The following is a 72,089-nucleotide window of genomic DNA, read 5'->3' as shown; positions in this document are numbered from 1 at the left end:
ATAATTGTATTATCAAGACAGTGCATCAAATCAAAAAGAAAAAAGAGTGGAATACGTTTATCTTTTTTGTTTTAATCATTCAGTATTTTTGGTATGCTTTGGTCCAATTAATTCGAATTTACGTTGCATATAATTTATTAAATGAAAATCTGCTACTTTCAAGAATTATTTCCACAGGCGTCTTAACCCCAAGCCAATAAAGTGGCCTCTTTAGGCCTCCAAAATTGAGACCCCAAAAGCTACTCTTTTTATATGTAATTTAAATATTTATTGTATTTATTATGTGATCTTTTTTTGTAGTTGGTTGAGAAAATTGTAATAAAAGTGAAAGACAATGAAATTTGCATTTACTTTTTAGTTCATCTCACTCCAACTTGAACAAAATTTATTTACAACTCTAACTTTGTAAGATATTTTTTTTTCAAGGTCTGTAGGTACGTTTCAAGCTAATTATATCGTTAAAAATTATAGTTGATTTGTTTATTATCTTTATAAATACAAATTCTCACATGATTATTACTTTGGGAGGCAATGATATATAGTAAATTATGTTGACGGTCATGTAAAAAAAATTAAACTTAAACTTAATAAAATCTTATCAAAAGTTAGTAATGTTTCAACAAAGATTAAATGGGTTTACATCATCAAAATTAAATTGCATCCCAAAAAATAAAAAGAATAAACTTTAAGCAAAAGTTTAAAACCTCTTATTACAGTTTGTCTTTAGGCCTCCAACATCGTTGAGCTGCCTTTGATAAATTATTCCCGGCATAAAACTTATTTACTTATTTTTAACTTTTCAACACATCGCGTGCATTTAGAGCGGTAGATATACATCAAAATTTACGTTCACTATTAGGTTTGCCATATATTTTAAATGTGTGATTGATCTTTTGGACAATTTCATGATATATTTACTAGTTTCTCAATAATTTGGTGAACATTATGCATCCTATACAATTCTTGTACTGTTATTCAAACCACTTATTCAAATTCTATCTTTCATTTCAAAAAAGAGAAAAAAGAAAAGAACAAAGAAAATGAGAAGGTAGTAAAAATATATACTATTATATATATATATATATATATATATATATATATATATATATATATATATATATATATATATATATATATATTATGTTTGTGATAAAAGGCCTTTGATGCCATAAATTGATGACTGCTTTTTAGCTTCTTTGAGGTCAAGGGTTTCGAGTCGACAGCGGTAATTCCCAATTTCTCTATAATCCTTTTATCGAATTTCAGTGTCAATTTCAATTTCAACTTTTTATGATTTATTTTGAGAATAAAGATTCAATTTTAATTGCAGATCAGAAAAAGGCGATTTTTATATCAGCTGTTCAATCGATTTCAGGTTTAATTTCTCTTCCGATTTCTAATAAAAACAATTTTTTAATTTTCCCTTTACCTCCCGATTTGCATATAATCATTGAATTTGTCGATCTAGCATATATGTAATATAGAAAACTTGAAAGAAAATTATGTGTCTGTGCGCGCGGGGGGGTGGTGTGGGTGTGTTCGCGCACAATCTCTCTGTGTGTGTGTGTGTGTGTTAAGAGGTCTCTGTGTGTGTTTGTATGTTCCTGTGTCTCTGTGTTCGACTCTGTGTGTGTGTCTGTGTGTTAAGAGGTGTATCCACTGCCTTTAGATACTGAATTAACCCTTTGTTGTCATTCCAAAGTACCCTTTATTTCTAATAAATCTTTTCTTGAAAAATCTGTTGATTTGTTTTTGTTTCACTAAGTACTGGGGACCAAATTTCAGCTGTAAATTGCTCAAAGAGGACATCTTGATGTTGCTGAACAAACTTTTTATCTAACTTTGAAGCAATTGTTTACTACTATGCACATGCTTGGAATTTCATGTCTTAGTCCGGTTCCCAAAAGCTTCATTTCTTTTAATGACGGTAGTGTCTAGGCAGCTTGCGCACATCTTTACTATTCCTCTGGATACTTGCTGCCACCGATATAGGTACTGGGGTAACATTGTCCCTCAAGGCTTAAACAAATGAGAAGAAATCACCTGGCATTTTTTTTCTCTCCACTGTAATTTGGTTCCCGAAAGCTTATTTCCTGGTACCTGATTTAATTAAAGGAAATTCTAACAAGGCTTCAAAATGTGGTTCAACAATTTGAGTCATTCCGTTGCACTTTTTCCAATGTCTTGCTGTAGGATTATTGAAAAGTCGAATGTTCTTCAAAGTCTCAATTAGTGTAGTTTTCAACTTGCATTCAGGGAATATGGAGCAAATTTATACTTGCAATTATAACTCTAAGCTAGAACTCTCAACATGCTGCATTATTATGTTTTCTTCAGAGAAAACGAAAGGAAGAAACACAAGCATGGACATGTTTTATGTGTGAAATCACTCTGGATATATAACTATTTCTTTGCAAATATAGCACTGTGTTAGGTTTCTGCTGCTATCTCGGTGCAATGAGCTATAGTAACTTAAAAACTCATTGTTTGGTCAATCAAAGGGAATTAATTAAGATGGGATATTGAATAGCTGAGTGCTCACACTTCTTGTTAGTAATTTGTTTTTGACTTCTTGCAGCTGACTTGTGTTTTTGAATGCACTTTACAGTAACTTGAGCTATGGGAAAGAGGAAGTCAAAGTCAAAGCCACCTCCAAAGAAGAGGATGGACAAACTTGATACTGTTTTCAGCTGTCCTTTCTGTAGTCATGGCACCAGCGTGGAATGTCGCATGTAAGTTAATTTTAAAGCACTCTCATGTCCAAGTTTTTTCTTGTGTAGGCATGGGATAGATTGAGCTTTTCCCTCTGCACCTGCTCACCACTTTAGACATTGTTAGATGCAGATGGTAACTCCTAAAATAGTCCCTTTAGATTATGTCATTCCCTTCCCCCTTCTTCCAACAGCCAAAAAATCAATAAATAAATGTAAGGAGTGGAATACATTTTATCATCCAGCTTTATAAATGCCGTACCTGCTAGTTTTTACATGGAAGTGTTCAGTTGCATCTCTCGGTGTATTTAAAAAAATTCAACTGATCATGAAAAACATGCATTACTTCTCATTCTTGATCAGCAATTAATATATCTTTTGATTGCTTTTTGCTCATTCTTATGACAAGTTTGTCTTTCCTGATATTCAGTGATATGAAAAACTTGATTGGCGAGGCGAATTGCAGGATCTGCCAAGAGAGCTTCAGCACCACAGTCACTGGTATATCACATTTGGTTTCTCGTGTATCTCTTAATTTATTTATGCTTATGTTTTGTTATGTTACTTGATTAGATGATTAAAATCACTGGGCTGAAAAATATAACTAGTAACCTACTACTTCCATGAAAACTTAGTCAGAGAATCGGGACTAACTTATAAGACTTTATCGATGTGTTTAATGAATGAGTATCTTCAAGTTTACTTACAGACTGTGAACTGAAGGATCTGCTTTCTGTGAGATAAACTGCAAATTGTATGTGCTTATGTTATACTGAGTTTATGTTGGCAAAAGATGTTGCTCTTTGCCTTCATTTGTCTTAATCTTTATCCTTTTAATGTCTCATTTAAGACCTGCACACATAAGTATAGCTTCCTAACAAATTGAACATTCAATTTATGTCGGAAATTTTTGTTTGGATGTACTGGGTTGGCTAACAATTTGTGTTTTTCTCCTTGCAGCACTAACAGAGCCTATTGATATGTAAGTGCACCTAACCTGGCCTTTGATTTCTTTCAGTGGTGGATGTAGTATGTTAGCCGTGGGTGTGGCAACCCGCTCTACCTTCAGCTTGAAATTATATAGAGTTGAACCATTTTAAGTAGTACATATTATTATACTAAATTCGCACGAGACTTACTGTAAATTCTAAATCGGCTTCTGTTATTCTTTCCTCTTCTCAGATACAGTGAATGGATTGACGAGTGTGAACGAGTCAACAACTACGAAGAAGATGATGTTTCCTACAAGTTAGATCCTAATGAATGATCTGCTTCAAGAATGTGCAGACTGTTGAGTAGCCAGAAATGACTCAAAGCTGCCTTAAGCTATGACTTCAGTTCTAGCAATTATTCCGTCGCACTGCCTAAGAAGAACCTAAACTTATCCAGGCCTCTGGAGTTCAATAAGTAGCTTCATTTAAGAGGCTTTCTATGTCCAAATAGTTTGAAACAGAGTCAGTTGCTATCTTGTTTATGTTTTGCTCCTGCAATTATGGGAACCTAATGTCAAGTAGGTGGTTTATTCCTCCTATTACATGATGCCTAGGTACATGTTAAGCCCTTCATTACCCTTAGTAAGGGATGTAAATGGATACCGCTTCTGAAATGTTCCTTATATATGTGAATAAATAATCTTTTTAAAGAAACAATCAACAACCTAGTAAAATTCTACAAGTGGGGATAGAAACAACGTAACATGACCGTTTGAAACGAGAATTAATTATTTGTAGCTTATAGTCAGATTCCCCTATATCTTTGAACAACAGGCTTAACAAATAATGAAGGGAGTGTATTGAAGGAAATTTGCAAGAAACAGGCTTAGCATATTAATAGCCCGACTGAAAAAGTTTGAACCCTAAAATCTAACTTTTGCAATCATTTAGCAGTAGTATTAGAAGCTTGAGTCGTTTGGTAGCTGGTTACAGGGTTAATTATTCATGTATTAGGAGTAACATAACCAGTACCATGTTTAGTACTCCTACTAGCTTTTAGTAACTTTGGACAAAAGTCAGCATAACAAACTAGTGTTATGTTTGGTTGCTTTTTTCATCGGGGGTGTAAGTAATACATGGATAAGTTGTACATTAAGAGAGTCGTTTGGTATGAGGTATAAGAGTGGATAAAAATTTAATACCACCTTAATATTCTGTTTGGTTAGCAAATTAGATATAAGTTATTTCGGTGTTAATTTTAACACTGGGATAACTTATACCTTATAGAAGGTGGGGTAATTAGCACCGGTATAACTTATACCTTCTGCTTAGAAATTATGCAATTGTCATTCTTAATACAACATACCAAACAATGAATAAACAATAATCTCAGCATAACTAATCTCAGCATAACTTATCCCAATATAACTTAAACCGGCATAATTTATATCGGTATAAATTGTATTCCAACCAAACGAGCCCTAAATCTATGTATTATTTATGCAAGGTAGAATGTGGAATAACTAATATATGTATTAGTAATGTATGGATTAAGCAATCAATTGACCAAAGCCCTCATATTTATTTTAAATTATACATTTTACAATTAAAATAAAGTAAATATTTAACAAAAAATAATATGTACATTAAAATCTATAAATTTTTAATCCATGCATTACTAATCCTTACACAACTAATCCCTTCCTAATTAAATCATGCATAACAAAATCCTGTATAACTAATCCCTACATAGCTAGTTCATGTATAATTAATTCTTACATACATTACTAATACCTGCATAACTCTAACCAGCAACCAAACGAGCTTATGCACTGCCAAAGTCCTATACAAGGACAAAAAAAAGTCCAGTACAAGGACTAAGATTAGACCAAACTCTTATGCTGAACATGGTTATAAAGCTAACCAAATAACCATTCAAGATAGGCGTAAAATCAAATATATATGGATTAATATTAGAATTTAAAATCTAGACATCGGTGTTGTTTTCAGAAGAAAAAGAAAACGAATTGTCTTCTACTTCAAACATCATCTTCAAATGTAGCCATCATCATCTATAGAACGGTAAACCATTCCTCCACCATTTCTAAAACCTCAGTTAGTTGTAAGTACACTATCATCTATTTCCTTTCTTTTATGAGTAAAGAAGAGTTCTCTTTCTTTTTCAGAAATCTATTTATCTAACTACCTACATTTTAATAACATCAAATATACACTGCATACACATAATGTTTGGGTGCCGAGAGTCTATCGCAAACCGCCAGCCTCTCTACCTTCACAACACAAGTATCTGATAACTCCGTCCACTAAGACTCAAACTACTGGAAAGAAATCACATAATTTATTTCGAACTAAATAAAGTTCTGTCTAGGTTAAAAGGAGAATCTCTTTCCATTTGAGTGTGTGCCTACCTGCATAGTTGCCAAAAAAATTGAACAAGAGCCTCTCTTTTATGTAGAGGTGCTTAGATGGTTTTCAGAGAGTCTGATTGCCATCCTATTAAATCATAACTACAATGTAACAGCAGATCTTGAAGAAGATGACCAATACAAATTACCATTACATATGGTCACCAAATATGACACTATAACATCAATACATTTAGTGTCAACTTGGCTCCAAAATATGTAAATGAGAAGACCAAGTAAATTGGGTTTTCATTTTCAAGCAGTAAAATGTGCTCCATAATTAGATGAGACCGCGTCTCAGATGACAATGAAATATTGACCATAAGCCCATGGAAATGGGAGGCATGCGGTTGACCCCGACTAAATAAGTAAGCAGAAGCCGAGCAACTTGGCCACCACCATGATTTTTGAGTCTAAGATGAAACTGGAGTATAATACATAGGCGAAATGCCTCTTGTTTGAAAAGCATCGATGCGTGTATCTAATTAGGTTATGAAGTAGCCATCCAGATCATCTACAAGATAGTCATAAGGTTCGCCAGTCCCATAATCAAACCCTTCACAAGATGGAACCATTGGAATTGGAGCAGCTTGAATGTTTCCCACATTCTTCAAATTGGCAGCCTTTGCTCTGCCTTTCACAGTTCGCTTGTTGTCCAAAGGAAATTCAGCAGTAAGTCTTCCCATTTGCTTTTGCAAATCAGAAACTGATACATTGGTTACCTTCCCTTTGGGGATCTTTTTCCCATCAACAAGCTTCAGTTCCAATCTGTACAAGGCACATGCATCGTACTTGTTGATCTCATACTCGTAAAGATGCCATTCCAGATTTTTCATCGGTTGTGGATCCATGTAGTAGGATCTTTTCAGCCCTCCAAATTCATTCATCATTTGCTTCCTTGACTCGTGCCAACCCCGTCCATTATAATCCGGCAATGACCTCTGCTTTCTGTTTCCACTTTCAAACGCTCTTCGAGGCTTATCAAAGAAAAGCCACTCCCTAATTGTTTCACCTTCAACAACTTTAAGATCAAAGAGCTCTGCAGAAGCATAAGCAAACCAACCGATATCAGATTTTACAAGTAAAGAAAATCCGGCAATGAGAATACAGAAATGCCACAGCACTCTTACCGGGTGCATTCCAGGGGGATTTTGCCGTGGCAGCACCCTCACACTCAGGAACACCAACATCTTTTCCATGTGCTTTTGCACCAAGAGCTTGAAAAAGCAAGTTATCCTTTAAGCCGATACCCATTGGCCGAACAACTGGAGGCCTCCCAGGATAACCTTCATTAGGTGCAAGAGAAGCATGATAGTCACTGCAGTAGTCTTGAGACTTCTGACACCAGTCTGACCCCATCGCAGGTCGGGGGCAATCCCAGAGTGCACATTTCGGCCCCAGGAAAGCAGAGGCTGGAGGACTAATATGAATAGGAGGCAAAGCATCCTCTAGGCAAAGATTTAGAGCATCAAATCCAGGTAAGTACTGCTGATCGTATTCTTGATGCAAATCAAAAGAATGGTAATCCAAATGGGTTGCAATGCCAAGATTGTTAATTCCCGCATTGTTAACCACTAAAGGCAAGCCTTTGCATTGATCAACCAAGTGGAAACCTTGCTCCTGCAGCACCTGAGTTGCATTGAAACCCTACGGCAAACAAATCGCTTAACAGGTAAGAACTAATTGATCACTTAACAGGCTAGCTACACTAGCAGAAAAAACAAAAAATTGCAAAAAGCCTAATCTTCACTTCTTAGAAATCAACCAAAAAAGGAGAGAAACAAGAAAAACTATCTGAAAAGAGGGTCAGGAGACTATTTACATAAATGAAAAACATGAAGTAGAGGATAATGGTTACGGGGAAAGATCAGAAAAGATTGGACCAACAACGGCATTAAGAGAGCTTCAAGCAAGATAACAGTCATGACAGACATCTATATAAGGGCTACAAGACCAGCAATATTACTTACGAGGGAATGTCGGGGCTTAGAGGGCCCACATATCTCCAAGATGAGCATTTTAAAAATATAAATGTTAAGATGGAAGTCCAGACATAAGAAAAAGGACAAGATTACAAAAGATCATATCCATTATCCGCTGGTCTGTAAGTGTGACGCTATGATGATTAAACATGCTACGGATGACGAGATAGACCAAAAATCATATGAAGGAATATTGCGTTAAAAGACCCACAATCGCTCGGAAGCAATGCAAAGTCACCTAAAAACCACAACGCAACACAAATATAGAAGGATTCATATAGGCAATACCAAGAAGTTGATATTAAGGATTAGTTATTAGTAGCAATGTAATTAAAAGCCATCGCCTTGTCGCTTAAAGCGATGAAGCGAAGCGAAGCAAGCTCAATATCAATATTATAATACACTGAACGCTGAAATTAGTTATGTAAATTGCAATTTGATTATTATGGTACTAAATACATATGAGTTTAGATGTTTTTAAAATTCATTAGTTGTGCGCTTTACTTCAAAAATGCATGCGCTTTACTTTTCACTTTTCACGTCAAACCCCAAGAAACATGTATCTTTGTGGGTTTTTCGCTTATAAAAACACTGATTGTAACACTTAAACTGCACCCGGTTTTGCCAACTCAGTGTAAGATAAGTTTGACATTTAGAATATCCCTAGCTTCTCAGTCTCCAAGTTGCCTTAAAAGACAAGTAAGTATTATAATGGAAAGAGCCAGAATAGCACGTAATGGATATAGAGGAATCATACAAGAGACCAACTAGTTTGGGTTGAAAAATAGTTGATTGATTGATATATATGAAGGAAAGGATTTCCAAATCCCAGATTAGCTGGATATATCATCGCGAAGCACAATGTGGCTGTAAGTGATATCCAGTGAGGTGGTGAAACTTCTTAGAGCAAAAGGGCATGGAAGAAAGATCCAGCTACTGCTGGGGAATTTTTTAACATATATATTAAGAGCAATCTGGAGAAGCATCCAAGAACCAAGTATTATCTCTCCCAGTCAATATATAAAGAATTTATCAATAGTGAAAGGTTACCCAAGGAGAAGCAGCAACCTCATAATTACCAAGTTCTGTACATCAAACATCAATCCACTCATCCTCAAACTAATCTACAAAAGATCACTCTTACACAAGATGATACCAATCAGAAGAGTCCAGCATATGCACAAGATGAAATTACTAAGTAATATGCATACCTCTTGAAAACCAGTAACACTAACTTTTTGAGCATCAGGCTCAGGCTTAGGCGCAGCTAATGGACTGGTCGCATCATCTTCTTCCTCACCAAGTAACAGTCTATAGATGTCTGATGATGAAACAAGGCTTCCTCCCTGCAAAGTCACCCATGAATGTAAAACCCGTAATTGTATCTCTATACCACCAATACTTGAAGACAGAATCCTACTTAACAATATCACGTTTACTTTAACGAATCAACCACAAACGAAGACAGGAAACATAAGTTCACACATAGCCTACTATACTCATAAACACTGTCTTTTGATTAACACAGTGAGACTGATCTGCACTCCCTATAAACCTAAATTTTCTATAACCATGTGCTCAAGCATGTGTCAAGACACAACATCATTAAAAACACAGCTTACATATAAGAAGACATGTCAACTTGCAAAAAGAATTTCTTGGCGATGCGCACACCTGTATAAGAGTAAAATCCAGTGAACTTCAAGTACTTTCTATTTTTGTTTTTATTTTGTATAACGTTGCCCTAAGATGAATTTAAATGAAGAAATACGGTCAGTGAGGATTCATATAGCCGACCCAACTCGTTTAGGACTGAGGCGTCGTTATTGTGGTTGTAATGTGCACATGATGGACAGGTACAAAGGTGTAAAAGCTCTTGGTGTGCTCGGAGCTAAAATGGACAAAAGTGTTTGTTCTTGCCTGCAAAGAAGAAGCCGGGGATGGCTCATTGAGCTCAGCTTTCCATTCGCGCAGCATCTGGTGGACTTGCTCTTCAAGCAACCCAACATCATAACTTCGGCTTTCTTTCCTTGCAGATTGTAGATTAGTTAAAACACCCTGCAGATCATCGACACGGTTCTTTGCCCTGTCCTTGAAGAGCTGGTGCGATGCAGACTTGCACGCACCCCTCTTCGAAACCTTCCTCATCCAATCAAACAGAACAATACCCTCAACTCCTCACCTGCAAAAAACAACAAGTAAATACTTAGCTCTAAACATCCTATTATGTTTCGCATTTTCTCTTAAAATACATATCCAGCACAAAACCTAAGCCAAAGCTAACAAACAAGATATTGCTACGAATTTCCTGTTAGAAAACCAACACCTCAAGCGGAAAAAAAAAAACCAAAATTCACAATCAACTGTAGGGGCGGATGTAGGCTTTAAGATATGGGTTCGGCAGAACCTAGTAGCTTCGGCCCAAATCCTGTATACTATGTGTTAAGAAATTTACTAAATATGCACATAAATCAAATTAAGAACCCAGTAACTAGCATTTGAGGTTGCTGTCCTAGAATCCAGAACCATGAAGTTCAAATCCTGGATCTGTCTCCGATCAAATGCAGTACTAAAATTCAAACATTAATTTCTTATAAGAACCCAATATTTCCCACAAGCACAAAGAGGAGCCCAATTATGACTATACCCCATCACAAACAAAAATTCCAAAAAAAGCCCAAAATCAGTAATGAACGAGTACCCAAGTAATAAAACCTTCAAAATGAGCAAGAAAACTCGATCCTACTAAACATCCCAGAAAGCTACACGATCTCGATGTGGAAAAAACAACTTACAAACCCCTAATTTTTGGAATTAAAAAGCAATTGCAGCATCAGATTCTACTCAAATTATGAATATATAAAGCACAAAAAGCAGAATAAAAATGGAAATGGGTGTTACCCGGGAGGGGGGGGGGGTTAATACCTGCTAGCGGTTCGTGGGTAGAGAAGAAACGAACGAATGTAAGTGAAGATAGAAAAGGGTAAAGAGAGTGAGACTGCTCTCCTCTTTCTATAATTTGTTGGAATTTTGATATGAGATTTGTGTGCGTTACAACTTACAACTAGAAGCAGAAGACTGGTTAGTGGTTTGTATCAAATACCTAAAGAATAAAAAACAACAATCTGATGACAATTCATGTGTACGCGGCAAAAGCATGAGAGGAGAGGATATATGCTTTGCTTTTTTGAATTTCCTTTTATATCCACCCTCCTCCTTTTTTAAAAAAAAAAGTTTAAACAAAAACATTTAAAGGAATATTTTCATTGAAGGATTTTAATATATATATATATTTGATCTTGTTATACCGTATAATTTTCCTTTTCAAAAGATCCCTTGCGCCTTCTAACTCAACAACAACGACCCAATAAAATTCTATAAGTAAAGTTTGAAAAGAATAGAGTGTACGCATACCTTACCCTTACCCGGAGAGTTGAGAAGCAATTGCGCCTCCTAGCTCCCCTCATCTATTTAAATCAAATATTTGACGGCTACACACTATTAATTTAGATTCATGCCACTTAGACCTACTAAAAAAATAAGACACTTTCTAAAAATTATATATGTATGTATTTTATTTTTAAGTTTCGAGCCCGAAACCTTTGATAACGTAAAAAAGATTCCAAGAATTTTACTGCACCCCTCAATTGTTTCCTCATCCTTATCACATGAATAGGTAACTATTTAATAACTCATGTCTTATACTAAAATTTGTATTGATACTATATATTTTGATGATAATTAGTTCTAAAAATAGTCTGATCTTTTCCTGTATAAAGGGAAACATAAGAATAGATTAGTTAAGGTATGGCAGGCAAAAGGACATTGCCCCCCCCCCCCCCGGGGGACGCTGAAATAGAGTTACATTGACTAGGGGTAAGGACTGAGGACAAAAATCACAAAATTTGAATCTTGTTCCCAATATGAAGTTTGAGGTCTACAATATCATGGTAGATTCTTACTCCTGTTATTGGAATGTCAATTCCTTTCTTAACACAGATGACAACCTATTTGCCTAAAAAAAAAACGTACATACATTTACACCAAACTAATGAATGAATGATACATTTTTTCACATAGGTGTTTGTCACACCTTCTTTTTCGGCTACACCCCGCAAAAGAGCGTAAAAGGGAGTTTTTCCAATTAAAGGATAATCGAAACGGAATTTTGTTTAAAGATTCAGAGTCGCCACTTGGGAGATTCATGGTGTCCCAAGCCACCGGTTGAATCCCGAGTCGAGGAAAATATTCACTCTGTTTAACAGTCCGCGAACCAAAAACCCGGATAAGGAATTCTGTTAACCCGGGAGAAGGTGTTAGGCACTCCCGAGTTCCGTGGTTTTAGCACGGTCGCTCAACTATCGTATTCGACTTAATTATCTGATTTTTTATACAATTATGAACCTATGTGCAAATTTTAAATTTTAACCGCTTTTGTTATTATTTATTCAAAGAATTACAACGTCGTGAGAATGCATCTCGAATTGCGCCACATAAATGTACCCGCAATTTTCGATACGTTCCAACTTTGTTGAGATTTGGATCTAGGTCACATAAATGTGCACCCGAGTTTAGGAAGATAACATTATTAAATACATGCCTAAAGATACTAACGCGTTGTTATTTTGAGAAAAGTCGTAAAGTTCGCTATGCGGCCTGTCTCGAAATCTAAGCATTTGAAATAACCGTCCGTTGAGGGCCCCACGGTTTGTGTATTCTTGTTTGTCGAGGCTCGTCTCATTCATTATTTTTAAAAGGAATTTGCAACGTCATGGAAATGCATCTTGAACCACGTCACAATCAATGTACCCTGTGATTAGCGACACAATTTCGACTTCGTTGAGATTTGGATTTGGGTCACATAAATGTGCACCCGAGTTTAAGAAAGTAAATTATTAAAAGTACGCGCCTAACAGTGACTAACGCGTTATTACTTTGGGGGAAAAGGCCGTGAAATTCGCTAAGCAGCTGATCCCGAGTTCTAAGTAATTAATATATATACAATCGTGAGGGCCCCGCAATCGGTGAGTTTTACTAGGCGAGGCTCATCTCGCTTATTTTGAAAGGACAATCCTAAAGTGACTACATTTTTTCTATTCTTATGTATCTTTAAAAGAAAAAGAAATCCTACTCAATCAACTTAATTCACAAAGTCCGGTACAATAAGATTTGTTATAACTGGGGTTCAGGGGCGCATGAATTCAAATCATTCAACAGTTTTAGGCCTTTCTACAATCCATGTAAGGAATCAGTGCAAACGCCAGCTTGGGCCCAAATGTGAGCCCAATTAAACAACGGCCGAGGGCAGGGCCCCAAGTCAAAACATCAGTTACATGAATAAAATGCGAATATTATTCCTACTCATTCTATTGTTCGTTATTTACATACAGGAAGTGGCTTATATCATGCATCAAGTCCAATTGGGTTTAACACTACCTTTATTAAAGGTCAATCCGGGCAACCAGCACCCTTAATTTGAATTACATGTTCCTGCTTCAAAACTAGTGAGTCATTACCAATTGTTTTGAGAAATCTGTGATTACTTAACAGCAGAACAACACAATCAGAAATGCTAAAATCATAATTGATGCCTACGACTGGTGCTATCTAACAATGCTAGTCACATTTACAATCTTCTCTTCTTTTCAATTGTTGCAGTGATAGCTGAATTATCAAACGGTGTGTAAGCTAAATACTCAGAACTAATAGAACCTAATCTAACAACTATAGCTTCCGATTGGTTTTAACAGTCCATTAAGCTCGTTCCTAACTTCACAGATGCCCACATGTAGTAGTATGAACTATGTTTTTAAACAACAGGAGAAACTCATACAACTTAATTTCAGTCCAACTATTATAGACTAACATGGATCTATATCATCAGTGAGTGTAGAATTTAAACACACAACTCAAAGAGAGGTTAAATCAGAAACAAGCTTCACTTCTTCATATAGCATTATTTCCGCACATTTTCAGCCTACAGTCATTCGAAGGATGCAATAGTGTACCTGGTATTGACAATACAAGAAGAGGAAGAAGAGGGTCAGCAACAACAGTAGTAACCAACAGAAGTTGCAACAGCAGTGCAACAACAAAATCGGCAGCTATAAACCTCCCCAAGTATAGAGCCGAAGTAAAAGGAAGAAAGTTCTAGCTATTTCAGATCCTAAACGAGGCAATGAAAACAGTAGCTATTCTTTTTCAGGTCCCCAAGCTCTCCAAAAATTCTCTACCCCCTTTTCCAGTCCTAATATCCTTTCCTTATATCCAGACCTGCCCCATCTTTTTTAACTTAACTACCCGACCCCCTTCCCCACTAAAAATCTGCCTTTTTTCCACTTAAAACCCACTAAGGAAAGCTTTTCCTTATTTTCAGCCTCCATTCCCTCTTGTTCCCTATTACCTTATTAATTTAAGGACATTTAATACCCCACTAACAAGTCACTAACACTAAAATATTACCCTACTGTTCCATTCCCAAATCACCCCTGAAACCCCTTAATATTACTGCCCCTAATACAATTATTCATCTGTATTAAAACCTTTTAACTCTAAAATTTGTTCAAACTAACAATGATTTAAAACTAAATCTGGCTAACAGCTATAACCAATCCTTCTGACAACTAAATGATTAAGGTTGAGTTATAATTGAAACTAATGAACTGAATTTAAATCACAACACAGAACTCGACAGAATCATTAAAATTGAAACTGAAAATTGAATCAAAATGAACATGAATGCAGGTTCATTGTTAGCCTATTGACAATGCCCTGAAGCTAAGTGTCCACCGATCAAGCACACACAACAACCATTTGATGAACTTATTGGTCTATAAACAAGAACGAATTAATCGACGAAAACTAATTAACCGATTGCCTACAACAATTGATAACAATCAATCTGAAAATAGATAATCAGGCAATTTCAAGCGGCATTGACAAGAACAGGGGTTTATAATAAAACAACTAATCGACGAACTTATTCGAATCGATTACACAACCTATAATTATACACAACAAAGAACAGAAACAAATTCGACCAAATAAAAGGGTCTGAGGGAGAAGAACAGAACAATCGACAAAACTGAAAAATTAATATAACAATACTAAACACATAAACAGACATTTAAAACATCAGAAATAGAAAAAAAGAAAAAAAAGAAAAATACCTTAAATGGAACAAAGAACAGACGGACTTGAATCAACTCGTACTTGAACTTTTTTGAGGTCAAATGGACCTTAATCGAGTATTCTCAACTGAGAACACTTCGACTAAGGTCAGTTAAACACCCAAAACCTTTTAAACTTCGGACAGAAACCAGTTTTGGTTTTTCTAGGGTTTTTACGTTTCGATTTGGGGTTCGAGTGTTTCTAGCCAGATTCGAACCAAACCAACGGTGGTTTGGTGACGAGGGAGGTCATGGACATGTTCGGTATGAGTTTGGGACTGGTTGGGGTAGATCTAGGTCCTGCTCGAATCTTCGATTGAAGATTCGAGAAGTTGGAGGTTGATTCGAGGCAAGCAGTCAACAGATCCGTAACGAGGGTGGTCAGGGGGTGCCTTGGTGTGAGTTTGGTACTGGTTGGGGTGGGTTTCAAGTTTTGCTCGAATCTTCAATTGAAGATTCGAGAAGCTGTAGGTTGATTCGAGCAAAACGGGTGAGGGATTTGGATTGGGGGTGGTTAGGAGGTTCAGGGGTGTTATTTTGGTGGTCGGCGGCATCGTTGCCGCCGGGTTTCAGGCGAAGGAATGCCATGGCGGCTAGGGTTTAGGGGAAGGGCTTCATCTCTGAGAGACGATGATGAATAGGGGTTTGGACTGGGGGGCTGGGTATGAGGTTTCATTTATATAGTGGGGGGTGGTTTGATCTTGGCCGTTCGATCAAGAGAGATCGAGGGACCAGATCAATTCACTTAACTCAAACGGTGTCGTTTGGAGTAGTACTGGGGCGGTCGGGGTATTGGAGTGATGGGTCGGGGGTCGGGTTTGGTCAAGGCTTTGGGACCGTTTGATCAGTTGAGATCAACAGTCCAGATTGAGATGCTTGAAACGACGTCGTTTGGTTGAGGTTGGAGACGGACTGAATTGGACCGGTAATGGGCTGGATCGGGTGTGGGTTTGGATGAGTTTGTGTTTGGGTTGGGGATTTTTGGCCCAGATTTTGTGTCTCTCTTTTATTAATTCTCCCTTTATTTTCTTCCTATTTCTTTTATTTATTTATTTTCATTCATTTTGATTTCTAAATTATTTTCTAAAATCATAAACCAAGTTAACTTACTAAAAATACTAATTATCTTTTAATAACATTTATCACATACAATTAAATGCCAATTAACAATAAAATTACACAATTCAACATTAAATGCTAAAAATGCAAAGTACATTATTTTTTATGATTTTCATTTTCCTAAAACAAATCATTGGTTAATTAATCCTAAATTGTAAATGCAAATGCAACACATATATTTTTGTATTTTTTTCAGTAGAAAAAATAGAATAAAACATACACAGACAAATACAAATAAATTACAAGCAACACACAACTATTTTATTTTGAATTTTTGTGGGAGTAGTTCTTGTAGGGCAAAAATCACGTGCTCACAGCGTTCATTGCTTAACAATGATTAACTAATACGTATTTTTCTATCAATTTATCACTTAACTATCGTGAATTGATATAATTTAATGTAAACACCGATTCTGATTAAGTTTCTTTCATCTTTCTCCCGGATAAACAAAAGAAGGCCTCTATCAATCAAATTAGTAAAATGTCTGATACCAAGTTGGACAGATTCCTTGACACAGCCTTATTATATGTAAGGGAATAAGTTTTGCAAGTTGTTTTAAATGCAATCTAGAAGGGTTGTACGGTGCACAAAGTATTTTGTATTCACACAGGGTCTGGGAAGGGCCGCACCCACTAGGGGTGGGTGTGATGTGGACAACCTACCATAATACAAATATTAGTTGTTATTTTCACGGTTTGAATCCGTGACCTATAAGTCACAGAGACAACTTTACCATTGCTCCAAGGCTCTCTTTTCGCAATCTTGAAGGGCTGCAATATCACTAAATCAAAGAAAATTGATTCTCATGACACTTCTCATCAAGAACCAAAGTGCAGAATAGGGCTCTTTTTTGATGATGTGGAACTGAGGGATTGGTCACTTTTGTCACCCAAATTAGAATATGAAGCCTTTATGAGCAGCATCCAGATCCATCAGCAGAAAGGCATTTTTGTGGGTGAATAAATTAAAAGAGAAAGAACAAGGCAAGGAAGGCATAAAGGGTACACTCCATTATCATCTTCAAGATTCCCTATAGTCAATTCTTGATGCTCCCCTTTGGTATTGAACTGTACAAAAGGATCAATACTGATATTTGCAATCTATAATAATTTTTGCAGATAAGGAGCATCTGAACATACTTTTCACTAGTATCAACATCAGATGCTGGTTGAAGCGATCACTCCGAATCAATAGTGAAACCAGAAATTTTCTCAAGGACGTTCAAACTTGAAAGAAGTAAAAGAAAATCCCGACACGGGGTGTTCAATATATGTTACGTATCTCTAAAACCTGATATTTTACCTATATACGCAGTGTAATTTTCCAACAAAGGGTGGTCAATTGACCACCTTACCAAAGTGTAGCTTCGCCCCTGCTCCAAATTCCCCATATTTCATAAGTTTTCATTCTATAAACAAATGATAAGTTTCTTAAGTGTGTGTCATCAAGCAGCAACTTTTCTATTTGGTCAGGTGGATGAATGTAAATTAAGTAGAACATGGCACAAAACGAAGGTTGCACAGCAAAATTTAGGCTACTTTCACCAAATTTAACATGGAGTGGAACAAATGAAGCTCTAAAATGGTCGCCCTTCAACATCTAATATTCTTAACAACAATGGCTAGTTCAAAATTCAACTTTATTTACAGTGAGCAGGCAAGAAGCTTAGGCCGCGCTTTACTTGAAATAGTCAAATAGGACTTTGATCTAAAGAATGAAAGGGAACAATATGATTCCTATTGTTAGCCAAAACTGAGCAAACAGATCATGCTGGTGTTGCTGTCTTGCCTTCTTTAACATGAGGATGTCTGAGATTGAACATACCAGCAAGTCCCTTTTCCCTTGCTAGCTGTTCTAGTTCTTGAATTTTGCTTTTGAGGCCCTCCATCTCCTTTTCCAATGCTTCATCTCGTTGCCTCAATTTCTGAAATACACCCGTTTGAACTGAGATATAACTTGAACACATATATCTAGGATAAATGGTTTGCATGTTCTTACGCGAAATAAGAAACTTTTCGAATTTCTGCTTAGGTAGAACATAAAATGAACATAGTTCTATTGAATACCACCCCTCTTAAATTTGTAGAGATAAATCATCAGACTAATGCACGTTGTCGTCATCCAAGGCAATCAGATTTAGATAGAATTTAAAACACAAAAAAGGAGAGATGACAAAGTACATATTTTGGATAATAGATAAAGCATACTATAAAGTTTGCCAAGACGAGAATAAGAAGAATATGAGAGGACTACCTCCATTTCTTGCCTACGAAGTTCCTCCTTCTTAGCCTCTGACCGAGCACTTCTCTGCACCTCAAATGCAAGAGCAGCAACTGCGACCTGTTCACCAAATTGCAAAAGTTGCACAAAGATTAGAAGATGCGCTAGAAGTAGATGGAAGGCAGGTCACATTTCAAGGGTTAAAGTTGGCTACAAGTCTCAAGAGATTGAAGACATAGAAATGATGCCCTTAGAGATTGGTCATGTGTGTGGTTGGATGCCCTGAACAGAAATAGACAAAAAAAATTGCAACCTCCTAGTCATAAGGTGGCAACTATTACCCTTGTGCCAAATCTTACTGTGCCAGCAAGTACAAGACATCACAATTGTCAGGACTTGCGGCTTATTCTTTTCAAGAACTTAATGCGGTCATTGAACAAATATTTTTTGAGTAAGCAAGTAGATAAATCCGATCATTCATTAAAATGTTAATACTTCAAAAAACACCCAAAACCAATCCTAAAAACTTCCCAAGCCTTCTCGTATCTTCCTCCACTGACATATATTTGGCTACTGCACTATCCGATTGTCAAATGTCTATTGCATATGTTATTTTGGAATTAAAGGAGTTCTCTGTCAAAGGGCCTTTCAATAGCTTTATCCATAAGAAAATAAATGTTGCAAGAACGCAATGTAGAGAATCTAAATATTGTCAAATGCATGAAATAGCAGAGGCAACTCTGACCTTCAAACCCGTATTGCCATCACAGGTTGCTGAGACTTTAATTTCTTCGAAGCAAATTAGCCAAAGCAATAATTCTATAATTATCAAGACTCAGATATTGTGCACATGCACGAAGCTTGCTATGTATATTGAGATATGAGAATTTCCTAAACAAGGTGGTACTTGTCTCATGGCTCTTTCTGCCTTCTTTACTAGCAGTGGCTTTCTGGTAGAATCAACATTAGGGAAGTTGTACAGAAAAAGATTTAGAAGTCATGTTGGTCTAGGCAAGTCGCACACCTCAATGGAAGACAAGTGCTATAAGCTTGTGTATTATGTGTCAGCGGACTTCTACAAAGAAGGATTTAGTGGTTGTATTGGACTAGGCTATTCTCGCACTTATGGCAGATAAATGTTAATGATCATGGACTTTGAGACTTAAGTGGATTATTTTTTTAAAAAAAATTCAAATGAACGCTAGTCTGGAAATCATGGATTTTTCTTTAATTGACAAAGATAACATAACATGTTCCTTTTTTTCTTTTTGGGGTAACTAGGGAGAACATATCAAGTTTTACATGCTTAAAATTTGTATCATTCGATGCTTAGCAAAGCTTGTCTGCGCTCTCACAACAATTAACATGTAATAGATAAGAATCAGGATAGCTAACTTTGCAAATATTATTGCAAAAAACGAGTGGGAAAATAAACAATACCGAGAAAACAAAAAATTCCCCCAGAAGATCAACAGCTGCTTGAACCGCTTTCTCTTCGTTCAAAGGTCGTATTCCAACATCAGTTGCATGGCCATAAAGCCGTCTTTGCATGGTTGTTGTCATTCGGTGATTCGCCTGGTTTCAGCAATGGATATAATGAAAAAAATTATCTATATTAGGAGAAACTCTTAACAAGTCAAAGTAAAAGCAGAAGTGGAGAATAACTTTCTGAAAGAGTGAAGGCTACTAGAGTATTCACATCTGAAACAAGATATGGGCATATGTATTGAAACATATCTAGAAAATATTCAGAGAGTGATGCAAGAGTGCATGTAAACAATTGCAGACAAACTCATGAACAATAATACAAGCCAGAATTAACCACAAATATGAGACTTATTCAGTAAAATCATCTAAGACATAAGAGTCCCTTAATGGAGATACCGCTAGCACCTTTGGACACACAATAGTCTTCAAAAATGACCATCACACTTGTGATGTCAAACCAAGTATCTGCTAGTCACAGTTTGTTATCAATATGTTAATACATTCTTGTCAATGTCTAGATCACATTTTGTTTTTACATTTTATTCCATATAAAATTTGTAGCAGTCAATTGTAAGTATGTTATAAGAAGCGGGTAGTCTTTCTAACAGAGCAATCATGCCCTTGTACAACAACAAGATTTGCACTCTTGCAGCAACTTATTGCAATCTTATGTCTCTATACTACTAACACTTGAGCAGAGACTTGCCAACATTTGAAAATCAGCACATCTCTGTTCTTGTCAATTTGAGACCATTTCTCAATGTACGGCTCCAGCAAAGAGCAGCCACTCAGCTTTAGGAAATGGACACACTCTTCTAAACTAGCACTTGTATCCAGTAATCGTATTATCAAATTAAAAAATGAGGAACTTATACCCTCTCCAAAAATCCCTTTCATTATGCAACTCGACTCATAGCTACACGGAGAGGTTATGATGACAGGGAACAAAAATATCCTCTTGGTTGACCTGTGCAAGAAAATCTTCCAAGTATTGATACATTGAGCCCTCTAAAACAATCCAATCTTTTTTTCTTTGCTTTTGCACAACTCGAGTTTTCCACTCAGTTACCTGCTATCTCCTACCAATACAGGAAATAAAATGATCCAACCTTTTGGCAAAGCCAAATGTGGATCACAACCAACAAAAGGTGGTAAAGTCCCCCAACAATTCTTCTACAAATAAATGAATGTCACATTGGAACAAAACTAGAATCGACAAGTTCTCACCAATTTAACAGCAAATTCCATAATTCTTCGACATTTTTATTTTATTTTATTTATTTCCTACCTGGTGTCCGGTACCTGCTTTGGGGCCAGACTACTCCAGATTCACGGTAGGAAGTACCAATTTGGCGATAAAGCACTTCCAACCAAAAGTGACTCCTTTCTCATGGCTCGCACCCGAGACATGTGGCCTACATTTTGAGCTCTTTTAAAATATACAATTCCTTGATTGGTGAGCAACTCAAGACCAACCAAGACAAAGACCACAAGAATGTAATTGGACAAACTAGAATTGGAATTACGATAAGACAAAATAAAATTCACACACAATCATTGACTCAACTCCTCCTATTTGAGTGTCGCAAACCACAATTGACCCAAGACTGGCCAAAGAACATTATGGGTTCGACTTCGTGATTCTACCATTTGCCCATTTAATTTAATTAGGTTTGAAATTTTATTATTTGCTTATTTAGTGCATTTTTAATATTTAAAGATATTGGGTTCAGATGAACCTGATACAAATTAGAGAGAACCACGCCCAAAAGCTAGCTATTGAGGTGAGAGAACTATATAAACCCCACATCGGGCATATTGTAATACCGATATGGTACTCGAGTCTCATACCTTGCAATGGACCATAACAAAACCCACCCCGAGAACAAGGATTGTGATAGGTTACTTTTAAAATGGTTAATGATGATTGAATCCAAATAATTCATATAATCGACATCAACTAGTTTGAAATTTACATGATTCATCCAGTCATCAACCCAACAAAAATACAGTAACACAAATAACAAAGATAAACAAAACTCGAATCATAACAGGAAAGAAAAATAAAACATTTATAGTAACACAATGATACAATTGAAGGGTTTATAAGATATTGGGATTATTAATACCTGGGCAATGCTGATGATCAAATGACGGAACTTGGGGTGCAAGCCAGCCTCTTTCTTGAGCCTAGCTGCAATGGGTTTGCTTAAAGTTTTTAAAGCAAGTGTCCCTAACTTCAATAATGGGAGAACCATCACTTTCGGTTTTTGAGTTCTCTGCTTTGTTACTGTCCCGCTAATTGCTTGATCTGGGTATTTTAATGACATCAATTAAAAAGTAAAGACTATCATTTCGAAGAAATTTTTTGTATTTATATCTGATTATTTGTTTGTTGAGAACTAAGATATTGACCAAGAAGCGGAAGGTTCATTTTCTTGATGAAGAAGCTAAATGCTTGTGAGGAAGGGTTCCTTTTCCATCAACTTGTGCGGCAGGTTAGTTGTGGAAATTCGTAAGTGGTTTTTTGGATGATGATGTCTGTGTGTAAATTGTAAAAGGCAGTTAGGAGGAAATGCATTAATATTAGGGTCAAATTATTTAATTAGTTTGTTTGGCCATGTTACCAAAAGCAGATTTATTTTTTTTCAAAAGTGCTTTGGTGAGCATCCGTTTATGTTTGGTTAATTTATTTGAAAAATATTTCTGAGCAGCAATTAGTGTTTGGCCAAACTTTTAAAAATTGCTTCTAAGTATATTTTTCTTAGAAGTGTTTTTCAAAAAATTACTTTTAGAGATAAACTATTTTTTTCTGCTCCTCCAAAACTGCTTCTGTTTCTACTCAAAAATACTTTTTTCCTCTAAAAACTTGTACAAACACTTCAGCTTTGAAAAAAAAAACTTTTGTTTTGAAGAAAAAAAGTTCTTTTGGCTTGAAGAAGCTTGGCCAAACAGGCTATAATACTCCTTTCGACTCAATTTTTGTGAATGTATTTGACTATTGAAGTTTAAGAAATAAAAGAAGATTTTTGAAATTTATGGTCTAAAATAAATCACCAAAATTTGTATGACTAGAAATAATCTCATTAAAAGGTAAAAGGGGAAATTTAAAGTTGAATTGCTACTAAATATAAAAATGTGTAATTTTTTTTTTTTTTGAACTTACTAAAAAAGAAAAAAGTGTCAAATAAATTGGTCTAAATAGAGTAATATTTTTTAGTTTCTCGGTTATTTCTCGATTTTGATTTTAGTCCTTGTGGTATCTGATTAAGCATATTTAACCTTTAATTAATTGAAATGTGTACTTTTGGTCCCTTTGCTTGTTAATATTCATTTATTTATCATAATTATTAACGGTTCTGCCATTTAATTACTCATGTGTTATGTTACACTCATATTTTTACTCCATATTTGACAATAATATAATTTTAAAAATAATTTAGGTAAAAACTTATTCATACATAAAGGGACCAAAAGTAAATAGTGTAATTAATTGAAGGTTAAATATGCCAAGTCATATCACACAAATTAAAACTAGAATTTACGAGAATAACTAAGGGACCAAAAAATTTTATTATCCCACTATATTATTTGTAGGTAATATATAATTATTCCGATTGGTTGACTCCTTCGAATTAGCGAACGACTGTTTTGAAGTCTACGTATTATAATTCAACAAACCCTCCCTCTCCCCCCCCCCCCCCAAATGAAATCATTTATGTGTAACGTGATAACTTTGAGGTCAGTTGCCACGTGACTAAATTGTGAATGAGCATAATTATTGTGTTAAATCAACTCAAAAACATTTTAACATAAATTATCATTTGTTTTGTTCTTAAGTCAATGGTCTATTGAAAACAATCTTTATATCTGCATAAAGATAGGAACAAGACTCATATACATTATGCTTTCAGACCATACTTATAGAATTTCACTTAGCATATTATTATTAGAAAGAATTACAAAAAAATATATATATGACTTCACACCATAACAAAAAATGACTCATGTTTTTAAGTTTTACCTCATCTAACCCACATTGTACATATTTTGAAAGCACTTGCAAATTAAAAATTTGTGTTCTTACAACTATTGCTTCTAAAAGCTATGGAGTTAATTCTTTGTTCTCACAACCATTGCTTTCACTCTCTCTTCTTCTCACATCTTCTACATATGCTTCAAGGGGTCGTGTATTTTCTGTTTCTCCTCTTGTGTCACCTGCTTGCAATGTAAGAAAATTGAAGAGTAGAAGTCCACCATTGAATATCATTCAAAGCTTTTGTTTTGAAAGTGGGTTTTTTTTTAATTTGTTAGTTATTTGGATTTGATGTTGTTCCACTTGATTGAATATAATGACCAAAAAGGTCATCAATTGTTTATAAATTGAAGGAATTTTTACATGCCTATGCCACATAGGAAACCTTATTGCCCTCAATGTTTAAGGTTTGACTTAATTACACTTAGTATACCAAATTACCAATTCTATACCATAATTAATTAAGGGTATAATTAATTATATATTTTTTACTCCTTAATTAAAGGAATCTGCATGTTTCTCTCTCCTAACCCCTCAGTCTCACTCACGTTTTACCTATACCTACGTTCTTTTTACCAGTTTCCATCTTCTGAAACCAAATTCTCCCTCTAAATTCACAGAAAATTGAAGAAACTCTTCAACAAAGTTGGTTCCCCATTATACTCCAATTGAAGTTCATCAATGAAGAACAACAAAGTTCATCAAATTGAAGTCAAATCTTCAAAGTTCATACACACATTTACCTTCAACTTCAAATTTTCTCAATGAAGAAGAACAAACCTTCAAAGAGACAAGAGAGCAACAATTCCACCATTGACAGCCATTAAAAAGCTTTGAAGCTTTGAATTCAAATTTGGGTTTTCAAAAATTATTATTTGTTTTGATTGGGTGTTGTTGTAAATAATTGGGAATATGTTTTGGAGTTTATATCTCAATTTTGAGAGGGTTTGGTGAAGATTTAGACTTGGTTTTGGCTAAATTTCAGATTGAAACTCGTCGAAGAAGAAGAAGAAGAAGAAGAAGAAGAAGAAGAAGAAGAAGAAGAAGAAGAAGAAGAAGAAGAAGAAGAAATATTGCAGAAATTGTAGATAAGTTGTAGAAAATTGTAGATAAATTGTAGACTATTTTTTGCAGAAGATTTGTAGAAGTTTTAGTCGTTTTTTATTTGTGAAAACAGAAAACAAAGCATCTACAATCAGAATACAAATAATCTACAATTTATCTACAAAATATCTACAAACTGGGTACATTGAATTTTAATATCCCAATTCCCATTAAATTGTAGCTAATTGGTATTTTCGACATAATTGCATTTTTTGCAGAAGATTTTGTAGGAGTTTTAGTCGTTTTGGATTTGTGAAAACAGAAAACAATGCATATACAATCAGAATACAAATAATCTATAATTTATCTACAAAATATCTACAAACTGGGTATATTGAATTTTAATATCCCAATTTCCATTCGATTGTAGCATAATTGGCATTTTCGACGTAATTGCATTTTTTGCAGAAGATTTGTAGAAGTTTTAGTCGTTTTTGATTTGTGAAAACAGAAAATAAAGCATCTACAATCAGAATACAAATAATCTACAATTTATCTACAAAAATATCTATAAACTGCGTACATTGAATTTTTATATCCCAATTCCCATCCAATTGTAGCATAATTGTGATTTTTGACATAATTGCATTTTTTCAGAAGATTTGTAGGAGTTTTAGCCGTTTTTTATTTGTGAAAACAGAAAATAAAGCATCTACAATCAGAATACAAATAATCTATAATTTATCTACAATTTCTGCAATATGTCTTCTTCTTCTTCTTCTTCTTCTTCTTCTTCTTCTTCTTCTTCTTCTTCTTCTTCTTCTTCTTCTTCTTCTTCTTCTTCTTCTTCTTCTTCTTCTTCTTCTTCGAGTTTCAATCTGAAATTCAGTCAAAACCAAGTCTAATCTTCACCAAAACCCCTCAAAATTGAGATATAAACTCCAAATCATATTCCCGATTATTTTCAACAACACCCAATCCAAACAAATAATGATTTTTGAAAACCCAAATTTGAATTCAAAGCTTTCAAGCTTTTTAAAGGCTATCAATGGTGGAAAATATCTGAAAGAATATTTACTTCTATAATTGTAGCGCGCCTAAATAGGAATATCTGGAAGAATATGATTTGATCTGATTTACGCCAAATCTTTTTAGAATATTCAGTTCTTCAACTTTAGCTCGACAAATTAAGAATATTCAGCTACTATTAATTAGTATTTAATGATTGGTATAATAACTGTAGAAAAAATATGGACAGGGGGGGTAAATTAGAAACTATGCACATTTTTGGTAATAAGGTTTCATATATGGTATATAGGAAAGAAAAAATCTCTAAATTGAATTCTGCATTCCGAGGCCTTGAAAACCACATTTAACATCACCTCAATTTGCGTGCGCAATCCGGACACATAACCGGAAAGCCTAAATATGAAAATCTGTGAAAAAATGATAAATTTTGATTATAAAATGAGTTAATTTGACTTCGGTCAACGTTTTGGGTAAACGGACCCTGACCCGTGATTTGACGGTCCCGAAGGGTCCGTAGGAAAATATGGGACTTGGGCGTATGCCCGGAATTGAATTCAGAGGTTCAAGCCCGAGAAATAAATTTTTAAAGAAAATTATTTTCTGAAATTGTTTAAAGGAAATTGAAATGAATTTTGATTAGAACATATTGGTATTGGACCCGTATTTTGATTTCGGCGCCTGGTACAGGTCTTATATGTGATTTAAGATAACTTTATGAAGTTTGGTGAGAAACGAAATCCGTTTGACGTGATTCGGACTTTAAATGCCAAATTTTATGTTTAAAGAAGTTTTGAGAAATTTCATCGATCTTGAAGTTTAATTCGATGTTCTTGATGTTATTTTGGTGATTTTATTATACGAATAAGTTCGTGGGATTTTTTGAGGTTGTGTGTATATTTGGTTTGGAGCCCCGAAGGCTCGGGTGAGTTTTGGATAGGCCACGGGGTGCATTTGGAACTTAGAAAAAAATTGCAGAAATTTTGCTGGTATGATCAGGCATACAGGCTTTGCATTTGCAAAGCCTGGCTCGCTAATGCGAGCTCGCTAATGCGAAGGCTGGATCGCAAAAGCGAAACCAGCCCAGGCCAGCTCCATCTCGCAAATGCGAGATTTTCTTTGCAAATGCGAAGATTCTCATCTGGCCAGTGATCGCAAATGCGACCTTGTTTTCGCAAATGCGAAAGTCAAGCAATTCTGAAGGGTTCGCAAATGCGAGCCCTGTTTCGCAATTCCCAAGTTAGCAAAGGTCGGGGTTCGCAATTGCGAACCCTTGTTGAAGGATTATGATATCACCATCTTATATCATTTGCGAAAGGCCAATGTGGTGGCCGATGCTTTGAGTAAGAAGTTAGCCAGTATGGGCAGTCTTGCTTATATTTTGGTCAGTGAGAGACCGCTTGCTTTGGATGTTCAGGCTTTGACTAATCAGTTTGTGAGGTTGGATGTTTTTGAGCCTAGCCGTGTGTGAGCTTGCACAATCGCTCATTCTTCATTATTGGAGCGTATCCGAGATCGACAGTATGATGATCCCCATTTGTGTGTCCTTAGAGACACGGCGCAGCGCGGAGGTGCCAAGCAGGTTACCTTAGATGATGATGGAGTTTTGAGATTGCAGGGTCGATGTTTGTGTGCCTAATGTGGACGGGCTTCGGGAGTTGATCTAAGAGGAGGCTCATACCTCCCGATAGGCAAAAGAGTTATGCCGACCGCAAGGTTCGAGATTTGGCTTTCATGGTCGGTGAGCGGGTATTGCTTCGAGTGTCGCCTATGAAGGGCGTGATGAGATTTGGGAAGAAGGTCAAGCTTAGCCCTAAGTTTATTGGCCCGTTTGAGATTCTTGATCGAGTGGGAGAGGTGGCTTATAGACTTGCGTTGCCGCCGAGCTTATCAGCCGTGAATCCAGTATTTCATGTGTCCATGCTTCAGAAGTATCACGGCGATCCATCCCATGTGCTAGATTTCAGCACTGTCCAGTTGGACAAGGACTTGTCGTATGAGGAGGAGCCGATAACTATTCTAGACCGGCAGGTTCGTCAGTTGAGATCGAAGAGTTTTCCTTCTGTTCGTGTTCAGTGGAGAGCTCAGCCTCCTGAGGCATCGACCTGGGAGTTCGAGTCCGATATGCGGATCCGTTATCCCCATCTTTTCTCCGACTTAGGTACTTCCTTCTTCTATCCGTTCGAGAACGAACTGTTGTTTTAGAGGTGGAGAATGTGATGACCCAAAAGGTTATTTTGGGTTATTTTTGAAGTTTTGTGAGTGATTTCAGTGAAAATTTTAAAAAAGAGTTTTTTGGAGTTTTTCAAATTTTCGAAAATTTCCAAAATACATCTTTAAGTGAAAATTGGAAATTTTATGAACAAACGCCGATTTCGAAAAAAGGTGGAATTTTTTTGGAAAAAAAAAAAATTATGTCCAAACGGGCTCTTAAAGTTTTAAAGTTTTCTGAATTTCTCATTTTATTTCTTCAACTAAGATTTTTAGTTCTAAACTTTAAAAGAATTAATTGTTAAGATTTTTAGTTTTTCTAGTTGTTTCTTTTGTTGCACCGATTCTTAGTGTTTATAACATTAGGATTTTATTATTTTCATGTGAATTATGCCCACCCGCAGTGAGATAGTTAGTAAGATTAGATTATTAAATGTCTTATTCCGTACTCCTACTAACTTATAACTTTGAAAGTTAGATCATTCATTAGGATTTTCAAACGCAAAGAAAGTTTTCTTTTTCTAAAGTTGAAATTTAATTTCTCTTTTCTTAAGAACAAAAATCCAGTTCCTTTCTCTTAATAGTATGGTCACGATTTCTATAATAAAATAAAAAAAATTAGATTTTTTATTTCTTATCGGGTAAACCGATAACCGAACCGATAAGGATCGATAACCGATATCTTATCGATTCGATTATCAGTTTAGCATATTTAAAAACCAATAACCGATATTCCGAATCGATAACATTCACAACCGAACCGGACCGACCGATGCCCACTCCTAATTTTAATTGTGTCAAATCAAGTAAAAACTTATTCTATTTGGTGTTTAACCAAACTAATAAATATATGATCGTGTGTTTACATATTTTCTATCATTTAGCCATGATTAATTAATATGTATTTCCATCTAGTTTATTCAATTTGTCGTGATAAATGATAGGTATGATGTAAATATCATATGTAGGTAAGTAATACTACCAATGAAATTGGGATTGACATTTTATTAATTAATTACAAAATCAAAGTTTGGAATGTAAACACGTTCGTTACGAATTCTGTTGAAATGCCCTTAAATAACATCAAATGTGAATTTCTAATTAGTTGATTAATTCATTACTCGTAAAAGTCAATTTTCACCAATCAAAACCTATTGGAAGTACTAAGTACTTAATAAAAAGGTAACATTAGCTAAAATTAATGGTTTTTACTCCTCTATTTACTGCCCTTTGCTTTGTGTAAATAGTAGATCTGATGATCCTGCCACGTCATCGATCCAGAAATCTCTTCATAGATCAATCTGAACCGTCCGATTCAAAGAGAAGCACAATACGTTCCACGTCATCGATCCGCAACTCGCACTTCTTTCAAATCAATCAAAACAGCTAATTAAACACCGTCCTCATTCAAATCCAACGCCCACGATCACCTCCCTATATTCCACGTCATCGATCCGCGACACTTAAAGTTCCAACAGATCAACGGCCACGATTTACTCCTCCCTCCCGCTCAAAATTTTCAATCCCCCTCTTATAAATTCTCTCCCTCTACCCCTCCTTTTCCACACTCAAATCTGTAATTCAAAATCTCAAAGCAGAAAACCCTAAATTCCCAAAAATTCTCTGAATTCTCCAAATTTTCAATGGCTCGTACCAAGCAAACTGCCCGAAAATCCACCGGAGGCAAAGCTCCAAGGAAGCAATTAGCTACAAAAGCTGCTCGGAAATCAGCTCCGGCGACCGGAGGAGTGAAGAAGCCACACAGATTCAGGCCCGGAACTGTTGCGCTTCGAGAAATCAGAAAGTACCAGAAATCTACTGAACTCCTAATCCGCAAACTTCCTTTCCAGCGTTTGGTTCGTGAGATAGCTCAGGATTTTAAGACCGATCTGAGGTTCCAGAGCTCTGCTGTTGCAGCTCTTCAAGAGGCGGCTGAAGCATACCTTGTTGGTTTGTTTGAGGATACTAACCTTTGTGCTATCCATGCTAAGAGAGTGACCATTATGCCGAAAGACATTCAGCTCGCTAGAAGAATTAGGGGTGAGAGAGCTTAAATTGGGATTATGCTGTGGTGGTTATTGCTAGTTTTTGAGTATATAGTGGGTTGTTTTTATAGTTTGGAGCCTTGTGTGTTTTGGTGTAGAACTTTCTCAGTTCTGGCTATGTAGTTGAATCAAGTGCATTTTAATGAAATATCAGTACTTTTTTGTTCATTTGACTTCCTCTCTTCGTGTTTTATCATTAATTTTGGTTTTATGCCTGCCCTTGTGCGTGTATCCATATATTCATTTAGGAATTTGAATTAATTATTTTGTTGCTTGAACTTGGTTAGTGCAATTAGTATCTTTCCACTGCTTTTGCTTTGTCAAAAAGATGATGAATTGGTTAATCTAAGCCTTCTTAGATTGGGATTCATATATGTTCGGTCTAATGGTTCTTGAGAATTAAACCTGCAATTTGAGCCTTTTGAGTTGCTTTGCAATAGGGTGATTCATTCTTCATTTACCGGGATTCTTCCATTTGACAAATTCTCTTTCCAGAAAGAGAATATCTTTATGTTTTTCCTTTCTCCAAATTATATATGTACACGATTGTTTTTGTTATGGGAAGGTGTCCAAGAATGTCACTCGTATGGAAAGTTTTAGGTAAATTTTTGTTGTGGATTTTATTAGTCTTTATGTATGGAGGCTACAAAATTTCTTTCAGATATTAAACTGTAGTCACAGGTAGCATTGGTGTCTGCTAGTAGTAATAGTCAAATATTAAGAAGGGTGCTGCAATGGAGGTAAACACTTAATATTTTTCTTTAGAGGTTAGTGCAATTTGTCTTTCTCGCTTTGTGTCCTTGCTGGGGTGGATCTACGACATCATGGTGGAATTGATTGTAAGTTCAAAAATTGCGTGTTTCAAATTTAATATTGTTGAAATTTTAGTGACTTGTTACCCATATAACGTTATGTGTCAAAAAATAGCGGCTTTAGATGAACCCATTGCCCAGAAGCTACATCCGCCTATTTGTCATTTGTGTTTAGTAGAAGTTTAACATGAATGGTTGGTGTATGTTGTTAATTAGAAGATACTAACTGTGGTAAATGACCAATTTTTAGACCAGATGGAACAGATGTATCAGAATATTCTCCAATTTCAGATCACTGCTGTGGTGAAATTTCATTTTTTTTGTGGATGTAAAATGTCCAAAACTGACAAACACAAACCTCTCAAATAGCCATATTACTTTAGGCAGAACCATCCAAGTTGCAGGTTTAATTCTCAAGAACCATTAGCTCCCCTCATTTTTCTCCCTTTTATTTTGTGGTTTTGGTTACCCTTGACTGACAATTTGTTGTACCAACTTCCTAATTTTCATCACTCATTTGCCCTGCACAATATTAGGGCAACATCATTTCGTTTCAAGAATTTTCTTTTTTCCTGCATCCTTCGGGAAAGATTCATCCCTATTCTTGTTTCCATCAGCTAATGCCAACATAAGTTTAGTGTCATTCTCATTTGTCGAACCAAGATATGGCAGGAATCGTTTACTTGAAAACCAATAGATTTGAGGTTAAACTAGAAGGTATAACCTTTAAGGCGAAAGAGTTTGAATCTTTATTTACAGCTGATATTTTTTTCCCAGAAGGCAAGATTTGGGCACAACCACCTGTTGTTGGCCTTGATGTCATGCGCCACCCTCGCGATCCCAAGATAATCTTGGTTCTCTTGTGCTTTGGAGTTGGTTGTCTGATCCTCAGGTTTCATTCTGGTGAACAGCTGCCTGATCCTGTTCTCAAATTTCTTACGGACAAGAGAATCCGTTTCGTTGGTTTTGCAATTCCAGAAAAGAAAGATTTGTTCCCATTTGAAGAATTAGGCTTGACTAAAGATAAAGTTGATATAGGCTACTTGGCTACCAAGTTTTTCAATGACCCAAAGTACAAGAGATATGAACTAGGAGATCTGGCACGTAAAGTTCTTGGGATCAAGAGAATGATTGGCCTTACACAGGCTTCATCTTTCGAGAGACACGAGCAAATTAAATGTGCCATCTGTCAACTTTTCATATCCAGTGTGATCGCCATGTCATTGTTCACCACAAAGGACAAGAAAAAATTGGCAGAAGCTCCAAAGAAATCCTCATTTCTGAAAAATCTGTCTCTGCCTTTGTTGACAGAAGGATGGTTCAAATTGCCTAAAGGCAAAAAGGGAGACAAGTTTCACCCTGTGCAAACAGGAATGGATAACTTTGTTCAGACAGCAGATGATGAAAATCTTTTTGTCGATATAGTTCATGCTGCACCTGAACACGAAGAAGTTTCCATTGGCTATGACTTAATTCATGCCAAACTTACAGAAGATACCTTCTGTGATGATCTTGGCGGTGTTTTGGGTGGTAACGAACGTGCCACTGCTGATGATCATGTCCAAGTAAAATGTAGTGAGGTTTACTTAGACGATCTTTCTCCTCGTGTACGAGGTGGTGAAGTGGACTATGGTGATGACTTTGTCCGAGCCAAAGTTAGTGAGGATAAATTAGGTGATGGTTCTGTTTACGACAAAGCTAAAGAGGTTACTATAAATAATGATGAGAAGAAGGAAACTGCCAAAGGTGAAGAGGTTAATGCATATGATGATTCGAAGAAGGAAGCCGGATGTCTAAAGAAAAAACCTTTGAAAGGGATTCTGAAATGTCCCTCTTCTAACCTGGATTCTTGGAATGCATCCTCTTCTAAACCTGATTCCCCTGTATCAATGGATAAGGATGAACAAAGTGTTAGAGGCTCGCTAAGAAGAGCCAATTCAAAGGGGTTTAATGTTAAATTCAAATAACAGTGTCTACTACTAATATATATTCTACATAGTTGAGAATTCATGCATCACTATTTCGATGTTATGAATTTTCTCTAAATGTAACTACCAGAAATCTGTACATTTTCATTAGGTAGACATCTGGAAGTTGTAATGTTTTGGTAATTGTTAGTAATCAGATTTATTGGTTCAAACTTTTCTCCACTATGTTCCTTTCTTCTTTTTGCTTTACGTTTCTCTGGAGTGTGTCAGGCACTAATGCTTACTCTAGGGTAGGCTGTACATAGGGTGTGACCCTTCCCCGGACCCTGCATGAACGCGGGGTGTCTTGTACATCGGACTGCCCTTTCTCTGGAGTGTGTGACTGGAATACACCTAACCAGGTAGCAAGTGATACTAGTATTTTTTTCTGAAATTTTCTTACTCTTTTAACTATTTGGTCAGTCGACTTACTTAGGATTGAGGGCGTAGTAGTGTTAGTTTTTTCAATACTGAAGTGTTACTACTTACTACTATACGTAAACAGATAATACACAAAGCTAGCTGCTATAGTTTTCTGAAAATAGGTTCTCAAAACCTATGATTTTGCTTCATTTTTCCCTTCTTTTGAAGCATCTATTCTTGGAGTTGATCATTGTGGCGACCAGGGGCGGGTGCCACGTAGCTTTGAACGTCCATGTGTCACTATTTATACATTGAGATACAGTAAATATTTTTTCGGTTCGAGTTACTTATATATATTTTTTTTTTTTTTTGCAAAAGAAAATATTATTTTTTTGTGAAAAAACCAAATACTAACAAATAAGAGACACAAAAAGAAAGTCAAAAGTTAACTTTATGATGTAGTAAACCAAAAGGTTCGGGTTCTATCCTTCGCAACCAAGATGAAATCTCCTATCCTTTGCCACTGGCACCTTTGTATCATTTGTTACCATGGGTAGCACTTTAAATATATATATGATTTCTTACTTATATAAATATATATACATAGAGTTTCGATCGAAGCTTGCGAGTGACGTAATGCCCCTCAGGTCTTACTAGATCCGCCCCTAGTGGCAACATCAACCATTTGTTTTCTTTCTAAATTTGAGGCCAACATTGAAGGAAAATGAGAGTGTTTCTGTATTTTCTAAGTTTTGCTATTTCATAGGTACTCATTGTATTGCCCATTTTCTTTTAAGCTTCATAAAAGCAGGTATTATGAATACTCTATTAGCAATACTACCACAAATTAAGAAATAATTAATCAAGTCTAGGTTTGTGGAAAGTATCATTAGTTTAGCTCTAATGTCTATTTCTAAGCTTGTATTATTAGTTAATCTACCAGAGCTAGCTCTTGCCTTAACTCTTCTGCCTTTTCATTACTTGTTCGAATATATTTCAATAATATTTCTGAATTGCTACCTCTAAGTCTGTAATTATATATAATGCATTCTTAATGTTGTTTTTATTAGGATTAATGGTAATCATTGTTCAAGTTATGGTTTCCTCGAAACATGAATCCAACAAACAATCTCTATTTATCAAAAAAAATAAAGAGTTAATACCTAAAAAAAACCCCTAAACTGTCCATGTTTTACAACTTTAATATTTTCTATCTAAGGGCCTGTTTGGCCATTAATAAAGATTCCTTTTTATGATTTTTTTTAATACTTTTTTTTTTCGAAATCAATGTTTAGCCATGAAATTTTCGATTTTCACTTGAAGATGAATTTCAGATTTTTTTGAAAATGTTAAAAACTCCAAAACGCAATTTTCAATTTTTTTTCACTTCAGATCGCTCACAAAAAATTCAAAAACAACCCAAAATTATATTCATGTCCAAACACAACTTTAATTTTCAAATACCATTTTTTAATTGAATTTTTTCTCATTTTTTTTCGAATTTTTATAATTCTTATGTCCAAACACTCACTAAAAGATCTGTTCTTTATACATAAGAGATCTAAAAATGACATTTTCTTAAATTATAAATTGTAAAGGGGTATAATGTACAAATAACACGTATCAAGTGGCATGGCGAGTAGCTTTACTGTCTTGTGGGAGCTAGAGATTATTATTACGCTTTAAAAACACATCCATGTGACATTTTTACACTCATTTTTAAATAATTTATTCTTAATTCGCATTTGGTGTTTTTTCTTTTTCTTTCTTATTCAATTTCTAGAAAGGCAAATAAAAAAGAAATTCAAATATGAGTGAAGTTAGACGGTATTTAACAAAGTTACAAAAGAATAATCAAGTACGACGTCAAAAAGATCTATATATGGAATCTTCTACTAACTTATTTCAAGGAAACTAATCATATTCCTCTCTTCTGACTTCTGTGAAGAGTTTAATGGTTTTGATTTTTGAAGACTAATATGAAAAAAAAACCCCAAGATCCACACATTGAGAATATGGTCGGACATTTATAATAACTAATAAAATTTTAGACCGTGGTCTAACGTTCTCATAAAATTTTCAATTTGCTCAAGTAAGATCTTATGACTATGTTCTAAAACTCAAAATTTTTAATTAAATAATAAAGGTCAAATCCCACCAAATCCCCAAGTGGTGCTTTAAATACTGAACCTTATTAAAATTGGAAGTTAGCCTCCTTTTTTGGTCCATATTGTCATAATGTGACTTTAATGATGGAACCGACCTTCAATATGGGAAAAATAGGATTAAATGTGGAACCTTTTGACAAACCAAAATATTCAGAATTTAATTTTTCCACGAGAAGTGGTCCAAATTTTCTCCTATTTTGTCTGTAATGTCAAAATTTATATTTTACTACATTAGTTTCTTGAGTGGCTGTTGTTTCCCCTTTTTTCTTCTCTTTCCTTTTGTGATTTAAATTTTTTTAAGAATAAAAAACTTGTCTGCAAAACCAACTCTGAATTCAATGCTCAAGATTCATCAAGTCAATGGAATATTTCTGTACAAGTCTATTACGTGTATATTTTTGGCTCATAGATTTTGGCTATTTTTTGTTTGGAATAAAATTTGAAAACATTATTTGTTAATGAAATATGACTAATTTTTGATTTTTTTAAAGTTCCCAAAAGCTGATTTTGTAAAGAATATAGGTTAACCTTAGTTAATTTAACTTAACTATATTATTAGTTATTGATGTGCAACTGTACTAAGGTGGTTAGTTAGTTAAATATTGTAGTTTGGTTAGTTAGTTAAATACTGTAGCTTCTTCTTCTTTCTAGTTCAGTCGGTTGTATCAATATACAAAGCATAGCTTTTCTCTGATTTTCTCTCAAAATTCTTAATCTCAATTTCTCTCTTCAGTTGCACATTGTTAAATTCTTCATGGTATCAGAGCATTGATCGAGTGATTCTAGGGAATTTCTTCGCGGAATTGAAGATAGTTCGAGAGAATCTACTCAAGTTTAGAAGCTTTAAATCCTAATTTTGTGGTCTATCAATGACGCCTTTTGAGAACTCGACTGATAATGCGAACAATGGAGATAATACGAGCATCAGAACGATACCTAGCTCGATTGTGTTAGATCATAATCATCCTCTTTACTTGCATGCATCTGATGGTCCGGGATCGATGTCTGTGGGACTCATTTTGACAGGTATGGAAAATTACTCTCTTTGGAGCCGTGCAATGAAAGTAGCATTGTTAGGAAAGAACAAATTGTGTTTAGTTGATGGATCAACATCGAAGGAGGACTTTGGTCCAAATCTGGGAAGTCAGTAGGATCGGTGCAATGCCATCGTGACTTCATGGCTCATGAGCAATGTGAGCAGAGATTTGGTAACAAAGTGCTATTTTCTTCGAATGCACAGAAGGTATGGGCTGCTTTCAAGGAGCGTTTTGACAAAGTGAATGCATCGAGATTGTATTACTTGCATAGGGAAATATTTATCGTAACACAGGGGATTTCGTTAGTATCGATTTATTTCACCAAGCTAAAAGACCTTTGGGCAGAATATGACTCAATACTGCCACCTCCTACATCAGCCACTGAGTATATTGAACAATTGGAGTATCAATGACTGCTACAATTTTTGATGGGATTGAATGATAACTTTGAGCAATCAAGGAGTCAGATTCTATTAATGCCAAGCTTGCCATCTATAGATAAGGCTTATGCTATGGTAGTTTAGGAAGAAAGCGGAAAATCATTTACTGGTGGTACCTATGGGCAAACTGGGCATAATGATCCTACTGTGTTGTTTACTTAATCCACATCTAAACCAAGGAGAAACTATAGCTTAGAATGTGATTTTTGTCATTTGAAAGGCCATACTATAAATGAATGTTATAAATTGATGAGGTGTGAATTTTGTAATAAGACAGGGCACTTGAAGGAGAAATGTTACAAGATTATTGGATATCCATATGATTTCAAACAAAAGAAGAAAGCAAATGCAGTCATGATAGATGGAGCTGGACAACAAGGAATGATAGTTTCACCAACTACAAGCATATATCAGCCAAGCAGTAATGTTGAACCAGCTCAATTTTTTATTAAAGAACAATATAACCAGTTGTTGCAGTTGATGAACAAAAGTTCTACTGCAGGAACTAGTGCAAACATGGCAGGTAAGTGCTTTTGTGGTAATGTAGTCTTATATGAGAACTTAGAACTTTGCAAATGGATAGTAGATACTGGTGCTACTAACCACATGACTAGTGATAAGAGTTCACTGAAAAATGAAACTTAAGTAGGAAATTCAGGGCAAGTGCAGTTACCTACTGGAGATTAAGCATCAATCTCACATATGGGGGAGTGTCAACTCACATGAGGTGATGCACTGAAAGATGTGTTATGTGTACCAGCTTTTAAGTTTAACCTCATGTCAGTCTCTAAAGTGACAGAAGATCTCAAATGCAGTGTTACTTTTTTCCCTAAATGTTGTGTGTTCCAGGACCTCTTATCTGGGAGGGTGAAGGAGATTGGTAGAAAAGAAGAAGGTCTACAACATTAGGGAAGACAATAAATAGAGCTTTTGCAACTACTAGTAAAGAAGGAGGCATGGAAATAGGGCACAGAAGAACAAGACATGTTCCAATTCAAGTTCTTAGAAGGATGTATACAACATTATGGTGGTAGAATAAATAATGACTCACTGTCTAAATGTAAAATTTGTCCTCTAGCTAGACAAACTAGAGCACCTTTTCCAACTAGTACTAGTAGAAGTTTACATGCTTTTGATTTGATCCATATAGATGTGTGGGGACCTTATAAGATTGCTACTCACAATGGCATGAAATACTTTCTTACATTGGTTGATGATTTTACCAGATGGACTTGGGTGTTTCTTATGAGACTTAAATCTGATGTTATTTTCTTATTCAAGAACTTTATTAGTATGATCAAAATACAGTTTGGGAAGCAAATTAAGATGTTTAGATCAGACAATGGGAGTGAGTTTTTTAACAGTGCATGTAGTGACTTGTTTCAAATGCATGGGATTGTTCATCAAAGCTCATGTCCATATACTCCCCAACAAAATGGAGTTGTGGAAAGAAGATATAGACATATACTGGAGACTGCTCGAGCAATCATATTTCAAGGTCACCTACCTATTAGATATTGGGGACATTGTATTGATGCTGCTTTATATATAATCAACAGAATTCCCTCCTCTGTCTTGGGACATAAATCACCATATGAGTTACTTCTGGGTAAGCCACCTTCATTGACACATTTAAAGGTAGTTGGATGTTTATGCTTTACTATTAATCTGACAAGCCATGATAAATTTGCTCCTCGAGTTGTGAGGTCAGTCTTCCTAGGATATGCTGCACATCAGAAAGGTTACAGACTTTTGAATTTGGAGAATAAAGTATTTTTTATAAGCAGAGATGTAGTGTTCTATGAGGATATATTTACTTTTCACACAACAGAAGAGTCATCAGAATCATTATTCATGGATAAAATTCTAGTGCCAAGACAAGATTTTGATGAAGAACTAAATGCGGTTAGTTCTGCTACTGATATTCATATTGAGGGAACCAATATGCCATGTTCTCCTACTCTAACTTCGGTTATCTCAGATGAGCAGGTTTTTTCACACCCTGTTGAATATAATAGTGTGGATAGTCCTGGTGATTCTCTTATTTTACCTGATGGTGAGGAAGCTAGAAAATCCACACGAGTATCTAAGCCTGCCATATGGCTTAAGGATTATATCAGAGATGACAATAAAAGCTCTGCAAGTTGTTGCAAGTACCCTATTTCAGAGGTGATTGGATATGAAGCTATTTCTTCAAAATATCAAAGCTACTTGGCAAACTTTTCAGTGGAGATGGAACCTACATCATATTCAGAGGCAGTAAAGGATAAGAGATGGGTAGAGGCAATGCAGGCAGAAATCAAAGCATTGGAGGATAATATGTCTTGAGAACTGGTATCCTTGCCACAAGGACAAAAGGTAATATGATGCAAGTGGATTTATAAGATTAAATATAAGGCATCACGAGAAGTTGAAAGGTTCAAAGCTCGATTGGTGGCTAAAGGGTATAATTAGAGAGAAGGTTTAGACTACCAAGAAACCTTTTCACTTGTGGTGAAAATGGTTACTGTCAGAAGTGTGTTGTCTGTTGCTGCTTCAAGACACTGGTCTATTCATCAAATGGATGTTTACAATGCTTTCTTGCAAGGAGATCTATTTGAGGAGGTGTATATGGAGGTACCTCAAGGTTTTAATGGACCAAACGCTGAACTCAAAGTTTGCAAACTACTTAAGTCCCTCTATGGACTTAAGCAGACATCTAGACAATGGAATCTCAAGCTCACATCAGCCTTGGTGGATGCTAGATTTCAATAGAGTCATTTGGATTATTCTCTATTAATCAAAAGGTCAGGAGATCATATGGTGGTTGTTCTGGTCTATGTTGATGACCTTCTTATCACTGGAGATAATCCCATCATGATCTAACAGACTAAGGATGATTTACAAACTTCTTTTGAAGATCAAAGACCTAGGAGAGCTTAAGTACTTCCTAGGCATAGAATTTGTACGAAATAGTGATGGTATATTAATGCATCAATGCAAGTATGCCCTAGAACTCATAGCTGAGTTGGTGCTCTTAGGCTCTAAACCTGCATCCTGTCCTATGGAGCCAAACGTGAAGCTTACTACTGCTGAATTTGACACCCATATAGATACTTCTGAGGACACATTATTGACTGATCCATGGCCATATCAAAGGCTTTTGGGTAAGCTTCTTTATTTGACTGTTACAAGACCAGATATTTCTTTTGTTGTCCAAAGTATGAGCCAATTCATGCATAGTCCTAAGGTCTCTCATATGGCAGCTGCACTCAAGGTGGTTAGATGTATCAAAAGTAGTTCTGGGCTGGGAGTTCTCTTGGCTGCTAAATGTTCTGAATCACTTTCAGCATTTTGTGATGCAGATTGGGCTACATGCCCCAACACACGAAAGTCAGTCACAGGCTATTTCATCAAGCTTGACTCTTCCTTAGTTTCTTGGAAATCTAAGAAGCAGTCCACTATCTCTAGAAGCTCAGCTGAAGCTGAATATCGCAACCTAGCATCCATTGTTGCAGAGATTACATGGATTATTGGTTTACTCAAGGAGCTAGGAGTGGATCATAATTCTCATGTGTATATCTACAATGATAGCAAATCAGCTTTTGCTATTGCTGCCAATCATGTATTTCATGAACATACGAAGCACATAATATTGATTGTCATTTCATTCGTGAAAAGATTCAACATGGTCTTGTTTCTACTCTCTATTGTCCTACAGTTGAGCAGGAAGCTGATATACTCACAAAGGGTCTTGGTCGCATTCAACATTCATATTTGCTGTCCAAGCTAGGTATACTCAACGTCTTTCTTAGTCCTAGCTTGGGGGGGGGGGGGTGGGGGTATAAAGAATATAGGTTGACCTTAGTAGTTAATCTTAGTTAGTTTAACTTAACTATAGTATTAGTTAGTGATATACAACTGTCTTGAGGTGGTTATTAGTTAAATATTGTAGCTTGGTTAGTTAGTTAAATACTGTAGCTTATTCTTCTTTCTAGTTCAGTCGGTTGTATCAATATACAAAGCATAGTTCTTTTCTGATTTTCTCTCAAAATTCTCAATCTCAATTTCTCTTTTCAGCTGCACATTATTAAATTCTTCAGGTTTAGGACATTTTTTTTCAAATAAAATTGTATACGGGTTAAACTCGGGCTAATGAGTGTCTCGATTTCCTGGAAGGTCAAACAAAGCAAGAACATGACTACATGAGATCGAATTCGAAGTTGGAGAGCTCTCGTACTAAGGCCCGAATGGATTGCTCGTCACCGAGCCTGATAAGACAACACTTTCCCGAACCCGGAACAAGCTCCAAAACCTCGGAAAACATGACAAAGGTTGCATATGACTAACAGAGGGCCGTGATATCCGCACCCCACCGGATATCACTGAGCATTTCTCACTCGACATTGACAGTGGATCAGTAATTGACGAGAAAGATGATTTTTACCATTTTTAAAATTGTACTAGAGGTGAAACTCTCCTACTATATAAATGAGTATTTTTTTCTTTGATAGAACATATTGTAACACGCATACCAAGGCAATATAAAATTATTTGTGTGCTTTCTAGCTATTGAAAAGTCTTTATTTTACTTTTGTTCTCGATTGGCTTCGAACCCAAGATTCACCGTGGGCAGAAACTATTACCCAATCCAAGTTCAACCTAGACCATAGCGTTATGATTGGTTTGACTATTCATTATGTCTTTAACCCATTTATCTAACGTTCTTGATTATTTGTGTTGAATCGATCCATTTTAAGGGTAAACAAAAATGCATGTCCAAACATAATTTCAACTTCCAAAAATTATTTGTCAATATAATTCTAAAAATTATTTTTCAAATTTAAACCAAATCTATGTGCAACCGCTAGCCTAATGTCTCACTTGTTTTCTCTTCTTGACTTATAATTAAAACACCTTTCGGACTTTAAACAAGTCGTAGTGCAAAATTTCCAACCAGTTTACAAAGTTGAAAATGGTGTTTTGAGTTGGATCTTTGTCCTATTTGGCTATTTCTTTGCTTAATGGAATCTTCTATTTCGTTTGATGTGTTATTTTGTTCTGCATGTTTTGTAGTTCTATCATATGCTATTACATTATTCCAAGTCTTATTTCAAGGTAGACAAAGACAAATCTTCCAACAGTCAAACAATGGCCGATGTTTGGATCGTCAAATCAGCTTTTAAGCATTTACTTTTAATAATTTTAATGTTCGTTGAGCACAAAAATTTCTCGGGAGTCAAATACGTTTTTTTGTTAAAACTAGACAGCTTAAAAACTAGTGTGGTATGACCAGTGACGGATCCAGAATTTTTATAACGTGGATACACCACTAAAGAAAGCAGAAAAAAGTACGTATAAGTTAGAATTGAATCTTGCTCCTCTAGGTAAAAAAAACTAAGCATTCAACCAAGTGCATTATTTAGTCTCTTTAGAGCATGAGTGCCAGCAGATAATATTAGATCAGTTCTAGCAAATATGTACATAAAATACCTAATTTGGCGAAGAGATCATGGGTTCACGTGCCCTATAAAATAGACTATAAATCCGCCCTTGGGTATGACCAAGTATTTTTTTTATATTATTCGTTATACTTTTTTATAATCCATGCCTTCTTGTACGATAAATATTTATCCAGATTCAGTGTTTAAATCAAACCAATTATAGCTACTCGCTTCATCTCAAAAATTAAAAGATGATATATTTCGAATTTTGAGAGTCAAATGAGTTGTTCTTTCACCATGACTTTTTCATGTACCTATTAAATATTTTAAATTATTAATTATTGTGATTTATGATACTTTTTATGTACTTTCTAAATATATAACTTATATTTATAAAAATTAAAGACTTTATGACCAAATTCATGGTGAAAGTTATATAGTTTGACTCATGAAATTAGAAAAGTATTGTTTTTTTGGGGACATAAGGAGTATTACACAGGGGGGTTTGATAGATTAATTAGCCACTAGATCTGTGCAAAAGTACCAATCTAATCATCGTGACTTTTTGTTCAGTAAAAGATTAATTATCCTGTAGGTTTTCAAATTTAATTCGACAAAAATAATACTCATATATAGTACTAAACTCGTTTACTTTTCTCCATTAATCCACTTTTCCTTATATATATATATATTCTACTTTAAGAAAAAAATTCCGACAAATCCTCAGCAACTCATCACCACAGAACTAATGCCATATACTGATCGATACATATATGCTAGCATTGAAGCTAGCCCTAGCAGATACGGACCGATGCACAATTAAAGCTATGGGTTCAACTAGGGGTGTTAAACGGGCCGGGTCAACCCGGTTCCGGACCGGCCCAGTCCGGTTAAAATCGGAACCGGCCCGGACCGGTTAAAGGGGCTGGGTTGGGCTGGGTTAGGGGGACAAGCGGGTTGGTCCGTTTACCATTAAAATATCGGTTACCCGGACCAGTCCAACCCGTTAGATGAACAATACCCGTAAACCGGTTAACCGGCCCGGTCCGGTTTAACGGTAATTTTTTTTTTAATTTTTTTTTGATTTGGGCCAGATCTGACCGTTTGCAACGGTCCATTTCAGAAAATGGTCATTGCCCAACGGGTGAATTGCACAAATAGCCCAATTTTTTATTTTTTTTAAAAAATTAACCCCCCTTTCAAAATCTATAAATACCCCCCCTCTTCCTCATTTTTTCACTCATCTCTCAATTCTCAATCTCAATCTCAATTCTCATATTCTCTCATTCTTCAATATTCATTCTTCACCTATTAAAGTGCAATAAACTATTTGGCTATTTTTTTTGGAATTTAATTTATTGTAGTACTTATTTTTTGAAGTTTGAACAATTGAACTTCAAAATTGGAAGAATTGACGTTTTTTCGTGGTAACATTTGAGTTGCGGAATCATCAAGTGCTCAATTTATTTCCGAATTCGGTGCACTCCCTCCAACTCTTTCTCTTATTTACTATTTTACTTGCATATTTATTTGTTTTATTGCTAGTAGTTAAATTTTTACAATATGTTTAATGCTGCAAAAAGAGTTTGTAACAAGGTTACTAATCGGGGAAATAAAAAAAGAGGTAGTACTTCAGGTTCAGCATTTGGTAGTAATTTAAATACCTCTCCAAATATTTCTGAAATATTACCTGATAATAATATAGACTATGAACAATTGCAGGAAGATTTTGGTATAGATGATAATGAATTAGAAATGGAAAATGAGATACCACTTACACCTAGTAGTGTTGGAGCTGCTAGCAGGGGTGGTGGCCGTGTTGCTAGTAGTAGATCACCTATGGCCCCGACTAGTAATCGTAAAAAAAGAAGTAAGGTTTGGAAATTCTTTGAGGAAATAGAAGGTACTGATAGAGTTAAATATAAACTTTGTAATGATACTTTTAAACATAAGACTAGGGGTCAATTAGGGGGGACTGAGACACTTAGTAGACATATGAGAATTGAACATCCTATAGAATGAGGATCTGATGGAGATGGAAATCAATCAACTCTAAACCCTACTACTGGTGGTAGTGTGAAATATGATAAAATGAAGGATCGTGAGGAGTTAGCAAAAATGATTGCTTTGGGTTGTCTACCTTTTTCTTTTGCTTCTTCATCATATCTTATTATGTATATTCAAAGGATTTACAATCCTTTATTTAAAGGTATCTCTAGAAGTATTTGTAGAGCTGATATCTTTAGACTTCATGGACAATATCAAACATACATACGTTATTTGTTTAGCTACTTCCTTGTAGAGTTTCTCTAACTTCTGATATTGACCATGCTGTTAATGAAAATGATTATTTGATAATTACATGTCATTGTATAGATGATAGTACTTGTATGCAAAAACGTATTATCGTTTTTAGATATGATGAAAATCAGAGTCATACTGCTACGTTTATAAGTAGTACTATTTGTGAAGTTGTTGAATTTTATAATCTCAAGCAAAAAGTATTGTGTATGTCTTTTGATAATGCTTCTAACAATAATGCCGCAATTTCAATATTAAAACTGCATTTGCAACCACCTCTTGATGAAATTTTTCATGTTAGGTGTGCATGTCATGTTTATAATTTAATTGTTAAAAGTGGCCTTGATTTATTTTCAACTGAGATTACTCATGTTAGAAGAGCAGTTGGTGTTATTCAAGGAAATAATAGACAATCTAGAATAAAGGAATTTAAGAATAAGTGTGTCCAGTATAACCTTAAACCCAGATTCATGCCAGACGAAATTGTTACTAGATGGAATTATACATATATATTTTTAAAATGTTGCTACAAATATAGATTCCCAATAACTGAAGTTGCTAATGCGCATTGTACTGATCCAAACCGTATGTTAACAACTACTACTTGGGAGATCATTAATGATGTTGTTAAATTTTTACATAAATTTTATACAGCTACAGTTGAGTTTTCTGGAGAATATTACCCTACTGTTACTATGACTTTAGTACATATAGCTCAAATTTCTTTTCTACTCTTTGAATTTAAGAAGAAAGAAAAATATAGGGATGTTGAAAAAATGCAAGAAAAATTCAAAAAATATTTCTTTCCAATTCCTCCGATTTACTTAATTGGTTCCGTTTTAAATCCTTCTATTAAGATGTCTGATTGTCACCAATTAATGAATGATTTATATATTTATATGGAGATTGGACCAACTGAAACCCCAGATTTATATAATTGTATGAACAAGCTAAATGAATATTTACAATAATTATTCAATTATTATGCAAATGTAATTGATGATGTTGCTCTCAATGTAGGCAATGTTAATCCCACTATGCATTGTACCACTTCTGCTACTGTGGATGATGAAGAAGACCTTGATAGTTTTAATATTTTTTCTACATTTTCTAACACTCAAACTAGTAGCAGGAAGATTGATGAACTTCAATTCTACTTGCAGAAACAAAAAGAGCCTCGCACAAAGGAATTTTCACCGTTGGGATGATGGCATGAGAATGGAAAGCAATTTCCTGTTCTTTTTGCTATGGCTCGGGACGTGCTGAATGTGCTAATTTCAACTGTTGCATCAGAGAGTGCATTTAGCCAAGCAAGACAACAACTTGGAGACACCCGTCACTCATTGGGAAGCAATGCTTTGGAAGTTTTAGTATGTTTCAAAGATTGGATTAGATCGGAACGAAGAAATCAAGGACGTGAAGATGTTGATAGCCCAGAAGACGAGGAACTTGGAGATGTATTAACATATGGTAATCCATCCGAATTTAACACTCCAGAAGAAGGTCACTCAGTTCATATTGATTATGAAGAACTTACTAAGGCAATGCAAAACCTTTGAATTTATTCTTTTTTGGTTAATTTACTTGTTAAATGTAAACCTTTCAATTTGTAAGTTTGAATTTTGAAATAAATGTTGCACTTGAAATTTATAAGTGCAATTTTTTCCCATATTACTTGTATTCTTTATATTAATATAACTTACAATAGTTATACAAAATACAAAAAAAAATTAAAAAATACACTAAACCCGGCCCGGCCTGGCCCTCTCAACCCGTACTGTTCAATTTTTATCCGGATGAACCCGAACCCGTTAAATCCGTTAAGAATCAACCCGGCCCGGCCCGTAACCCGTACGGGTCCCAAAAAAAGTGGCCCGGCCCGGCTCACCCGTTTAACACCTATAGGTTTAACCTTTCGAAGTTACCCAGTTGATTTGGAGGGTGGTAATCCATGTGGATGACCTTAGATCGAATCCCCCCTCAATGCCTTCTTGGTAGAGCCTGTCACGCATAGCTTGCTTAGTGCGGTTTGCAAGCTATTACACATGGAAGGTTTATCCAGTGCGCACAAATAGCTCACTCGAAGGGCAGAGGCTGTGGCAGAAGTTGTAGCGGTTGCGGGTTTCCCCTCTTACAAAAAAAAAAGCTATGGGTTCAACTGAATATAGTATATAAGGATTCACATAGGGCTTGCTTAGTGCGGTTTGCATCCCCTGTGTGGTTTGCAGGCTATTCACAAGAAAGGTTTACCCAGTGCGCACTGAGTGCTCACCCGAAGGGCAGAAACTGTGGTAGAAATTGTAGTGGCTGACTTATGATATTTTTAGGTAATTTCTAAATATATAACTTATATTTTTAAAAATTAAAGATTTTATAACCAAATTCATGGTGAAAGTTATATAGTTTAACTCTTGAAATTAGAAAAATATCATTTTTTTGGGGACATAGGAGTATTAAACACCGGGGCATGATAGATTAATTAGCCACCAGATCTATCCAAAGTACCAATCTAAGGAACGTGACTTTTTGTTCAGTAACAGATTAATTAGCCTGTAGTTTTCCAAATTTAATTCGACAAAAATAATGCTCATATATACTAACTTGTTTACTTTTCTCCATATATATATATTCCGACAAATCCTCAACAACTCATTTCTGACCCAAAATTTAGATGTAGATTTAAACAATTAAATTTTCTAATAGAATAAAGTTAATCTTAGCCAATATAAATATCCAAAAGTTCGTTTAACTGATTTCGTGGCAAAATGTCACTAAGTTCCGTCAAATAACAATAAACGTGTAACAACAACAGTATATAATAGGCCAAGAACAAAGAAGACATCATTCAATAGTAATTATGAATATAATGGCATTTAACTAAATAAATGCAAGTGAGATAACCGAAAAAGAGTTGAATTCGGTGATATTCCTCCTTACGATGATAGGTGATTGATGAACCTTTGAAAATTCGTATTCTTCTTAGATCGTGGGAGAAAAGTTAAAATCAGATCTGAGGAAAAGATATATATTGTATGTATATAAAGCAAGAATCTTTAGAGAATGTCAAAATGTTGTTCTTTTACAATAAATGTCCAATCCACCTCTATAACTGCATATCTTTCTATTTATAAGGGAACATGAGTTACAAAACCCTAATAGTACATATTCCAGAAATATTCACTAGAATATTCTCTTTAAAGTCTTATCTCTAAAATTAGCCGTTATTGCCCCGTTAAGAAGAGTGCTCGTCCTCGACCTCGATCTCTGTTGACTCCTCGAACTCGCCTTTGTCCTTTGTTGAAACCAAATTGATAAAACGTGGCGGCTTCCAAAGACTTTCTTAATATCGATTAAGCCCACATATAAGTATGGTAATTTTTAGCCCATACAATCATCACCACGAAATTGATGCCATATAATACACACTTTTCGTTCGGGGTAAAATTTGACAACCTAACTCTAAGATTCTCTCCCTTCTCTCTAAGAATACCTGCATGGACACAATCACTAAACCGCTGATTATACCACCGAACAAAAATAATCAAATGGACGTGGAAGAAACAACAATACATTCCTACAAGGAAATGTTACTCGACAAGCAGGCCCAGTAAGCCAAATAGAGTATTACGATGAGGATTCCCCCCTCCCAAATCATCAAAGATGATAAAGGAGAAAGTATTGAAGGCTCAATTGCCTTCTCTAAAGAAGAAAAGAAACGCCTATACCAACCATGACGCTTTTCAGTAATCATAAAGGTCTTTGGTCGTAGAATGTCTCACCATTACCTTCAATCTAAACTGATTGACCTATGGAAATCATCCGATCAATTAATCTTGATTGACTTTGGATGAGACGTCTTTATTATGAAATTTGGTCTAGAGGAAAATATGGCTAAGGCACTACACCTAGGGCCATGGTTCGTCTCTGGAAATTTCTATCAGTGCGTAAATGGGAACCAAAATTCATTCCACAAGAAGATACAGTATCTTCCACAACCATATGGATTCACCTATCCCAACTAACAACAGAATTCTATGATAAAGAAATACTGAAAAAGTTGGTAGAAAACTTGGTAAACTACTCAAAATCGACTCATGCACATCTTCCACATTGAGAGGAAGGTATGCACACATCTGTATTCAAGTACCGCTTGAAACCTCAGTGGAAACATCAGTAATCTTAGGTGATCACAAGCAAGCAGTGATTTATGAAGGTGAAAGTACGTTATGTACAACATGTGGAAGAATTGGCCACACAACCAAAAATTGCAAATTCAAAAAATTTCAACCATCGCCATCACAAGAAGCCCCTGAAAATTCAAGAATACACACCAAAGAGGGTGATGCCGATGGATGGAAGACAATCACTTTCCTTAGACTAAATAAAATAAGCCAACAACCTACAAAGGGAAGGAATATCGAAAATGAAAGTGATCAACAAAATGCACAAAAAACACAAAAGATCCATGTAAAGATGTTCGATGCAAACTCTGGTAAGTTTCTGGAAACCAAAACTTTTCAATGTAATTCAAAGTCCAGTAATATGCAGTCCAAGAATTACAACAGGCCCAGGGCCCTATGAATAAACAAACTCTCACCCCTACTCCCCAGCAGCCTAACACACAAGGCCCCAACCCAAGCACAGCGCCAAACCGAGGCAAGAATGAGGCCCGATTGAGCTGATATCGAAAAACTAGATGGGCCCGTTAATGATGCCTATTAGGAGGCCCCTATCAATAGCCCAACCCAAAACCTATACCCAGCTAGGGATGTGTCCTTGGGCTACCACGACACTATCCAATCAACCAATAGGGTCCGTACCTAATTAGAACTACCCAGCCGAAATAATTATCCCTGCCCAAATACCTACGTGCCCCCTACTCCCCTCCTAGCGGAGTATTCTAATGGGGAAAAACTCACCATACTCTATGAACACTCAAGTGACTCACCTGAGAATCCACCCAATCTCAGGTGACATGACACCTTCCGTCCACTCCAACAGATACCACATTAATTCCAAATTCAATTTTCCAGATGCAATAACTGATGACCTTTCCACTGAACAAGATTTGACACCAAACTACACCATTATAAGTCAACTATCTTATTTATTTTTGATTTCAATTACAACATATCGATTTATGCCTAGCCTATTCTTTTCTTTGTGTTTTTCTTTCTTTTTTGTACCTTTGATAGATTCATAGAGGAATTCCGGAACGGATTCCATTCAGTCCTGGCGGTTTAACAGATCTCACAGGAAATCCCAAGTTGGCTACGTCATGTCTATGCTTACTATTTTTTCTGTTTGGAAACTCTGGAAGAAAGGCAATATAAGTAAATTAGAAAACCCAATATCTCAACCGGCTGCTATTATTCAACAAATTACGGACTAGCTGAGAACTTAACCCCACCCTTACCCAAAAAGGAAAAATAAAAAAACACAAAAATAGAAAAAATCCATTGATCTCGTCCAAGTCACACCTCTATTTGAGGTTATGAAGCAGTCGATTACAATAATAATACCCAACAAGAAGTCGGGATCGAATTCACATGAAGCTGAGATAAGAATTAGTAGTATATATTTGGATAGAGCACGTGAAGTAACTAGATTGCACTTCCACAAATATGGTTTTGTTTTTACTTCTAAAGTTACGCTAAGGATTACAATTCTAAATATGTAAAACTAGAGAATATTGTTTTAGGATATTTTTCAAATAATGTAAAAGGCCTAGGGCTATGACCTTCACCTAGGTGTTTGCCTAACGGGTTGTAAATTTTAAAACTTGTTTTGTTGGTCAGGTGTATTATAGCTATCAACACTCAAGTACCCACTCAATACCTCTCGGTAAGAGAGTGATTTTACCCAATCTGGCTTTCTCAAGTTCAAATGGGTATTGAACCAAACAGTTGATAAAATGCTCAAGTCGGATTTTACTACCTCTAGGTTCAACTATTTAATTGGGACTATCAATCTCTTGATTTAATCCCAAATTCTTGTTAGAGAAGTTTTCCTAGACTAAGTCTCTCTTTCTCAAGTAGAGACCAAGTCAAATAGGCATGAACTAGTATTTGTAACCATTAATTCTACAATTAAAAGTAAGAAAAAGGCTAAATAATAAACACCCAATCATAAACAAGCCATAAATTAAACAGCCATTACGTTCACACACTAGGGTTGGGTCACAACCCTAGTTAGAGATCTAGCTACTCATAATGAGTATAGAAGAAAATAGAGAAGAAAAGATGATTAAACTCATATTGAAAGATTAAAAAGATAAAAATCCAATGTTAAATCACCAAAGTAATATAAAGTTGCCTAAATAAGTAAGGAAAAACGGCTACAGAACTTTCAATATTCAAAAATTGACTTAAATTCGTGAAACTAGTCTATATATACAAAGCTGAAATTTTCGAACAAAAATGACCTTTTGGAGGTTCTGCGGCCGCATAATAATTGTGCGGTCCGCATTTCCTTGAAGCTTGAATTTGATGACTCTCTGAACTTTGGCTCTTGTATAGCTTCTGCGGCCGCACATTAATTGTGCGGTCCGCACGCACTTTAAGCCTTTGTGCCTGATTTTTGTCCTTGAGTTCAAATCACTCCTTCTTGAGTTGGATTTCATCTTAGTGGCTCATTTTCCAATACTCCTACAATTAAGCATATTTCATCAGTTTTTGGGAATACAATTAAACACTTTTGGACTAAAACGAAAGTAAAAAGGCGCTAATAAGTAGTCAAAATTCCCACTTATCACCCATCCGCCACCCACCATTGTGACATCTCTTCCACTGCCACCAGAACACTCACCGATATCGTGGCTGGAAGTGGCACTTCAAGTACAAGGCCTAGCTTACAATTTCACCCTGGAAAATCAACCTGTAACCCTGATTGTTTAAAACCTTGTGCATCTGGTGAGGGTTCTAGTGGAGGCCCTAAACAGGGCATTGGCAGCCTTTGGCCCAAGCCTATGGCAGGCGATGATAAGCAACAACAACATGCAACCCAATTTAGACCCACCAATAATCAACACCCTCATCTCCCAAGCATTCTAATCAATCCCCTTCTTCCTAGACCCAGTAACGAAGGACCCAACAACATCTCTAGTATTTGTGACTATCGAACCCCAATCCTATCAAACTCTATCACCTTCTGCTCCAGTAAAGAAGAACCAGTCGCACCACTAGGAAATATTACAAGGGAGATCAACAAAGCTCTGGACCTTCTGAAAAGGAAATGCCCACCGGAAATGGAGGGAACACCCTACGACCCTCTACGCACAGACTCTCTTGTACGGGACTCAGTTAGAGCAATCGAGTTCAGTGTAGAGAGAGCAAGGTCCTTGTGATGCTGTGTCCCAGGGCCCTGACCAAGTGTGGTCTGAGCCTGGTCTCTCACCACAGCCAGGGTGTGACCAAACCACTCCTTAATCTGTCCCTATTACTAAGTAGGAAGAACATGAAGCAAAGGAAACTAGTGAGGTCTCCTGAGGGGATGGAGAAGTCTAACAGAAACCCGTCCCCCAACCGCCAACCACCCCTGATGAACTACATCATATGGAATGTTAGGGGTGGAAATAGTATGGATTTCAGGAGACACTGCCTTGAGATGGTGCAGCTTCATAAGCCAACAATGCTGGTCCTGTTAGAAACTAAGATGGCTGACCATAAGAAACTAACTGAAGAGCTGCACTTCGATATGGTTATCCAGTCTCTAGAAATAGGGTTTTTTGGTAGGATTGCATCACCGTTGATGAGGTATCTACTACACCTCAAGGTATCCATGCTGTGGTGAAGGTATTCCCATCCCATACTCTTTGGTTATTTTCAGCCATTTATACTAGCAACATATTAGCTGATAGGAAATTGCTATGGGATAGTCTTGTTACTATCTTTAAAAGTAATACTGGGAACTGGTTTGTAGGTGGAGACTTCAATAAAGTCATAAAAGCTAGGGATAAGTTTAGGGGTAACCCCACTAACTCAAACCGTAGCAACCTCTTTTGGAACTGCCTCAATGAATGCAGGCTAGTTGACTTAGGTTACAAAGGCAGTAAGTACAACTGAACTAACAAAAGATACAAAAATAGGAGTAGTCTAACCTTAGAAAGGATAGATAGGTACTTTACTAACGACTACTGGATTTCTCAGTACCCTGAGGCTAGTGCTAACCATCTCTCTAGGACATACTCAAATCATTACCCTGTTCAAACAATGTTGAAGGGGATTCTTTCAATAATTCTAACAGACCCTTCAGTTTTGAATCAATGTAGCCACCCGCCTTCACCAATAACTCCCCCTAATCCTATCAACAAACACCTTCAAAAGCCTTGTGACCTAGTGGAACATGCATACATTTAGTAACATCTTCCACAAAAAGAGAAGGATCCTGGCCCGAATTGCTTGGATCCAAAAATCACCTAATTACCAGTTCATCAATTTCCTACTGAATCTAGAAAGTAACCTGACCAGGGAACTTGACTCCATCCTAAAAAAATGAGGAAGACTTCGGGAAAATCAAGTCAAGGGTCAGTTGGATATCTGAAGGTGATGCCAACACTAGATTTTTTCATACCTCCACCCTCAATATGAGAAGAAGGAACAAGATCTTGTCTGTCAAATAGGATAGTGGAGACTGGCTCTATGACCAAGGGGACATTAAGGCCTCTATAATGCACTTCTTCAGGAGCCTCTACATTTCCTCCTATACCCAAGCACCCACTTCACTACCAACCATCTGGACATGACCTATATCTTCTCAGACTGTCAAAGGGATAGCTTGGATAGGCCTATAGAGGATAGAGAAATCAAAATGGCTATCTTCTCCTTCAAACATTTCAAGGTTCCTGGCTCTGATGGGCTTCACCTATTCTTTTACTAAAGGTACTGGAGCATTATGGGGAATTCAGTAGTTGACCTCTGCAAGTAATGTTTTGACACACACACTCCATGGATGAGTCCATGAACCAAACTCTCCTTTGTCTCGTCCCTAAGTATCCCCAATCCACTATGATAAAAAACTTCAGACCAATAGGGCTTTGTAACATCATTTACAGGTCCATCACTAAGATCATTATCAATAGGATCAAGCCCCTTCTCCCTGCTATAATTGGCCCTAGCCAGGCCAGTTTCCTATCTAATAGAAGGGCCTCAGACAATGCCATCATTGTCTAAGAATACATCACCCATTTTGAAAAAATAAAAGGGAACTAGGATCATATGATTCTCAAAATTGAATTAGAGAAAGCTTTTGACAGACTGGAGTGGTCCTTCATTAAAGACATACTGCATGCCTTCAACTTCCTTCCTAGGCCAACTAAGTTAATCCTATCGTGCATTAGCTCATCAAACATCTCCATCCTAGTGAATAGTGGTAAAACTGACAATTCTAGGGGTATCAGGCAAAGGGACCCAATCTCTCCTTACTTGGTCATTCTGTGCATGAAGAGGTTCTCCTAGTCAATTGATAAGTTGTCCAGGAAAAATAATGGCTCCCTATCAGTATCAGTAGGTCTGGCTCAAATTCTTATCTCTTCTTTGCTGATGACCTTACATAGTTTGCAAAAGTAAACATTAGGAACTGTAACACAATCTACTCCATGTTGCAGTCCTTCAATGAGGCTTCTGGGCAAAATATCAATCTCACCAAGTCTAGTGTTCTCTTCTCCTCTAATACAAAGCTTGATACAATATAATGCCTTATAAATACCCTTTTAATCCAATCTACTACATCCTTTGAGAAGTACCTAGGGTTCCCCATATTTCATAAAAGACCCACTAATAGTGACTTCCAATTCATACTAGGCAATATACAATCCAAACTAGTTGGCTGAAAAACAAATTATCTAAATATGACTGAAAGAATCATCCTTGCCAAAGCCTCCCTCAGCAGCATCCCAAGCCATGTTATACAATACATAAAATTGTCCACCAAGACTTCAAACCAAGTTGATATAATTTAGAGGAATTTTATCTAGGGCACTACTCCAAACAAGAAAAGAATGCACCCGGTTAGCTGGGACAAAGTCACTAGGAAGAAGTCACATAGTGGGTTGGGTTTGCAGAAAGCCGAGTATAAGAATAAATCCTCCCATGCTGGGCTGGCCTGGAGGATTTACCATAACACCTCCAGTTTACGGGCTAGAGTCCTAATAGCTAAACACTATAACTGGAACCATACCCCCAAGAAGCCCAAATCTCCAACCTGGCAATGTATTCTCAAAGGCCGGGATACATATAACAAGGCCAATAAATAGGTTATCCATAAGGGAAATAGGGCGAGCTTCATCAATGATGCCTAGATCCCAGACCAACTAGCAACTAGGGATATGATTGAGGGTCTATTAACCCCAAATAATACAGCTGCCAAAGTGGACACTATCTACAATTCTTGGAACTAGGATACCTCATCCATTTCCATAGACATCCATGACATAAAATCAGCCTTCATCCCTACTAACTCTGCCAAGAAAGACAGGCTAATTTGGGGGTTGACTCCAAACAAGTCTTTCACCACCAAATCAGCCTATACCTTCCTTAGCAATAATAATGAGAATTTGTTGAAAGAGTAGGGAGGTAACTTCAATTGAATTTGGAAGTTAAAAGTTTCTAACAAAATAAAGAACTTCAAATGGCTACTTTCTCAAGACAGGCTGCCCACTGGAGTTTTCCTGCACAAAATTGGGGTTAATTGCAACCCTCAACGCTGTTTTTGCTCAACTATACCTGCAACCAGTGACCACATCTTCTTTGAATGCCCCAATGCAATCCAATCCTAGCATGAAATATTAGCCAAGGGAACTACTGAAAGCCAGCATTTGAATCCCATCTTCTCAGCACAGCTTTGGTCAACAACCTAGAACAAGCTAAAGAAGTTATGCTTTAATAACATTATCCCTTGAGAAAATATCCTTCCTTTTTGCTTTTGGCACATCTGGCTAGCAACAAACCATAACCTTTTCAACAACAAGAAAGATCACATCTCAGCAAAAAAATACCATATCCAAATCAACAGAGTACTATATGTTGGCACAAAAAGGTGTTATCAGGAAGCCAACCATTCCATACCAGAGTTAAATGGGAGCCCCCCATGAGGGGTACTATAAACTCAACATGGGCGGGGATGCCAAGGGCAACCCAGACATTGGGGGAATTAGTGGGGTATTCAGGAACTATAATGATGACTCGATTATGGGGTATATGGAAAATATACCACACACCACCAACACCATGGCAGAACTAAAATCACTGCTAAAGGGTCTCCAAATAGTTCAACAAAAAGGATTGATTCCTCTAGACATAGCTACAGATTCTACTGACATAATAAAAATGCTACTCACATGCAATATAACTTATGATCCTATGATTTGTGAATGGAGGTTATTGATACAAAGGATGGACAAGGTGGTGGTGAGGCACAACTATAGGAAATAGAATAGAGTGGCTGATGCACTGGCAAAGGAGACAACAAATTCAATTTTTTTGGGTGGAACTACTATGCTAGCAGTTCCTCCGATGTTTGCAATGATGTATTTTAGGCAGATATCCTAGGAACTAAAGTAGTTAGAAATTTTTTGGCATATAATATTGATACAATTGAACAAAATATGGCTGTTTTAGGGAAACTGCAATACCCCCAATTTGGCATGTAATATATATATATATATATATAAAATTTTCCATTGACCAAAAAAAAGATGCCATATACTGATCGATACATATATGCTGTCATTGAAGCTAGCCCAAGCAGACACGAGCCGATGCACAATTAAAGTTATGGGTTCAATCGAATATAGTATATAAGCTTAACTTAAATATTGTATATGTATTTAAACATTTACTAAATATATACTCCATTCGTTTTAATTTACATGATACATTTCGCTTATTGAGAGTAAAACTATATGAAGTTTGAAGCTAGCCTAGCAGACACGGGTCGATGCACAATCAAAGCTATGAGTTCAATTGAATATAGTATATAAGTTTAACTTAAATATAATATATGTATTTAAACATTTACTACGTTTTAATTTACATGACACATTTCGCTTATTGAGAATAAAATTATATGAAATTTGACCAACATTCTAAAATGTATTGTTTTTATCATATTGACTTGAGAAAATTGTAACTTATAGTATTTTTCATATAGTCTTTTTTGAATATCTAAATTTTAATTTTAAAAAATTGAGTTGAAATAATTCAATTTAACTTTAAAGTTTAGTCAAATTAACTTTCGATAAGCGAATGTTTCATCTGATTGAAATAGATAATTATTACGTGTTACATTTCGAACAAAATAACAAGGAAATATGATCACATATTCACATTAACGGGAATGGACAGATTAACTTTTTTTTTTTTTTGGTGTTTAGTTTTTGAGAAAAGTAAAAGCTATTAGACTTTTATTTTTTGTTTTGTTTTGTTCTTTACTCGTGTACCGTGATGAGTACAAAAGAGAGTCAAGCTGAAACATAAACTCATGTAGTACAACCCTCATCAAATAATTGGACCCTGCAGGATTTAATGTGATGATTTTTATCGTACAATAATCGCTCCGTTTGGTACAATCTTAACTACATGTAGTTGTATTTATCTATCCTCAGGGCTCTCTCGTCTCTCTCCATCACTTGCTTTCAGTTGATTTCTCTGTTTCCGAGGCCTTGAAAACTTCATTAGAGTCGCCTTGATTTGCATGCGCAGTCCGGGCGTGTAGCCGGAAAGCTTAAATATGAAACTCTGTGAAAACAAATGCTAAGTTTTGATGTTGAAATGAATAAATTTGACTTTGGTCAATATTTTGGGCAAACGGATCCGAATCTGTGATTCGACGGCCCCGGAGGGTCCATAGGAAAATATAGAACTTGGGCGTATGCCTGAAATCGAATTTCGAGGTCCCAAGCCTGAGAAATAAATTTTTAAGTGAAATTGTTTTCAGAAATTGTTTAAGGAAATTTGAAATGAAAACTGATTAGAAAACAATGGTATCGGACTCGTATTTTGGTTCCGGCGCCCGGTAAAGGTCTTATATATGACTAGTCATTCTTGTGAAATTTGGTTAAAAACGGACATCGTTTGACGCGATCCGGACCTTAATTGAGAAATTTGATGTTTAAAAGAGTTTTGAGAAATTTCATTGATCTCGTGGTTTAATTCGATGCTCGTGATGTTATTGGTAATTGGATTACACGAATATGTCCGTAGGATATTTTTGAAATTGTGTGTATATTTGGGTTGGAGTTTCGAGGGCTCGAGTGAGTTTCGAGTGGGTTCCGGGATGCCTTAGGCTTAGAAAGTCAGATGTTGCAGGTTCAGGAAGTTGCAGTCTCTGAACCCTCTAGTGCGGTCCGCGAGAAATCGCGTGCGACCGCGGAGGCGCCAGCGCGGCCGCGGTCGCCTTTGTGCGGTCCGCGGTGGAGGCCGTGCGGCCGCAATTGCCTTTGTGCGGTTCACATATGGTACTAAACTGCAGGTCTTCAGGGAGGGTCCAGCGCGGCTGCGGTTGCCTTTGTGCGGTCCGCGGTGGAGGCTGTGCGGCCGCGGTCTATTTGATTCGGTCCGCACTGGGGGTCTGAGAGGGGTATAAATAAACGGGAATTTCAGTTATTTTTCACTTTTCAAAACCCAAAAAAACATAAGAGGCGATTTTTCAAACAACCTTTCTTCTCCAAAACGTTGGTAAGTGATTTCTAACTCATTTTCTTCACTCCTTAACATCTTTTAACATGATTTCAACTTCAAATCAAAGATTTTCATGGGGAAAATTTGGTGTTTTGGGTAGAACCTAGATTTTTCTAAAATTGGGGATTTGGACCTCAATTTGAGGTCGCTATTTCAAAACAAATAATATATTTGGGTTCGTGGGGGAATGGGTTACCAGGTTTTGGTCCAAACCTAGGGTTTCGACCACATGAGCCCGAGGGTGATTTTGACTTTTTGGGTAAAACTTTGGGAAAACTTATTTTCATGCATTGGGGTTGATTCATTTAGCACTTATTGATGTAATTAAGTTACTTGTGACTAGATTCGAGCGGATTGGTAGTGGAATCAAGGGGTAAAGTTATAGTTGAGACTTGAGTGGTGATCAAGGCATCAAGGTAAGTGTTTGGTCTAACCCTAGCTTGAGGGATTAGAAGTTGAGTCATATTTGCTGCTTGCTTCTTGTTGAGTACGACGTATAGGCATGATGACGAGTATCTATACATTGGTGTCAAACATGACCGTGAGTCTTAAATTGAAAGTTATCGTGTTCTTAAATGGCACTTGGGTGCTTTACTTAATGATCTTCTATGATCGAGCAATTTCAATGATTGAACTGTGTACAAGCTAAGTTGAGATTGGTTATAGCTGATTCTCCCTTGCTGGGATGACTATTTCAATATTGTTGTTCCCTTCCCTTGAAAATTATTACATTGTTGTGTTCCCTTGCCAGGAAGTTATTATATTGATTATTTTCCCTTGCCGAAATTCCTTGAAATTCCAAGATATTATGAAATGAGAGCGGGTGGTACGCCTACCACAAGATCTTATGAAATGGGAACGGGTGGTACGCCTACCCCAAGATATTATGAAATGGGAACGGGTGGTACGCCTACCACAAGATATTATAAAATGGAAGTGGGTGGTACGCCTACCACAAGATATTATGAAATGGGAGCGCGTGGTACGCCTACCACAAGATATTATGAAATGGGAGCGGGTGGTACGCCTACCACAAGATATTATGAAATGGGAGCGGGTGGTACGCCTACCACAAGATATGAGAAATGGGATCGGGTTGCACGCCTGCAACAAGATGGAAACTGGAAGTGAAAGTTGCCTTTACTTTTCTTTATCTGTGTTTAGAAGTTATATTGTCAGCTTCCTTATTTATTCCTTGCTATTTTGCTTTATCAGCTATCCCCGAGGCATGTTTCCCTTCCCCAGTTTTAATTGCTTATTACCTGTTTACTTTTCCGCCATATATTATATAACTGCACAGGTTTATTTGGAGTCCGGTCCTAGCCTCGTCACTACTTCGCCGGGGTTAGGCCTGACACTTACCAGCACATGGGGTAGGTTGTGCTGATACTATACTTTGTATCGTGTGCAGATCTTGGAGCAGCTTTCGAACAATAGTTGGAGGGCTTCCTTCAGTCCACTCGGAGACCCAAGGTAGACCTGTAGGCGTCCGCAGGCCCTGGCGTCTCCCTCTATCTCTATTTCCTATTTCATTTTTTTTGTTAAGAAACAATGTATTACATTTCTTCAGACCTTGTATGTAGAAACTCTTAGACAGTCTGTGACACTGTGATACTAGGTTTTGGGGTATTTGATGTTTTAAAAGTTGTAATAGACGTAGCCTTCAGATATTTCATGGTTATTTTTCGCTTAATTATTTAAGTTTTGCTATTTTTATGTTATTGCACGTAATTGTTAAAAGGAAGTAATTTGGTAAGGAATTAGATAGTTAAGGGTTGACTTGCCTAGCTCTCATCAATAGGCGCCATCACCACTCCCGAGGGTGGGAAATTCGGGTCGTGACAAGTTGGTATCAGAGTCCTAGGTTACATGGGTCTCACAGTTCACAGACAAAACTTAGTAGAGTCTGAGGGATCGGTACGGAGACGTCTGTATTTATCTCCAGAGGCTACAGAGTTAGGAAACTTCACTTTTGTTCTTTTTTTTCGTGCGGTTCTGTTTCCGAATACTGATTGAATTTCTACTCCGTTCTTTCTCAGATGGCGAGAACACGCGCTTCCTCATCTACCACTCAGCAGCCCGATCCCCCAGCAACAACTTCCACTAGGGAAAAAGGGCGAGGCCAAGGCCGTGGTAGAGGCCGAGGTAGGGGCAGAGTTCAGCCTCGAGCAGCAGCACTAGTGGCAGAGCCTCAGGTTGATTTTGAGGAGGAGGTTTCAGCCACAACATTTCCGGTGGCCCAGCTTAGGTCCCAGAGAGGTTTATTGCTACCCTAGTTCTTCAGGACACTCTGGTCCGATTGGTTGTCCTCATGGAGAGTGTCACCCAAGCAGGTTTGCTTCCTATAGCACCAGCCACTTCTCAGGCTGGAGGGGGGCTTAGACTCCTGCTACATGCACTCCGGAGCAGGTAGCTCCCCAGATTCAACTCCAGCGGTTTAGCCAGTTGGAACAGTTCAGCCGGGTGCCATAGCTCAGACCGGCGATGGAGCGGCTATGTCCGCCGATGCTTTGTGGAGGCTGATAGGTTCACCAAGCTCTTCACTACTACTTTCTTCTGAGGATCCCCTGGATTTTCTATATAGTTGTCACGAGGTTCTCAGGAACATGGGCATTGTTGAGACCAATGGAGTCGATTTTGCTACATTTCACTTGTCTGGATCCGCCAAGACTTGGTGGAGGGATTATTGCTTAGCTAGGCCAGTTGGGTCGCCATCTTTGACTTGGGAGCAGTTTACAGTATTGTTTCTGGAGAAGTTTCTCCCCATTACTCAGAGAGAGGCCTATCGGAGGCAGTTTGAGTGCCTCCAGCAGGGTTCCATGACGGTCACCCAGTATGAGACTAGGTTCATCAACTTAGCTCGCCATGCTCTTGTCATACTTCCTACCGAGAGAGAGAGGGTGAGGAGGTTTATGGACGGTCTTATTCAGTTGATTCATCTTCAGATGGCCAAGGAGGCCGAGAGTGAGATTACTTTTCAGGAGGCGCCAAATGTGACCCGCAGAGTTGAGATGGTTTTGTCACATGAGGGTGTTCATGGGTCGGATAAGAGGCCTCATCATTTAGGAAGATTCAGTGGTACCTCGTCTGGAGGTAGAGATTCATATGGTAGAGGCCAACTTCCTAGGCCCTTTAAGTCAGCTCTTCAGGTTTTTCACGATGCTTCCGATAGCTGTGGTCCTCCGATGCAGTATTCTGACCAACAGTCCTTTAGTGCACCACTAGCACCTATCAATGCACCACCGCTTCAGAGTTTTTAGGGTCGTCAGCCCCAGAGCCGAGAGCTTGTTTTACTTGTGGCGACCCGAGGCACATTGCTAGGTATTGTCCTCGAGCTTCGAGCAGTTCTTTGCATCAGTGTTCTCGTGCTATGGTTCAGGCACCAGATGTTCCACAGACCGTCCAGCTAGCTAGAGGTGGGGGTAGAGGTGCTAGAGGTGGAGGTAGAGGTCTTAGAGGTGGAGTTCAGGCCGCCAGAGGTGGAGGCCAGCCAGCAGCAGGCTGTCCCAGAGAGGTAATTCAGGGTGGTGGGGCCCAACCCCGGTGTTATGCCCTTCCAGCCAGGCCCGTGGTTGAGTCTTCAGATGCATTGATCACAGGTATGGTTCTGGTTTGTGATAGAGATGCTTCATTGTTATTTGATCTAGGGTCTACATACTCGTATGTGTCATCTTATTTTGCACCGTATCTGGTCATGCCTAGTGATTGATTGAGTATTCCTGTTTATGTGTCTACACCGGTGGGTGATTCTATTGTGGTAGATCGAGTCCATCGCTCTTGTGTAGTTGTGATTGGGGGTCTTGAGACTCGTGTGGATTTGTTACTTCTAGACATGGTCGACTTCGATGTTATATTGGGGATGGACTGGTTATCACCTTACCATGCTATCTTGGACTATCATGCCAAAACTGTGACCTTAGCTTTGCGGGGTATGCCTCGTTTAGAGTGAAGAGGAACTCCTGGTCATTCTACCCATGGCGTTATCTCTTATGTGAAGGCTCGATGTATGGTTGAGAAGGGGTGTTTGACCTATTTAGCTTATGCTTGTGATTCTAGTGCAGAGGTTTCCTCTATTGATTTTGTGCCCTTGGTTCGTGAGTTTCCTAAGGTATTCCCTTCAGACCTGCCGGATATGCCGCCCGACAGGGATATTGACTTTTGCATTGATTTGGCTCCGGGCACTCAGCCCATTTCCATTCCGCCGTATCGCATGGCCCCGCTAAAGGTGAAAGAGTTGAAGGAGCAGTTGCAGGACTTGCTTGAGAAGGGTTTTATTAGACCCAACATTTTGCCTTGGGGTGCGCCGGTTTTGTTTGTTAAGAAAAATGATGGTTCGATGAGAATGTGCATTGATTACCGGCTGTTGAACAAGGTCACCATCAAGAATAAGTATCCACTGCCGGGGATTGACAATTTGTTCGATCAGCTTCAGGGTGCCAAGGTATTTTCAAAGATCGACTTGAGATCTGGCTACCATCAGTTGAGTATTAGGGCATCCGATGTACCTAAGACAGCTTTTCACACTCGGTACGGGCATTATGAGTTCTTGGTCATGTCATTTGGGTTGACAAATGCCCCAACAACTTTTATGGATTTGATGAACCGAGTGTTCAGGCTTTATTTGGACTCGTTCGTGATAGTCTTCATTGATGATATTTTGATATATTCCTGCAGCCAAGAGGAGCACGAGCAACATCTCAGAGTGGTTCTTCAGACTTTGAAGGATAGTCAGTTATATGCTAAGTTCTCGAAGTGTGAGTTCTGGTTGAGTTCAGTTGCATTTCTGGGTCATGTTGTATCAGTAGAGGGTATTCAGGTTGATCTGAAGAAGATTGAGGCAGTCAAGAACTAGCCTAGACCAGCATTAGCTACAGAGATTCGGAGTTTCTTGGGATTGACAGGCTACTACCGTCGGTTCGTGGAAGGGTTCCTATCTATTGCAGCCCCGATGACCAGGTTGACCTAGAAAGGTGCCCAGTTCAGATGGTCGGACGAGTGTGAGGCGAGATTTCAGAAGTTCAAGACAGCTCTGACTACGACACTGGTGTTGGTTTTGCCCACAGGTGTCACACCTCCTTTTTCGCCCGCGCCGCTTCAAAGGGACGCGGTAGGGAGTTTTTTCCAATTAAAGGATAATCGAAACAGGATTTATTTATTTATTTCAGAGTTGCCACTTGGGAGATTTATGATGTCCCAAGTCACCAGTTGAATCCCGAATCGAGGAAAATATTAACTCTGTTTAACAGTATGCACACCAGAAATCCGGATAAGGAATTCTGTTAACCCGGGAGAAGGTGTTAGGCATTCCCGAGTTCCGTGGTTCTAGCACGGTCGTTCAACTGTCATATTCGGCTTGATTATTTGATATAATACATGTTGAACATATGTGCGAATTTTAACTTTTAACCGCTTTTATCATTATTATTATTTTAACAGAGAATTGCAACATCGTGAAAATATATCTCGAACCACGTCACATCAATGTACCCGTGGTTATCGACATGTTTCGACTCTGTTGAGATTTGGATTTGGGTCACATAATGTGCACCCGAGTTTAAGAAAATAAATTGTTAAAGGCACGCCTAAAGCGACTAGCGTATTGTTATTTTTCGGGGAAGGACCATGGAGTTCACTAAGCGGCCGATCCTGAAGTCTATCCATTTATTATGTCTTTTTATCGAGGACCCCGCAACTTGTGATTTCTCTGGTGAGGCACGCCTCATTTTATTTTAAAGGATCGTCCTATAGTAACTATGTTTTTCTATTTCCGTCCGTCTCTAAAATAAAAGAAGAAAAGTACCTAATTTATTTACATGCTTGCGGGTTATTATAGTTAAGTTTCGAATACGATTCGTTAATTCTGAAAATGATGCAATAAGGACGATCCGTTTGCCATTTATGGGCCCAGGTCCAACGTATATGGGGTAAAACTGGACCCGGTCCATCCTTAATCCAATAGGGTCTAGTTAATGGTTTCTACACATATTCATAACTTGCAAAAAGTGGTGTCATTTTGTTAGCAGATTTCTGCAAATTTAAAGTGGCATTCTACTGGAATGAAAGAACTTGGAAATCTAATTTTTTATCCTAAACCATTTACATGCATGAAATTAACCAATGGTATCTAATTAAACAATGTTCCTACCAGTTTCAGAAACAGGCCATTTGTTCAATGAGATAACTATTGAATGTTTAAGAATAATCTAAATGGCCTAACATGCTTTTGATATATACTATTTAACAAATAATACTGAAGTAACAGAACAGGAATTACTATACCATCAATCCTTCTAACTAAGCATACATGGGCAGTTTTCTCACTAAACTACTACAAAAGGCATGTCCAGTTATACATAAACAAACACCTACATGATTCTAATGAAAGAGGTATTCTAATGTATATACAAATAAGTAGACAACTACAATGAATTTAAAACTTCAACTCTTCATTTCTTTGTATTCATGCTTCAAGTTTCAGCCTACAAGAACCAGCGTATCAATTTGTGTACCTGGTATTTGGAAAGCAAAGAGAAGAAGAGGAAGATCAGTGCAGAAAACAGCAGTAGCATACACAACAACACAGCAGTACAACAACAACCAGTAAACCAGTAGCCAACAATAGCAGAAATCCTAGGAAAGACTAAAACCAAGCAGGAAAACCCATGAACTCAGTGCAATCAGTACTCCACCAACAGAAACCCAGGAAATACTAAACTGAAACCCAACAGTACCAAAATGAAACACAGACAGATGCAAGGAAACAATAGTTTTTGATTTGTCAAACACTCAAGAAAAGCATCCTGAAACTCTTAATGTAAAAGTTCAGCCTTAACACTCTATCTCTCTAGAAAAATTATCTCTCCTCCCTTTCTCAAACTTTTTTTTTAATTTCCAGCCTCAACACCCTTTTATACAAGTCTGCCCTTCCTTTCCAACTTACTGCCCGACCCCCCTTTTCCACTAAATCAGAATTTTCCACTAAATTTCCCACTAAGTCTGAATTTTCCACTTAAAATCCCACTAAGGAAGGCTTTTTCTTAATTTCAGCCCCCACTCCCTTTGGTTCCCCATTAGTGTATTAATTAATATCCCACTAACAAAGCACTAATACTAAAATATAATCCTAACTATTTCATTCCTAAATCAACCCTGAAAACCCCTTGATATTACTGACTTCCTAATACAACTATTCAAATATATTAAAACTTTTGATTCTAAAATCTGTTTAACTATCAATTAACTATACTAATTTGATTAACAGCTATAACCAATTCCAGCTAGTACATTAAGACAGAAAATACATCAAATATAAGGGTTTCAGTGATTCAGAACAATGCTTATAATCAAACAAAATCTTAATTAATCAGACAACTAATCAATTGAAAAAACTATAAACAACAGAACGCCAAATGGTTCAAACTATATGAACGACCTAATCAACGAAGCTTAATTAGTCGATTACATATTATAATTGACACTGAACAATCAGAAACAGAGAAATAGGCAATTCGGGTAATTTCAGTGTTATTGACAGAAACATGGATTAACTGGAAACTAATTAATCGACACAACTTATTAATCGATTACACAAATTATAACACATAACAATTATAGCAAAGATAAACAAATGATAGAATTGGACCAAATAAAAAGGTCTACTGAAGATGAACAGAATCAATCGACAAAAAGAATTGAAAAAAAAAACAATAAAACTAAACTAAACAAATACATAGTTACTCAAAAATGAACACAGAACAAGTGAAAAAGGAAAATACCTAAAAATATCAGAATTACACGGACCCATGCTCGATCTTCGGACTCGGACACTTTGAGGTCAAACAGACCTTAGTCAAAGTGTTCTCAATTGAGAACACTTCGATTAAGGTCGATTAGACCCTAAATCCTCACTTAATTTGGACGGATTCCATGATTTGAATTTCTAGGGTTCCTAGTTTTTTTGTGATTTAGGGCTCGAATGTTTCTAGCCAGATTCGAAGGGAACTAGTGGTGGTTCAGGGGTGAGGGAAGCCTGGTGGATATCTGGTATGAGTTTGGGGTAGGTTGGGGTATGTTTAGGTTTTGCTTGAATCTTCGATTGAAAATTTGAGAAGCTGTAGGGTGATTTGAGGTAAACGATTAATGGATTTGGAACGAGGGTGGTTAGGAGGCTCAGGGGTGTGATTTTGGTGGCCATCGGAGAAGGTGAAGTTCAGGCTGACTTCTTTGATTGAAGATTCGAGCAGATTGGTGATGATTCAAAGGATAAGGGTTATGGATTTGGAGTAGGGAGGTCGAGGGGATTCAGTGGTGTGAAGCTGGGGTTGTTTGGACCACCGAAACCGCCGTGAGGTGATTTCCGGTGGGTGATCGACGGTGGTAAGAGGCGGAGGGTCATCTGGTCTCTAAGGCATAGAGACGATGAAGAGATGGGGTGTTTTGGCTTGGGGGCGGGGTATGCGATTAAGGTTATATACGGAAGGGTGGAATGAATCCAGGCCGTTCGATCAAGTGAGATCAATGGCCTGGATCAATTTACCTATAGGAAACGACGTCGCTTGGTTTGTCTCTTGAGATTAACTGGACCGAGCACCATCAAAACGACGTAGTTCTTGCCCTATACTACGTCGTTTGGTGGTCTTTGGGTTGACAGACCTGGGCCGGGTAGGGAGTGTGACTTTTGGGCCTGTCTTCTCTTTTAAAAACTGGCCTAGTCCGAATTTCTTCATATTTTTGAACTCTTTTCCTTTTCCTTCTTTAATTTATAATTTAAACACAATTCCTAATTAATTTGTAAAATCAAAAATAAAACTACACAAATATTAATTAACACTTACAACAATTAACACACATATTTTTATGATTTTCCTTTTAGAGCTAAATAATGGTTTAATTAATTCTTAAATGCATAATTAAATCCTATATATGCATGCAACATATTTTTTTTATTTTTCAATTAACTACAACAAGGTAAACATTTGCGGACAAAACACAAATCATTATCTAAAATGCCACGTAAATCCTAAAAATTGCACACCAAGAGAATTTTGTTTTATCTTTGATTTCTTTTGGAGTAGTTTTCGTGAAGCAAAAATCACGTGCTCACAATAGGTTCAGGGCCTTACACAGTTATTGTGATGTTTCCCGTATTGGGCTTGGTGCAGTGTTGATGCAAGATGGCAAGGTCATTGCCTATGCTTTGAGGCAGTTGAAGATTCATGAGAAGAACTATCCAGTCCATAATTTAGATTTGGCAGCCATTGTTCACGCATTGAAGATTTGGAGACATTATTTGTATGGCATGGCATATGAGGTGTTCACTGATCACAAGAGTCTTCAGTATTTGTTTAAGCAAAATGAGTTGAATTTGAGGCAGAGGATATGGTTGGAGTTATTGAAGGATTATGATATCACTATCTTATATCACCTATGAAAGGCCAATATGGTGGCCGATGCTCTGAGTAGAAAGTCAGCCAGTATGGGCAATCTTGCTTATATTTCGGTCGGTGAGAGGCTACTTGCGTTGGATGTTCAGACTTTGACCAATCGATTTTTGAGATTGGATATCTCTTAGCCTAGCCGAGTATTAGCTTGCACGGTCTCTCGATCTTCATTATTGGAGCGTATCCGTGATCGATAGTTTGATGATCCCCATTTATATGTCCTTAGAGACACGGTGCAGCGTGGAGGTGCCAAGCAGGTTACCTTAGGTGATGATGGAGTTTTGAGATTGCAGGGGCGAGTTTGTGTGCCTAATGTGGATGGTCTTCGAGAGTTGATTTTAGAGGAGACCCATAGTTCTCGGTACTCTATTCATCCAGGCGCCGCGAAGATGTATCAGGATTTGCGGCAACATTATTGGTGGCGTAGAATGAAGAAGGATATTGTTGCATATGTAGCTCGGTGTTTGAATTGTCAGCAGGTTAAGTATGAACATCAGAGGCCTGGTGGATTGTTTAAGAGGATTGAGCTTCCCAAGTGGAAGTGGGAGCGGATCACTATGGACTTCGTTACTGGACTTCCGCTGACTCGGAAGAAGTTCGATGCAGTTTGGGTCATTGTTGATAGGCTGACCGAGTCAGCACATTCCATTCCTGTTGCAGTCTCCTATTCATCCGAGAGGTTAGCTGAGATCTATATCCGAGAGATTGTTCATCTTCATGGCGTGCCTATATCTATCATTTCGGACCGAGGTACGCAGTTTACCTTGCGTTTTTAGAGAGCAGTTCAGCGAGAGTTGGGCACTCAGATTGAGTTGAGTACTGCATTTCATCGTCAGACGGATGGGCAGTCTGAGCGGACTATTCAGATTTTGAAAGATATGCTTCGAGCCTGTGTCATTGACTTTGGAGGCTCGTGGGATCAGTTTTTGCCTTTAGCAGAGTTTACCTACAACAACAGCTACCAATCGAGTATCCAGATGGCTCCTTATGAGGCTTTGTATGGTAGGCGATGTCGATCTCGGTTGGATGGTTTGAGCCGGGGGTGGCTCGGTTGTTGGGTACGGATCTGGTTCAGGAGGCCTTGGACAAGGTCAGGATCATTCACGAGAGGCTTCGTACGGCTTAGTCCAGGCAAAAGAGTTATGCATACCGCAAAGTTTGAGATGTGGCTTTTATGGTTGGTGAGCGGGTATTGCTCTGAGTGTCGCCTATGAAGGGCGTGATGAGATTCGGGAAGAAGGGAAAGCTTAACCCTAGGTTCATTGGTTCATTTGAGATTCTTGATCAAGTGGGAGAGGTGACTTATAAACTTGCATTGCCGCCTAGCTTATCAGCCGTGCATCTAGTATTTTATGTGTCCATGCTTCGGAAGTATCACGGTGATCCATCCCACGTGTTAGATTTCAGCACTATCCAGTTGGACATGGACTTGTCTTATGAGGAAGAGCCGGTGGCTATTCTAGACCGGCAGGTCCGTCAGTTGAGATCGAAGAGTTTTCCTTCAGTTCGTGTTCAGTGGAGAGGTCAGCCTACATCGACCTAGGAGTCTGAGTCCGATATGCGTAGCCGTTGTCCTCATCTTTTCCCAGACTCAGGTACTTCCTTCTTCTATCTGTTCGAGGACGAACGGTTATTTTAGAAGTGGAGAATGTGACGACCCAAAGGGTCATCACTTGATTTCAGTTGATTTCTGTGTCTCCGAGGCCTTGAAAACCTCATTAGAGTTGCCTCAATTTGCGTGTGCAGTCCGGGCGCGTAGCCGGAAAGCTTAAATATGAAACTCTGTGAAATAAAATGCTAAATTTTGATGTTGAAATGAATAAATTTGACTTCGTTCAACATTTTGGGTAAACAGACACGAATTCATGATTCGACGGTCCTGGAGGATCCGTAGGAAAATATGGGACTTGGGCGTACGCCCGAAATCGAATTCCGAGGTCCCAAGCCCGAGAAATGAATTTTTAAGTGAAATTATTTTCAGAAAGTTTAAGGAAATTTGATATGAAATTTGTTTAGAAAGTAATGGTATCGGGCCCGTATTTTGGTTCCGATGCCCGGTATAAGTCTTATATATGACTTGAGTCATTCCTGTGAAATTTGGTTAAAGACGGACGTCGTTTGACGCGATCCGGACCTTAATTGAGAAATTTGATGTTTAAAAGAGTTTTGAGAAATTTCATTGAACTCGTGGTTTAGTTCGATGCTCGTGATGTTATTTTGGTAATTTGATTACACGAATATGTCCGTAGGATATTTTTGAGGTTGTGTGTATACTTGGGTTGGAGTTTCGAGGGCTCGGGTGAGTTTCGAGTGGGTTCCAGGATGCCTTAGGCTTAGAAAGTCAGATGTTGCAGGTTCAGGAAGTTGCAGTCTCTGAACCCTCTAGTGCGGTCTGCGAGAAATCGCGTGCGACCGCGGAGGCACCAGCGCGACCACCTTTGTGCGTTCCGCGATGGAGGCTGTGCGGCCGCAGTTGCCTTTGTGCGGTTCACACATGGTGCTAAACTGCAGGTCTTCAGGGAGGGGCCAACGCGACCACGGTTGCCTTTTACGGTCCGCAGTGGAGGTTGTGCGGCCGCGGTCCGTTTGATGCGATCCGCACTGGGGGTCTGAGAGGAGTATAAATAAATGGGAATTTCAGTTATTTTTCACTTTTCAAAACCCAAAAAACATAAGAGACGATTTTTCAAACAACCTTTCTTCTCCAAAACGTTGGTAAGTGATTTCTAACTCATTTTCTTCACTCCTTAACATCTTTTAACATGATTTCAACTTCAAATCAAAGATTTTCATGGGGGAAATTGAGTGTTTTGGGTAGAACCTAGTTTTTTCTAAAATTGGGGATTTGGACCTCAATTTGAGGTCCGATTTCAAAACAAATAATATATCTGGGTTCGTGGGGGAATGGGTAACCAGGTTTTAGTCCGAACCTCGGGTTCAACCACGTGGGCCCAGGGGTGATTTTGACTTTTTTGGGTAAAACTTTGGGAAAACTCATTTTCATGCATTGGGGCTGATTCATTTAGCACTTATTGATGTAATTAAGTAACTTGTGACTAGATTCGAGCGTATTAGTGGTGGAATCAAGGGGTAAAGCTATAGTTGAGACTTGAGTGGTGAAGGCATCAAGGTAAGTGTTTGGTCTAACCCTAGCTTGAGGGATTAGGAGTTGAGTCATATTTGCTACTTGCTTCTTGTTGAGTACGCGTATAGGCATGGTGACGAGTATCTATACGTTGGTGTCAAGCATGACCGTGAGTCTTAAATTGAAAGTTGTTGTGTTCTTAAATGACACTTGGGTGCTTTACTTAATGATCTTCTATGATTGAGCAATTTCAATGATTGAACTGTATACAAGCTAAGTTGAAATTGGTTATAGCTGATTCTCCCTTGCCGGGATGACTATTTCAATATTGTTGTTCCCTTGCCGGGAAAATTATTACATTGTTGTTTTCCCTTGCCAGAAAGTTATTATATTGATTATTTTCCCTTGCCGGGATTCCTTGAAATTACAAGATATTATGAAATGGGAGCGGGTGGTACGCCTACCACAAAATATTATGAAATGGGAGCGGGTGGTATGACTACCACAAGATATTATGAAATGGGAGAGGGTGGTACGCCTACCACAAGATATTATGAAATGGGAGCGGGTGGTACGCCTACCACAAGATATATTATGAAATGGGAGCGGGTGGTACGCCTACCACAAGATATTATGAAATGGGAGCGGGTGGTACGCCTACCACAAGATATTATAAAATGGGAGCGGGTGGTACGCCTACCACAGGATATTATGAAATGGGAGCGCGTGGTACGCCTACCACAAGATATTATTAAATGGGAGCAGGTGGTACGCCTACCACAAGATATGAGAAATGGGATCGGGTTGCACGCCTGCAACAAGATGGAAATTGAAAGTGAAAGTTGCCTTTACTTTTCTTTATCTGTGTTTAGAAGTTATATTGTCTGCTTCCTTATTTATTCCTTGCTATTTTGCTTTATCAGCTATCCCCGAGGCATGTTTCCCTTCCCCAGTTTTAATTGCTTAT

At 37.3% G+C, this 72,089-nt stretch overlaps 5 protein-coding genes across 6 annotated transcripts; 3 read left to right on the top strand and 2 right to left on the bottom strand.

Moving 5' to 3' along the window:
• Nucleotides 1-1,132: 1,132 nt before the first annotated feature.
• Nucleotides 1,133-4,357, top strand: LOC107794612 (transcription elongation factor 1 homolog). Its single transcript, XM_016617112.2, has 6 exons — nt 1,133-1,225; nt 1,331-1,375; nt 2,609-2,732; nt 3,142-3,212; nt 3,672-3,693; nt 3,894-4,357. Exons 3-6 carry the CDS (start codon nt 2,620-2,622, stop codon nt 3,976-3,978), a joined length of 291 nt encoding a protein of 96 aa, XP_016472598.1. The 5' UTR covers nt 1,133-1,225; nt 1,331-1,375; nt 2,609-2,619; the 3' UTR covers nt 3,979-4,357.
• Nucleotides 4,358-6,191: 1,834 nt separating this feature from the next.
• Nucleotides 6,192-11,197, bottom strand: LOC107794613 (transcription factor VOZ1). 2 transcript variants are annotated; one of them, XM_016617113.2, is made up of 5 exons: nt 10,977-11,197; nt 9,972-10,233; nt 9,263-9,397; nt 7,200-7,716; nt 6,192-7,108 (listed from the first exon to the last, which is right to left on the bottom strand). In XM_016617113.2, exons 2-5 carry the CDS (start codon nt 10,197-10,199, stop codon nt 6,555-6,557), a joined length of 1,434 nt encoding a protein of 477 aa, XP_016472599.1. In that variant the 5' UTR covers nt 10,200-10,233; nt 10,977-11,197; the 3' UTR covers nt 6,192-6,554. The 2 variants fall into 2 exon arrangements, with proteins under 2 accessions (XP_016472599.1, XP_016472601.1); XM_016617115.2 differs by lacking the exon at nt 10,977-11,197 and adding an exon at nt 10,753-10,890.
• Nucleotides 11,198-17,909: 6,712 nt separating this feature from the next.
• On the bottom strand, nt 17,910-22,593 carry LOC107794614 (OPA3-like protein). The gene is made up of 4 exons (XM_016617117.2): nt 22,178-22,593; nt 20,001-20,135; nt 18,594-18,680; nt 17,910-18,264 (listed from the first exon to the last, which is right to left on the bottom strand). The coding sequence occupies exons 1-4, from the start codon at nt 22,376-22,378 to the stop codon at nt 18,106-18,108; spliced, it is 582 nt and encodes a 193-aa protein (XP_016472603.1). The 5' UTR covers nt 22,379-22,593; the 3' UTR covers nt 17,910-18,105.
• Nucleotides 22,594-29,916: 7,323 nt separating this feature from the next.
• On the top strand, nt 29,917-30,578 carry LOC107794615 (histone H3.2). Its single transcript, XM_016617118.2, has one exon. The coding sequence runs from the start codon at nt 30,009-30,011 to the stop codon at nt 30,417-30,419; it is 411 nt and encodes a 136-aa protein (XP_016472604.1). The 5' UTR covers nt 29,917-30,008; the 3' UTR covers nt 30,420-30,578.
• A 6,011-nt stretch (nt 30,579-36,589) lies between these two features.
• Nucleotides 36,590-39,525, top strand: LOC142164710 (uncharacterized). Its single transcript, XM_075223127.1, has 3 exons — nt 36,590-36,863; nt 37,475-37,720; nt 38,276-39,525. Exons 1-3 carry the CDS (start codon nt 36,590-36,592, stop codon nt 39,523-39,525), a joined length of 1,770 nt encoding a protein of 589 aa, XP_075079228.1.
• Nucleotides 39,526-72,089: the final 32,564 nt, after the last annotated feature.

This window comes from Nicotiana tabacum, chromosome 1, assembly GCF_000715075.1.
Source record: "Nicotiana tabacum cultivar K326 chromosome 1, ASM71507v2, whole genome shotgun sequence".
NCBI classification, from domain to species: Eukaryota; Viridiplantae; Streptophyta; class Magnoliopsida; order Solanales; family Solanaceae; genus Nicotiana; species Nicotiana tabacum.
Note: the sequence above shows the minus strand (reverse complement) of the source record. Positions and strands in the feature narration are given on the sequence as shown.

Coding starts and splice junctions, on each gene's coding strand:
- LOC107794615 (XM_016617118.2), top strand. CDS start 30,009: ATGGCTCGTACCAAGCAAACTGCCCGAAAATCCACCGGAGGCAAAGCT.
- LOC107794612 (XM_016617112.2), top strand. CDS start 2,620: ATGGGAAAGAGGAAGTCAAAGTCAAAGCCACCTCCAAAGAAGAGGATG. Junction 2,733..3,141: donor ACCAGCGTGGAATGTCGCAT/GTAAGTTAATTT, acceptor CCTGATATTCAG/TGATATGAAAAACTTGATTG. Junction 3,694..3,893: donor CTAACAGAGCCTATTGATAT/GTAAGTGCACCT, acceptor TCCTCTTCTCAG/ATACAGTGAATGGATTGACG.
- LOC107794613 (XM_016617113.2), bottom strand. CDS start 10,199: ATGAGGAAGGTTTCGAAGAGGGGTGCGTGCAAGTCTGCATCGCACCAG. Junction 7,717..9,262: donor GTGTTACTGGTTTTCAAGAG/GTATGCATATTA, acceptor TGTTTGCCGTAG/GGTTTCAATGCAACTCAGGT. Junction 7,109..7,199: donor ATCCCCCTGGAATGCACCCG/GTAAGAGTGCTG, acceptor ATGCTTCTGCAG/AGCTCTTTGATCTTAAAGTT.
- LOC142164710 (XM_075223127.1), top strand. CDS start 36,590: ATGACGCCTTTTGAGAACTCGACTGATAATGCGAACAATGGAGATAAT. Junction 36,864..37,474: donor CTTTGGTCCAAATCTGGGAA/GTCAGTAGGATC, acceptor GTAATAAGACAG/GGCACTTGAAGGAGAAATGT. Junction 37,721..38,275: donor AACTAGTGCAAACATGGCAG/GTAAGTGCTTTT, acceptor TTTGTCCTCTAG/CTAGACAAACTAGAGCACCT.
- LOC107794614 (XM_016617117.2), bottom strand. CDS start 22,378: ATGTCATTAAAATACCCAGATCAAGCAATTAGCGGGACAGTAACAAAG. Junction 20,136..22,177: donor TGATCATCAGCATTGCCCAG/GTATTAATAATC, acceptor TGCTGAAACCAG/GCGAATCACCGAATGACAAC. Junction 18,681..20,000: donor GGGAATTTTTTGTTTTCTCG/GTATTGTTTATT, acceptor TTTGGTGAACAG/GTCGCAGTTGCTGCTCTTGC.